We start from the raw sequence: 72089 nt of genomic DNA, 5'->3' as shown, positions 1-72089 counted from the left end.
CATAGGGAGAAGCACTTCAAGTTCCTGTAAAATTCTTAGGGATTAACAATCTAATATTTTTCATCTGTACAGACATGTATTTGAGTGCACATAGTTAATTTGAAAGACATATTTTTTTGGCTTAGTTACTTGTGGCATTTTAAATCATGAATACAGAAGCACAATATTCCACATTCATAAACTGCAGTTTTTTTGTTTTTGTTTTTTTAAAGTATTGAATGTTTTTCTAAGGGAAATAATCGAGGATGAGTAGGGAGGGTAGTCATCATCCAGTTTATTGCATGAGACCTTTGTACATCCAACTACAACCTCCAACTCTATGTTTCCTGTCTTCTGAACTCTGTATCTAAGAAGAAATATTTCACAGTTAATAAAGATAGTGATAGAAGACCCTTCACAAACTATCAGCCAGTTACAGACTGTAGGTCTCCTTCCAATAGCAGAATACACTGATAGCACACTATATGTTCAAAGTGAACAGGAATGGTACCAGTAGAAAAATGTATGGTCAGACTAGTTGCCCGATTTCCCATTTTTTAAAATAACATACACTTTTTCCTCCACCTGAAATTGCAAAACCGTACAGAAGTAAGAAATCTGCACCTAATCTCTTAAGGAGACAAATCTGTGTTAGGCATTAGAAACAGATGATGTTTGATCCACCAATGCATCTCTAAATAGGCTTGCAATAGAAATTGGTATTAACTTTCAAGGTCCAATGTAGGTCTTACAAAATAGCAACAGATTTTACAAAATTATAGTTTTGCACATACATGTGTCAGTTTAAGAGTCTGCTCTATCCTATGTTCAAAAGGTAAAGGTAAAGGTTCCCTTGACATTTTTAGTCCAGTCATGTCCAACTCTAGGGGGTGGTGCTCATTCCGTTTTCAAGCCATAGAGCCAGCGCTTGTCTGAAGACAGTTTTTCCATTGTCACGTGGCCAGCGTGACTAGGGAATGCCGTTTAACCTTCCCACTGAGGTGGTACCTATTTATCTACTTGCATTTGCATGCTTTCGAATTGCTAGGTTGGCGAGGGGCTGGGACAAAGTGACGGGAGCTCATTCCATCGCGTGGATTCGATCTTACAACTGCTGGTCTTTTGACCCTGCAGCACAGGCTTCTGCAGTTTAGCCTGCAGTGCCACTGTGTCCTCTATCCTATGTTTATACGAACCTGTAAATGTGGATTTGTAAATGTCTTCTCTCTTTCTCTCTCTCTCTCCAGCAATGAGCAATGAACAGATTTTGAATTTTTCATCAAATAGGCAATAGAAAATTTCACTGCAAAATATGGATAACAAATCCAAGATGATTTGTTCAAGCTCCGGTTTGAATGAAATCATTACCCATAAACAGAATTAAATTAGGAATTCCCTTCTGTCATGTTCCCGCCTGTCCCTTGGTTGTTTCATTAATCAAAGGGAATAAACTATGTGTTGTGTCACTGCCACCAGTTGATTACATCAGCATTATGTATTATTAATAATAGAGGTCCAGGCAATGTGTCATTTTAATTAGAACCAAATAGAAGTTGTTTGTTAATACAGGTGATGAAGGTACAATCAATGTCTTTAACTCTTAACCATACATCCCACTTTATCCACCCCAACCACTAACTCTCTTTCTATCCACCCCAAACTCCAAAACTCCAAATCTCCAACTCTTAAATCTCCAACCCTCTCCCTCCTCCTCCTACAGAGACTCTTATATCTTGTGACTCCACCTCTCCAGCACTCTCATTGGTCCATGCAGATAGCATATGAATATTCATGACCTGGGCAGACGCCACATCCTTATGTAAAAGAAAAGGAAATACCATTGCATCATCTACAAACAAAGTTGCTGAAATCCTGTTAGCATAATTATATCTATATAAGGCTGATCAGCAGGTGGTGGTCAGAAATTAAACAGTTCCTACAAAGAACAGTAGTATGAAAATTCTTTCCTTATGGTTTAGAATCTATAAGGGACACAAGAATTACAAAAACAAAGAAAGTAAAATAGAAGGAAAAAGCAAACTCAGTATCTAGTTCTTACCATGATCAATCTAGATAGAAAAAGTTCACACTGATGAAATAATTGTTGGCCAGGCAATGGGGAAGCCAAAAGTAAATCTCCTCTGCTTTGCAGCTTGATGGGATGTACGGTATTTTTGCTCCATAAGACGCAGTTTTCCCCCCAAAAAAGTGTGTGTGGGGATAAATATTGTGTCTCATGGAACAAATACTATAAAAAAGGGTCAGCCACCACCACCCAAAAGCCTCCCACCGCCATGCTGGGAGGCCTCTGAACCGGCACTAGAGGCTGCTCACCATGGCAGCTGCATTGGATCTCACCACTCCGCCATCTGAGCTACTGGCTTTCCAGGATCTGCCTCCTGGAGCCCACCTGGAAATCCAGCAGGGTGTCAGTACTCAGGGCTAGTTGATCGGATGTTTCTGTGGGCAGCCTTCAAGTGATCATAAGTCTTCCCCGAAGCCCAGCCCTCAGCCTGGCTACTGGGGGAGGAGAATCCGAAGGCGATTCAGGTGTTTGTATTTCTAATTGCTCAGCATTCTCCTCAGCCACAGTTAACCCTCCAGGTTCCAGATCTTTGGCTGCACTCATGACACTATCCCCCTCCCCAGCCCCCCCCCCGTTCAGATGGGCCAGGTCGATCAGGATAGGTGGCATGGAACTGCTGTACAATGTCAGGGGTGTATAGGTTACTGGTGGGTTCCCATAATTGATCTTCAGGGCCATAACCTTCCCAATCTACAAAGTACTGAAGACCTCCCTGGTGGATTCGGGAGTCCAGGATCTGACGGACCTTGTATTCTTCCTCGCCATCAACCAAAATGGGCCGTTTTCTGTCGGCCGCTGTCTTATAGGCCTCCTTAGCCTGCTGAAGCTGCTCTCGGAGTAAATCTTGGAGAGCCTGCAACTCCCGTATGTGGGCATCAGCAGCAGGAACCATGGTTGACGGCAGGATAGCCGGGAAAAAGCGAGGATGGTACTCATAGCTGGCTACAAATGGGGTCTGTTTTGTAGATGTGTGTACGGTGTTATTGTAGGCAAATTCTGCCAGGGGTAGCAGCGGTAGAGATGTGCATACTTGCTTTAAACGCTGCTAGTTTTGCTTTAAAAGCTGCTTGTTTTGGGTTAAACTGTGCTTGGGTGAAAAGGTGCTCCGTTTGTTATAGTTTAATAAATATTTCATTACACTATTTGGTTCAGAATATTTTTTTCCTGTTTTCCTCCTCTAAAAATTAGGTGCTTCTTAAGGTCTTATGGAGCAAAAAATCCAGTAAGTTAAGTAGAAACACCTACTGATGCATTTAGAAAACAGACAGGTCAGGCAAGGTCTCTTTTTATCTCCATCCCTTGCATGCTAGCGTTCCATACACAGTGGTGCCTCACAAGACGAAATTAATCCATTCCACGGTTAATGCCATCTTGCGAAAATTTCGTTTTGCGAAGCAAGTTTTCCCATAGGAATATATTGAAATTTAATTAATGTGTTCCTATGGGGGGGGAGTCAGAAAAAAGTCACTTATCAGGTAATAAGATCAAGTAGACCGAGCCCCGCTTCTCCTTGGTAGCCCCGGAACAGCCTCACACAGCTCACAGCCTCACACAGAGCACTGAAAAGCTGACCATAGGCAGAGATGTGGCAGCCATTTTGGAGAGGCGGCAGCCATTTTGAGAGGCAGCAGCCATGTGGTTGCATCTCAAAATGGCTGCTGCCTCTCCAAAATGGCTGCTGCCTCTCCAAAATGGCTGCCGCCTCTCTGCTGGTTCCTGACAGTCAGCTGTTCGGCACTAGAGTCCAGCAGTTCTGGGGCTACCAAGAAGGAACGGGGCTCAGTCTACTCGGTCTTACTACCAGGTAAGTGAATTTTTTCTGACCTTTTTTCCCATAACTAATTCCCATTCATTCCCATTATAGTGGCCCTCGACTTACGAACAGCCCTATTTGCAAATGTTTTGGGTTACGAACCCGATCTCATCACAAGTAGCAGACCCTACTTGCAAACGCAGATCAAGTTACGAACCCAAAAGGCAAGGAGAAAGGGCGGGAATCCATCTTAACTTCTTCTTTCCAAGCTTTCTTGGAGAACATTGGGAAAAACATGAGTGCTTTACCAAATGAGTTCCTTCTATTTGGTCCTTTTAAGGAGAAAGGTGGGGCAAACATGTTTTAAATTAATAAAAAATAACTAATGTTCCCTTGTGAGCCAGTGATGTTACTTTATCAACCTAAGTCATCACAGGTGGAATCGTGATTTGCAGCATACTGTTTCAAAGTTTTCTGGAGAATTTTTGAGGGGATTTATTTCATCTCATTTCATTGCACTAGGTTGCACATCCCTAGATCTGAGGGCAACGTAATTCATCATCTCCTGTATCCATATTCTTTTTAAAATAACCTTTTAAAACCTTTTTAAAAACATGTAACTAGGCAGTTTTTTAAAAAGACTGTTTCTGCCCTCTAGCTGCATAGGGCAAGTTGATCATGTCCCCTCCCTCCTGAATTATTTTAGATCGAAACAGAGCCTTTCTGTAATAACTGTAGGCACAGTGTTTCTGGGCAGAATTCAAGGTGTTAGTTTTAACCTATAAAGCCCTAAATGGCTTGGGCCCAAGCTATTTCAAGGACAGCATCTCCCTTTATGAGCCTGCTTGAGTGATATGATCATCAGGAGAGGCTTTTCTCTCGGTTCCACCACCTTCATGGATGTATTTGGTGGTGAAGGGGTCCAGTTAATACATATAAAATATAAAATATATCTTAGCCTAACCATAGCCATTTTGTTTTCTGTAACTGCTTTGCTGCATGATTAAGTTTCTGCTTACTAGATAAAAACATAAAGGAAAAAGACCACCTGCATTCCATTACTTGTACGTAACTGGCCTAATTAAAACTCTGTCCTTGGGAAGCTGGACAATAGACATGGGGAATAACTTACTGCTCAAAGCTGGGTTCATGCACGAATATGTACCAATTATACAGACCCCTCCTATTTCTCCACCTCTTCCCAACCCCCTTGGTCCCTCTTTCATGTTATGCCTTATAAAAATGTATACTTTTGTATCGGGGGGGCGCTTCTTCTCTGCATGTTTTTTTTGCATGTGAAGTTTACACCTATTTTTAGCTGATAAAAAGTATCTATTGGATCTCTCTGTCTCTGGCTGATTGATTAATTTGTTAGAGGCAAGCAGGTAAAGATAAAGGTTCCCCTTGACATTTAGTCCAGTCGTGTCCGACTCCAGGGCACGGTGCTCATTCCCGTCTCCAAAGACAATCTTTGTCCAAAGACAATCTTCCGTGGTCACGTGGCCAGCACGACTAGAGATGGAACACTGTTACCTTCCCACTGTGGTGGTACCTATTTATTTACTCGTGTTCACATGCTTTTGAATGGCTAGGTTGGCAGGAGCTGAGACAAGCAACGGAAGCTCTCTCCGTTGCGTGGATTCGATCTTGCGACTGCTGGTCTTCTGACCTTGCAGCACCACCACATCCCTTTAGAGACAGGCAAGAACCCAGGAATTAGTCATGTAGGCCCTTCATTTATTAATCTTGCTACCCTTCAGTGGAGTCTTGCTTTGAATGTGTTTTAGTGTGTGTGTGTTTTGGCATTTATTTGATCTTTTAAAATATTTGTTTACTCATTGTTTTTAGCTTAAATATTGTCATTTAATGATGCAAACCACCTTGGGTCCTTTTAAGGAGAAAAGTGGGGTAAAAATGTTTTAAATAAATAAATAAAATAAATGAGGATTTGGAATGCACAGTGGTTGCCAGCTACAACCCATGGGTCATACCTTGCCTGCACCTAATTGACAGCTCATTATTACATGCCACTCAAATTCATAGTCTGAACAAAGCAGTTACAACATCCCTACAAAATGCAAATTTAATTATGAATGGCACAAGTTTCTCCTGCCCTTTCCTGAAGTGATGCTAGTACATTTAAAACAGTGTTAGAAAGATCAAGAGGGGCATGTCTTGTCCATATTCCTCAACAGCCCAGTTTATACCGTCATCAATATAAATGTATTAGAGATGTTTGTTACATCTCCCCTTCAGACGTGAATGAAAGATTATGTACCTCAGGTCCAACTTTTCCCTCTTTCTTGGCTGCTGCCAAGACCTCTCTGCATAAGATTTACTACTTTGTTGGTTGCATTTTCCAGCTGCCCTCCACCTCTGCTGTCGTTTGTGTTTGAGCCAAAATAGTCCCTCTGTAGCTCTGGTGCTCAATTTTATTTTTGCATCACCTGCTCAGTGGAGTCATTCATTAGCCCCCAGTTTAGTTTTCTAAAAATTAGGTCATTGGAAGACTGGGTTCTTTTTTTTAACCTTTCCAATCTACCTCCTGTTTCATAACTTCCAATATTTGAAGTTTCCCATGGCTTGAAATTAAGAAATGGTGATGATCAGTTTTAGACCACATTTTTTTGGTCTAGTAAACCTAATAAAGCCAAACAAAGCTTTCAGGGCACAAATTTCTCTGTGCCAGAGTCAACTCCATCAGATGAGGAACATTTGATCCATGCCCCTGAAAATGCATGCCTCGATCAGTGTGGTATGGAACACTCCTCAGTGCTATGGAATTAAGAAAAGTTCCCTGTTCCATCAGACCAAGGATCTTTCTAATCCAGGTCCAGTGTCCCCCAGTGATCCAAAATCAGACCTCTCCCATTGTTGCTGTCCAACAAGGTATACTCAGAGACATGCTGATACTGAAAGTAATAAGTAGACAATGTGATTACGGGTGTGAGAGAATTTTTTTAAAACCAAATCAATCCAATGTACAGTCAACCCTCGACTTACAAATGGCCCTAGTTACAAACGTTTTGACTTACAAATCGCTCTGACCGAAAAATATTGACTCGACTTGCAAAATTAGATTCGAGTTATGATAAAAAAAACATGTGGGAGGTGGGGAAAGCGTGAAATCTGAAATTTCAGTTAACCGTTGGCCAGTGAAGAGGGTGCCTGTCTGCTTCCTTGCTCTTCCCAGCATTTTGAGAGTGGATTTAGAGACAGTCTTCAGACTGCCTGGTATTGCCTGGTACAGTGCTGTACAGACTATTTTTATTTTTTTGGCTTTTTTAAATTTTTGATTTTTGGATTTTAAAAAGGTGTTCCCTCCCTCCTTTGCTGCCCCCCCTTTCCCCAAAAGGTGGTTGTATGGGCTTGTCTTGATTGAAAAGGTGTTTTCAATCAAACACCTGTTGTCTGAAAGGTGCTTGGTTTTTCCCAGAAGGTGCTTGTCTTGGCTGAAAAGATGCTTTTCAAGGTGTTCTGTTGAAAAGGTGTCTGTTCCCTCCTTCCCTCCCTCTTTCCTTTCCTTTTTTTAACCTAAGTCATCTTACGTTAAAAGGAAAAAAAGAAAAAAATTGGCCCCTAGTGGTTGGAACGGATTAATCGGCTTTGCATTAGCTCCTATGGGAACTAATTATTCGAATTACAAACTGCCCCTCGACCTAAGAACCAAAAACAGCCGGAACAGATTAATTGGTTTTCAGTGCATTCCTATGGGAAATGCTGATTCGACTTACAAACTTTCCGACTTACAAACTTCCTTCCGGAATGGATTAAGTTTTTAAGTCGAGGGTTGAATGTATGGTTCCTAATTAGAGATGGGAAGAACCAAAAAAATGAACCTTAAAACACAACAAACTGGCCCAGTCCATTGGTTTGGTACCGGTTTGGGAATCTTGAAGAACCACAACAAATCAAACTGATGAACTTTTCCACCATTTTTTGGTTTATTGATTTGTTTGGGGGCAAATCACCGCATGAACAGACAGCCTGCTCCTGCCAATCAAATTCCCTAGGCAATGCCAGGGTGGGTGGGTGGAGGAACCTAGAAAAAACTTGATTGTCAGGTCAAGCAGCCAACCATGGAGCTCCAAATGCTTTTGGGGTTTTGCTTTTTATGTACAGTATAAATTAGAAGCCACATGGCAGGCGTTTCACTTTTGCAGCAGCCATCGTTGTGAGCAGAAGACTTAGTCTTAGATAGCCAGTCTGCGTCTAGCGAAGTGGTTAGTGAAGTTGGGGAGGGTATCTTTAAGTGTTTTTTGAATTGGCTTTGCTTTTTCTTTATTTCTAAAATGCCTTTCCTGGCTGGGAAGTTGTGTGTATGTCTTTCAGGGGTTTTTACTTCCTTCTTTTACCACTCTAGCCGCCTAGAGTGGTCCTAACAAGACTAGATAGGTGGGATATAAATTAAATAAATAAATAAATAAATAAATAAATAAATAAATTCTTGCCAGGCCCCCTTCTTGTGAGGCTGCTTTATTGGCAGTTCAAGTTTTATGGTCAGGCTTCCAGGCTATTTTTGTTTGTTTGTTTGTTTGTTCACTACCCGGTATGAGAGGAGCTGATTCTAGGTGTTTACATTTAGTGCAATGCCACTAGGTCCCCACGATGGTCTCTCTGCCACCACTGGGCAGTCTGACGCACACTACACTTTTCTTCCTGGTCCCCACGTGCCTACCTGCCTGCTTGCCTCTAAGTCCTGCTGAAGGGTTTCTCCGGATAGCTCTGCTGTGGGGGTTTAACCATCCTAAAATGAGGGCAAGTTGGGTGCCCAAAGGGAAGAAGCCTATCTCCACCTCAAAAACAGCTACCATTCCTACCCAATTTAGCTGGTCCAGTAGTGTCAATCTCCAGTGTAGTGTCACTGGACAAATCTGCTCTGGAATAGTTTCTCCAGTGTTCCTGATTATCTGCGCATGGCAAGCTGCAACACATGCAACACTGTGGTGTACAGAGGCTCCATCTCAAAACATATCCTCCAGCACCCTCCACAATCATCTCAAGAGGTACTACCCTATTTTGCTTTCCCACAAGGGGTGTGCATCATCATTCAGTGGGAGGAAGAGACTGGCACCACAAGGAGAAGTGGGGAGGGAAGGGGAGTCACCACTTTGAGGCAGGCCACATTCCAGAAAGCTGTTCCCATGGGGGCTGCAGTAACCTTGAGCAGAACGGCTGTGGGGAAGGCACAGGAGACAGGCACTTGTCTTGTAGCAGAAATTATTGCCCTGCTAGGACTTCCTCCAGCCACTGAGGAGACTTTCCATTCATTTCTTTGCCCCCTGGTACATCCCCCATCTAGAAGAAGCATCAGCCGGTTACTCTTGCTTTCCATCTGTGACTCTGTGTGGAAGCTGGTCAGGGCTCAGCTTTCTAAGACAAGCAACTGTAAGGTTCACTTCACAGAAGACAGGTACCTCTTCCTTATTGCCTATTGGTGGCAGCTGAAGGACCTGAAGACGCAAACATCGGTGAAGTTCACTTTAGGCCAAAAGCAGTATGTCGCACCCCATGCAGAGCAGCCTGTCTGCATTCCCCCACCAACCACAGAGCAAGCTATCTACTTGAACAAGACCTTGAGCATCATGTTCTGTACCATGTGGGGCATTCTGTCTGCTTCTCCCCACACACCACCACCACCATTACTAGAGCAACCAATGGAAAGAAAGGAGTCCTCCAGCATGACATCCTGTCTCTTGCTGGGCAGCTTGTCTGCCGGTCTGCCCCACTCACCACAGGGCAACCTGTCTACCTAAAGAAGACATTCAGAAGGATTCCCTGTCCTATGTTGGACAGCCTGTCTGCTACTCCCCTCCAGCAGTTTATGTTCCTGAAGAAAACCTTCAGAAGGACGTCCTGTCCTGTGCTGGGTAGCCTGTCTGCCTCCCCCCCTCTCTCATCACAGAGTAACCTATGTCCCCAAAGAAGACCTACAGCAACATGTCCTGTCCTGTGCTGGGCAGCTTTTCTACCTTTCCTCCCCCCCACTCACCTCTCTACTTTAAAAAAAAAAACCTCCAGCAGCATATTGTGACCTTTGTGGGGCATCCTGTCTGCCTCTTCCCCACACCCACCATAGAGCAAACTATCTACCTGAAGATCTCCAGTAGTATGTGTTGTCCTGTGCCTCGCAGCATGTCTTCCTCTTCCCACACCCACCCAGAACAACCCATTTACCTGAAGAAGACCTCTAGCAATATGTCCTGTCCCAGGATGGGTGGGCTGTCAGCCTCTATTTCTCTCCCCCACAGATCAGCCTGTCTACCTGAAGAAGACCAGTAGAAGCATATCCTGTCCTGTGCTGGGCAGTCTCTCTGCCTCTCTGCCCCACTAACTACAGAGCAACCTATCTACCTGAATAAGACACCCAGAAGCACATTCTGACCCTTGCCAGGAAGCCTGTCTATGTCTCCACCACCACCTGCAGCATCATGCACTGTCCTGTGCTGGGAATCTTGCCTGCCTTTCCACCCCACCCAACACAGAGCAACCTATCTTCCTGATGAAGACCCTTAGGAGCAGATCCTGTCTCATGCTGGACAGCATGTCTGCCTCCCCACCTCACCCACCACAAAGCAACTTGTCTACCTGAAGAAGACCTCCAGAAGGATGTTCTGCCCCATGTCTGGGAACCTTTCTGACTCCCCCTGCCCCCACTCACCACAGAGCAACCGAGTTACCTGAAGAAAGCCTCCAGAAGCACATAGTGTCCCATTTTGGTAGCCTGTCTTCCTCCCAACCACCCCCCACAGAGCAACCTTTCTACCTGAAGAAGACCTCAAACAGTATGTCCTGTCCTGTGCCAGGCAGCCTATCTACCTCTCCCCACTCCCAAATAACCTATGTATCTGAAGAAAACCTCTAGCTGTGTGTCCTGTGTAAAACAGCTTATCTAGCAATCAGTGTAGGGTGCAGCATGATCTTTGGGGTTAGGGGAAAGGGTGCTGTCCCTCCGCAGGCCACCTCATGATGAACACCACCTTGTCCTTCACATGAACCATTCATTGAATTTTCCCCAAGCGAGCTGCTAAAGAACACTTCTGGAGGGACCTGCTGTGTGGGGCTACAACATGCATATCCCAAATCCAAACTTTTCCATATGCAGAGGGGGCGGCGAGGAGATTCAGCTGTAGATTCTCTGTAGGTTTGGCATATCTAACTCACTCCCCAAATTTCTGAATCAAATGAACCATAATTTGTTTTTGGGAAATTTTGTTAAAATGCATGGTTCATGAACAAAGATAAACCATGAGCCACCACAAACTCCTCTTTTCCCTGGTTCATGCCAATCTGTATCCCTAATATATGAGATGAGATACATTAATCCTTTTGTAATACAAGAATTCATGTAGGTTTTCCTTATTTTTCATGATACTCCTATAACTGCATCCTTAACCAGCACTGCTGTATGAGAGCTTTAACCATATCTTTAAGAGACCAATTGAAATTATGAATTTGCTTATTTGCAAGATTTCTAATATAGTTTTGAGAAATAAGTATGAATTCAATTATATGCTGTACTTTATTTTTATTGCTTAGTTAATCTTTAAGTTATGAAACATTTTTAAAACTGTTAAGATACTTAGGAAATAAATAGTATATTTTATAAACATGAATGGCTGGCAACATGTACAAAACTATGCACAGTCATGTTACTCAATGAGAGAAGTATAGAGAAAGGCATGCGTTTCTGAGAAAATGTTTCTAGAAGATGCCCACTGATTTCCACATGGGAAGAAGAGCAACACACTATGTACAAAGAATGGGGGGAGGGGGTGAAGGGGAAGTAGGGCCCTCAGAAGCACACCTAAACTAGAATGTTTCCATGCTTCTGCTTCCCGGCTATGAAGATTCTGCTCAGCCGTCAGGCACGAAGGTCAGCTTTTTTCAGTAAGGACCAGAAAACTTTGAACCAGTTTTGACACATGGATGCAGACAAAGCAGAGGAAACAAAGGGAGGAGGAGAGAAGTCTCCTGTATATCGCCTGGCATTTATGGCTAAGCCTGTTGTTATCAGATGAGCAAGAAGGAGTGGTATGAAGGCAGATATGAAATGGGATGGGCCAATGGAGCACTGTGGCGACAAGCAAGTTATTACAGTTTTCTTGGCGCCGCTGTGTCTGCATTGGCCTCTTTCAATGACTAAGTTAGAGCAGAGGTAGGTAGGCGCTGGATGGCTACTAGGGAAAAAAGCTTGGCAAATGTCAGATGGCCTGTCACCAGCAAGGAGACACAAGTAAACAGCAAATTACAGCAAGTGCATTTACTTCCAAGAGCTGTCACCTCCTTTTCCTTTATGTCAGAGAGAGGTTCCTATACCTTGTAAATTTATTGTTTGCTCCTTTAGAATTCCCTTCAAAGACAAAACTGGAGCTGTTCTAGGTGCATGGATTTGCTAGATGGGGGAGTGGGGGACAACTTTTCTTTTTAATCAGCAATTGTGCAATGCCAAACTATGTGCTGAATGTAATGCATAATTTTTGCCTAGGAACATCTTCTCTTTGAGGTTGAGAAAGTACATTTTTAAAAACGATGTTTGCTAAAGGAATTTCAGCTTTGGAAATGTCAACAAGTCAAGGAAATACAGCCTGGTTGAAGTACAAAGGCTTCCCTGGTCCTGGCTCTCCTATTATCTCTTTTCCTTTCCCTTCAAAATCCCAAAGCCTGCCCCTTCTTCTCCAGCTCCATATGTAGTCACCTTTCATTACTGAGCAACAGGAAGGCTATGTGGCACACTGTGAAGCCTATTCCTTTGGGCATTGCAGTTTCCTGCAGTTCCCACAGGTTTCTGAGGCAGTCAATGGTTGCAGGGTTTGGCAGCTATCTGGGTCCGTCTCCAGTTAAACTGGGTATCTTGAGAGATTCTCCTGTGGGAGTGATGTCACAGTAAGCCATGTCTTCAATGAGTGGGGTCCAATCCCAGCAGAAGGCGAGCTCATTCTGATGGCATCTGTAAGTGCCTGTGTTTGTCACCAAGATGCTTTGCATTAAAAACGGTTCATCATAATATATTGTTGCGGTGAAATTCAGTTCAATTTTCTCCACTCCATCATTATCATGAGAAATATTGCTGATCTCAAAGAAAACAGGGGAGCCTGGCTAGGGATTGGGGAAGGTGTAAATCATCATCATCATCATCATCATCATCATCATCATCATCATCATCATCATCATCATCATCATCATCATCATCATCATCATCTCTAATCAAAAATCAAAAGCATGTTGATTCTGCAAGCCCTGGCTGCCTAACAGTACTGGAAAGGTTTGTATATGTGTAATGTGCAATGTATATCCTGCATGTACCCAGAGAGTGCTTTAAATGCCATGGGGTTGTATATAAGCAGCACACTTGGCTTTTTGCTTTTGCTTTATATGCAGGGTGTAATTCCCATAACTAGAGCACAGATTATCATCATTAGCCTCATACAATGCCAGAGCTGTTTACCTTCTCCTATCCAATCCATTCTGCTGATCTCACCCCTCTGGAATTTGTACAAAGGATCAGTTACCCATCACTCAAGAAAGACCCACCTTGGTTCGTGGGTCAACCATGTGAATTCTAAAGATCTCTCTCCTCCAAGAACCCAGTTTCTGATGAATAGCAGAGGACTGATAAGGTTAATCACCATAGTGATATTATTAAGGCGGTATTAATAAATCTGTCATAAAGCCTTCCACCAAAAGGTCGCTATCACTGAACAATTTACTAATGAACCATCCTCAATTTGCACAGAACTGTTAGAACAAGACAGCCAGTCTGCCCACGATGCTTTAAAAATAAAGACAAATAATCTAGAGTTCATACCTAAATTGGAAATTGGCCTCAGAACAAAGTGTCCCTTATTCTCACTAAGCTTCTTGGATAAGGCTGACCAAGTTTTCCTAGTTGCATACCATACCTTTATTGTTCCACATAAGTTTATTATTCCCTGTATTCCACTCCTCCCAAAATCATGGCAAAATAGAATCATTAAAGTTGTATGAAACCTTAACATCATCTATTTTAACCTCATGCTGATAAAGCTTTATTCATTTATTGCATTTATAGTCTCCTTTCTAGTAGCAGATAGTGTTCATGACAACTAACAATTAAATGAAGGCAAAATTACATGGTTAAAACATTGCAATGCATCAAACACAAACACACCAGGAAGATACATACATACTTTATTGCTTTATAGCTGATTAGGTTGTACACAAGAACATAAATTAAGCCAATCTTAAAAATAGTGTTTGAGATCTGATGTAAATGTGCATAAAAAAGCATAAAAAGTATAAAATAATACAATAATAGTAATAAAATAATAAAACAAGTATTCTGAAAAAAAATAAGATGTGAGATCAACTTAAGGAACTTGTGAAGCAGGCAATAAGTTCTGTCTTTCCATGGCTCATTTAACAAATCAAGCAGTCCTGTAGAATATATAGCCCTTTTATTCTTCTTTAGTCATTAAGTCATGTCCAACTCTTCGTGACCCCATGGACCAGAGGCCAGGCCCTCCTGTTTTCCACTGCCTCCCAGAGTTGGGTCTAAGTCATGTTGGTAGCTTCGGTGACACAGTCCATCCATCTTATCCTCTATCATCCCCTTCTCCTCTTGCATTCACATTTTCCCGACATCGGGCCCTTTCCCAGGGAGTCTTCTCTTCTCATGCCCATATGTGGGACAGGAAGCAATAGTGAGAACTGGATATGGAACAACTGATTGGTTCAAAATTGGGAAAGGAGTACAAGGCTGTATATTTCTCCCTGTTAATTTAACTTGTATGCAGAATACATCATGCAAAAGGTTGATGAATCCCAAGCCGGAATTAAGATTGCCGGAAGAAATATAAACAGCCTCAGATATGCAGATGATACCACTCTGATGGCAGAAAGTGAGGAAGAATTGAAGAACCTCTTAATGAGGGTGAAAGAAGAGAGCACCAAAATGGTCTGAAGCTCAACATCCAAACAATAAGATCATGGCCACTGGTCCCATCATCTCCTGGCAAATCGAAGGGGAAGATGTGGAGGCAGTGTCAGATTTTACTTTCTTGGGCTTCATGACCACGGCAGATGGTGACAGCAGCCACAAAATTAAAAAACACTTGCTTCTGGGGAGAAAATCGATGACACACCTAGACAGTATCTTAAAAAGCAGAGACATCACCTTGCCGACAAAGGTCTGCATAGTCAAAGCTATGGTTTTTCCTGTCATGATGTATAGAAGTGAGAGCTGGACCATAAAGAAGGCTGACCGCTGAAGAATTGATGCTTTTGAATTGTGAGGCTGGTTGAGACTCTTGAGAGTTCCCTGGACTGCAAGGAGAACAAACCTACCCATGTTGAAGGAAATCAACCCTGAGTGCTGACTGGAAGGACGATCCTGAAGCTGAGGCTCCAATACTTTGGCCATCTCAAGAGAAGAGAGGACTCCCTGGAAAAGACCCTGGGAGCTGGATGAAGACCACCAATCCAAACACTTAATTTTGTGTTCTATCCCAAGGCTGCTGCAGTGGATGCTGCACCAATTCTAAATGAATGTGGGCCAAATCTCCATCCCTGCACACCAACCCTACCCAGGGCCACATCCATCAACTTCCAGAACTGATACTTTGTTAAAGGTGAATCAACTTTTTGCTCAAAGAAATAGCCTTGGTCTTGCTCCCTAACCTCTAGGTATGCAATCGTGGCTCTCACGGGGCAAATGCTTTCCATATGGCAACAGTCTCCCACTGCTTACAAATTCCTTCTAACAGCATAGGTGATATGGGAGCCCTTGTGTCCTGTACTCTAGTTCTTGGACCAACCTTCAATCATTTTCCTGATGTGGTAATCTGATGAATAATCCTGATAGCCATTAAGCCTAGCATGGAATGCGAGTGCAGATAACCTACCCTGTAGAGTACCAGGCACCAATTCATCCCTATTCAGATACACAATAAATTGCTGAAGGTGATCCACTGGAACCAGCCAAACTGAATCCAGGTTGACCGGCTTCCTAAATTCCTGGAATTTACAGCCGAGTACCCCTTCTGAGTCTGCGGTGTGAGTGCCAAGCCTATTGTTCTTTCCACGTCTTTGCACCAATTTGCCAGACTGCTGGGGGCAGAATTTCCAGGAACTCATTTAACTCCCTGAACAGCTCAATCTGTTGGCATGACAATGCATCGTGCACCTGGCATATGTCGGGCCTGCACTAATATGTTAAACTACAGGTGAATGCCCTAACTAAAAATATGACCCGTTCCAAATGCGATGTAAAGCTGTTTATGATATAAACAACTGCCTGATTGTTGCACCAAAATTGCACCACTGATTTTGACCATTCCTCAGCCCACAGCCACAGTGTGCCAACCAATGGGAAAAATTCCAGTAACGTTAAGTCCCTGGTAATGCCAATCCAATTCCACTCTTCGAGCCACGTGCCAACACACCATTTACCTCTAAAATAGATTCCAAATCCCAGAGATCCAGCCGTGTCTGAGTGGACCTGAAAGTCCGCCTTCAGCCCTATCTCATCTCTCCAAAAAGATATCCCGTTGAACCCTGCTAAAAACTGACTCCAGACCTGTAGGTTTTCCTTCATGGAGTTCAAGATGGCGACCCGATAGAAGGAGGTTGTGTTTTTCCTCCTGCTGGGTCAGCTTTTTCTTTTTCTTTTTCTTTTTTTATTTCTTTATTTACATCCCTCCTTTGATGCAGCTGCTTTTGATTCTTTTATCTTTGCTGCAACAGCAACAAACATTACAACTACAGTTGTTGCTGCTTCCACCACTGTCACCAGAGAGTAAGAACAACAACGCCGTCACAGCTGCTGCCATTGGGAAAACAGGCAGGCAGGTTGGAATACAGTGAACTGGAGTTCTCCGAGGGGGGGGGAAGGAAGGAAGAAAAAGAACCTGTTGAGGAGGTGTAGGACCCATTGAAGAGGTGTGGGACTGTTTGACTGCCCAACCCTCTCCCCACCCTTGCTCTGCCGTCCGCCTGCTCCTAAGCTTCCGTATGCCGTGCTTGGTCTTGTGGTTCCTGAGCTTAATGTACCATCTGCCTCGGTGGTCCTCTGCGTCATCCTGCAGGTTTTTTCATTTAGCTTGCAGTTTTACTTGGGCGAGCTTCCTGGCACGGACCTGTGCTCTAGTGACCTGGCCGGGTGGTGGTGCTCTGCCACCATTGTCTTAATGCCCATTGTGCTGGGGGTGTCTCAACACCTGCTTCCCGACCTCCTTTGCCACCACTGCGAGTTGCAGACCAAGCACTATTGGTGGTTGGGAGTTGTACTTAATTTGGGAGCGTGTGCTGGCCTCACATTACCTCCAAGGCCCTGTGCTCCTCAGCGAGGAGGACCACCACTTGACACCTAACGTCTGCATGTGCTACAGTGAATGTGGATGCACTGGGCTTGTGATTATCTGGTGTGCCATGTGCTCCCACTGGACACCTATGTGCTTGTGTGTGGACGCTCAGTCAGCCTCAACGACAGGGTGGCCCTTAAGATCTGGAAGTCGAGTAAACTCAACATGGGCAAATCTGGTGCTGTTGAATGCCAGGTCTGTATCCAACAAATCCCAGATTATCCAAGACCTTATTCTGGAGGAGGATGCAGACCTGGCATGCATAACCGAAACTTGGATGGGAGGGGAAGGGAGTGTTCCCTTGACTCTTGCCAGCCCCTCCCGGTTATGCAGTCCAGCACCAGGGTAGACTGGAGGGGTGGGGGGAGTAGCCATTGTTTATAGAAACATTCTCGAAGTTGTTAGGCACTCTACGTTGGTGAAGTCACATCTGGAGGCCCGCCACATGTCTACTGGGGCCAGGGATGGTATTGGGAATTTGCTGGGTTACTGTGCTCCTCGTGACCCAGCCATTTTCTTACTGGAGCTGGCGGACTTTGTCTCTGCAGCACTGTTGGAATCCCCAAAGCTTTTGGTCTTGGGTGATTTCAACATCTATGCGGAGGCAGGGGTTTGGGTAAGGGTTAGGGTCCAGCTCTTGAGTTCTTGGAAGCCATGGCTTCCTTGGACATGTCCCAACATATTAACGGCCCCACCCACATGGGTGGTCACACGCTAGACCTGGTGTTCTTCACTGAGTGGAGTGAGTGTGGTCTGAGGGTAACTGACCTTGTGTCAGTTCCCTTGTCATTGTTGCATCACCACCTAATAAAATGTAACCTCTCGGTGGCTCTCCCTCTCTGCAGGGAGCAAAGACCTATTTTAATGATCTGCCCTCAAAGGCTACTGGATGCTATAGGATTCCAGGATTCCATGAGAGGGATTCTGGCTGATCTGACTGGCGCTCCTGTCGAGGCTCTGGTTGATGGCTGGCTTGCGGCCGCCACCAGGGCTGTTGACACAATCGCTCTTAAATGCGCTCTCCATTGCAGAGCTCAGTCACTGCCCTGGTTTAACCAGGAGCTACGAGCTATGAAGCAAAACAGGAGAAGTCTAGAGTGCATTTGGAGACGGAACACAACGGATTATAATCAGAAAGCTGTCAGGATCGTGACTAACCACTACCTTACTAAGGTGAGGGCTGCCAGTTGAGCTCACTTTGCTGTCCGGATAAGCGAAGCTTCAAATCAGCAGGTGGAACTTTTCCGAATAGTTCACAATCTATCCAGAATTGGTCTGGGTGATGAGCCTCCTACTAATATTTCACCTGACCAATTTGCAGCATTATTTAAAATCTAAGGTGGAGGCCATCCGCCGGGAGCTTCTTCCTTTTTTGAGCACAGTAGGTCGAGCAGAGATTTCCAGCACTCCACCTTGCCTGATGACACTTTATCTCTTTCAGCCTGTGACGCCAGATGTGGTGGACAAAGTGCTTGACTGCTGTTGTGCCACCTTTTCTCTTTAACAACTTAACCTTCCTGTTCAATAAATACCCTTGCTGTCCAATCCTTCTGTATACAAAACTTTATTGAAATTCAATGTAATCAATTTTATCCAACCAAATTAATTACTAATTAATTAAGCTACAGGATAGCCATTAATTACTAATTAATTAATATTAGTATTATTGTTATTTAGCTAATAATTATTTAAATATATTTATATATTTATTATTATAATTTTAATCTGTTTCTATTTATTATTTAATTTATATATGTATAAATTACCACATACAGTGGTGCCTCGCATTGCAATGTTAATTCATTCCAGCGAAATCGCTGTTGAACGAAAACATCGCAATGCATAATAAAAAAGCCCATAGAAACGCATAAAAACGCGATTAATGCGTTCCTATGGGCTTAAAACTCAAAGTTCAGCGAAGATCCTCCATAGCGTGGCCCTTTCTGGTGCCTCTTAAGCGAGGAATCCATCCCAGAAAACAGTGGGTGGCCATGTTTTTTTCCTGGTGGTCATTTTGAAACCACTGATCAGCTGTGCGAAAATGGTGGCTTTGCAATGATTGGTTCCCTAAGCAGGGAACCGATTATCGCAAAGCAAAATTCCCCCATAGGGAACATCTCAAAGCGATCGCTGTTGCGATCGCAAAAAGTTCGTTGCTATGCGATTTCATCGCTAAATGGAGCACTTGCTAAGTGAGGCACCACTGTATATAATATACACACACATATATAAATTAAATTTCTCTCTCACTATCTCTCACTGTGTATGTGTATATATATATGTGTGTGTGCATGTGTGTGTATACATACATACCACCTTGCTACTAACCAAGCCTCCTATAACCAAATGAGTCACACCAACCATTAAGAAGTGAAGGAGGGGGGAGGAAGAAATCCTAGTGCTCGTGGCCCGAGCGTTGAGCGACACACCAAACTCGCCCAAGTGGGTGGAGCTCAGCCCAGCCGCACTGCCCGCCGCAGACACAACCCTAACTGAGATGTAAGTAATCCCTTGTGCTATATTATGCCGGCACTTCCACAGAACCCCACCGAAGTGCAAGTCACTCTTCCTGGCCATTTACACTGCTCCATTATATTAGTTATAGATTTTTGTGTGTGTGTGTGTGTGTGTGTGTGTGTGTTTTTATATATATATATATATATATAACTCTAGCTCTCTCTCTCTATATATATAACTAGCTCCAAGCCCCTACCGCAGCCGCCCCTGCCGCTCTTCCATCAATGACAATATAAGAAAACAAAAATTGAATTTTAACTTAAGCAAATGCCCAACACTTAAGTAAAGTTGAATAAACATGCCCGGGGAGGGAGCCAATGCTACCCTCCCAACCCCCAATGCAGTTCTCTATAGGCTTCGATCAGTGACACAGCCAAAATAGAATTGAGCAGCGAAGCTCTGTCCTTCAGCATTGTCAGAAAAGGAAGAGGACAGGGAGGGGGGAACATCCCTTAAATAACCTAATGTTCCCCCCCTCACCCAATTGCTCTCATGAGACCAGAAGGCCTTGTGTTATCCAGGGAAGGGGGCAAAGGTGAGCTGCACCGCCGAAGCCTTAGCTCAGCAGCAGCTTGAAAATTTCTTGCCACCTTGTGAAAGACCTAAAGCAATGTTTAAGGAATCAGGGTTTAAATGACTGCCATGGGGATTTCAGTCTTATGGAGTGCCTGTGTCCTTTGCGACTGGGTACTCAGGAGTAAGCTACAGGATAGCCATTGGGGGTCCATAGCTTTTTCGGGGAGGATCTGTGGAATCATAAACTTCCATGGCAGCCCCCTTCAGCAGGTCCTTTAAAAAGCTACCTACCTTGCGCCTGAACTTTAGTTAAGAAACAAATCCTGGGAGTCATAATGGCAGGTAGACTTGCAACAAAGAACTTGTAATTCTCTGTCTTATCCTGAAGAATTATGCTGGCAGTGCTCCTTGCCCTTTTCATCTCTGTGTCTTGGTGCTGACAGGTGGTTGGAAGCAAGAGTCAAAAGCTGCTGTGATTCTCATGTCTCCCCAGTTCAAAGGTGAGGGTGGGTGATGCCTTTCTTAGACCAATAAAAAGTAAAAATCACAAAAAGAAACTAGCTTTCAATCCATACAACCTTCATAAGGCTGGACACCACAGAGTTGTGTGTGGTGCAGAAAAAAACATAAAAATTCCCCAGGGGATCCATCATATGGATGTTCCATAACTCCTCTTTGTTGGTTGTCAACTCCTAAGCAATAACAAGTAAGCACATTCTTTTTTAAAATGGTTATAGTCCTGTAGTTCAGTGAAAAGTTAAACCCAATGGAATTCATTTCTCCAGATGGCTGATGATGGCCCTAAAAACCTACTCTTGCAAATGCACTTTGGTGTTCTTCTGGTCAAACCAGACATTAAGGAGGGCTGTGTATTGTGTGATAAACATGCCTTCCCTTCCACAGAGTGGAGGAAACAATGTACTAAGGCAGATAGACAACTTTCCTCATATGAGAGAGCATCTCTTCTAAAAATGTAATCTGATCTTTCTTGAGTAAAGAAGGGTACCACTAAGCACTAAAAATAAAAAAGAAATCCCAGCTTTTTCACATGTTTGTAACAAAAACAGAGGTTAGGCAGGGCTAAACTCTCTGGGGACTCTAAGACATTATGGGAACATGGACAATAAAAGATAGGGAGATTACTAGACCCATTATGCTGTGCGGTTCCCATAGAACTGAATCTCACCCAGCCCCTTCTTCCATCTTCATCATGTCCAAGAGAAGCTGTTATTTCTCATCTGAAAGTGATACAGACATCTGAAAGGACTGGAGGGGAGGTTGTCTGGCTTGGGGAATAAATGCTGATTTGTATTTGCAAAGGCTTTCACAACCGGGATCTAATAGTTGTTGTGGGTTTTTTGGGCTCTTTGGCCATGTTCTGAAGGTTGTTCTTCCTAATGTTTCGCCAGTAGCTGAACATGCCCTAAAACAAGCTGGACATGAAATTCTATTTCAAAATACTGAAATACTGGACAACACCAGCAATCATTATGTCAGACTGCACAGGGAAGCCATTGAAATCCACAAGCACCAGCAGAACTTCAACAAAAAAGAGGAAAGTTTGAAACTCAAAAAACTTGGCTTCCAGCTCTGAAAAATACAGTGTCCAAAAGGTCAATGACCTCTAGCCAGCGACAAGGACCAGGGGATCACTACACACAAAAAAACCCAGCTAATGACATCTATCAATCACAGTGACAGATAATCTCTCCTCCTTATCACAACAATACACCCACCACAAGACACACTAATCATCCATCTCCTGAATAGGACAAAAGCCTATCTCACAGCCATAAATCCTCCACTCCCAAGCAAACTACACCAGAGCACAGAGTGCTGTCTTCTGAAGATGCCGGCCACAGAGACTGGTGAAATGTTAGGAAAAACAACCTTCAGAACATGGCCAAACAGCCCGAAAAACCCACAGCAACCAAATGCTGATTTATTGGGGGTGTAGTCCATGAATACTGAAAATCCTATGCCTATGTACCACATTTGAAGAAGAAATGACTCCAAAAGATAATGAAAGTGCTATCTGCAAATTAACCCAAAAAGTGAAAAGCAAGACCCTTTTTCTTGGAATTTTCAAATAACCTGTTTTAATGGTTGTTGTGGGTTTTTCAGTCTTCTTGGCCGTGTTCTGAAAGTGGTTCTTCCTAACGTTTTGCCAGTCTCTGTGGCTGGCATCTTCAGAGGACAGCAAACTGTGCTCAGTTTGCTGTCCTCTGAAGATGCCAGCCACAGAGACTGGCGAAACGTTAGGAGGAACCACTTTCAGAACACAGCCAAGAAGCCCGAAAAACCCACAACAACCATTCGATCCCGGCTGTGAAAGCCTTCGCGAATACAAACCTGTTTTAAGATTGTAATGGTCACTGGTTTGGATAGCATCCAAATGGGGTTACAAACATTCATGGATGAGAGATTTACTGATAAATATTAGCTGTAACAGCTAAACTGAATGCCCATTTACTGAAAGATGATGACTCTAAACACCTTGCTGAAGGAAAACAATGGAGCAGGATTGTTGCTGCTGATGGGTTCCAGAGTGTGAATGTGAGCTGATCCACCAGGGCATGTCTCACTAATTAGTTCACTTTAAGGATTGTCTCCCATAAGAACTGCCTCCACTACTGGGCAGGTAACCAGAGAAAAAACATTGCAGACTGACTAAATATGATTTACAGTAATGATATATTCTTAAAGCATCATATCACTTTAAATACTGACAAAATTTTAATCAATAGAGTACATTCAGTGCAAACACTCAAATCCATCAAGAAGCTAGGATATTTTGCTTGAACATGTCAGCTTGTATAATCCAGTTCCTGTGCTTTAAAAGACTGCAAGTAAGATTTTAAGTCCCACACTTTCCTTTGTGACAGAATTTCCTTGGAAAATAGCTTCAGTTCCTTTGTTGAAACTTTAGATAGTCCCAAGTAACCAGGCTATTTGCATAAAAACCCAGTTTCATTTCCTTTTCCAAAGCTTTACCAATAAGAGTCATGGGACACAAATCTTATTGGTAAAGGATCTAAAACATAAAGATACAAATTTATTTCCAGAAAACCTCAAACAGTATCCCTACAGTACAACTTGTCTTCACATACTCACTGTTCCCATCAACACATACTTCCCAAGAAAATAAAACTCTTACTGGACAACAGTTCACAGCCACTCTCAAATACCCTCAGAGCACTTGATTACAGCTGTTGAACAACTGTTTGTTTGTTTGTTTGTTTGTTTGTTTGTTTGTTTGTTTATTTATACCCCGCCCATCTGGCCTATAAGACCACTCTAGGCGGCTAGAGCTCAAGGAGAGCTCAAGGAGAGAGCTGAGGCCAGACAAATGGAATTAAGACAAAGAGAAATGGAATTTCAAATACAAATGAAACAATTGGAATTAGCTGTACAGAATAAACAACAACAACTCTAGTGAGGGAATCTCTCAAAAATTGATCTAAAGAAGTTTCCCCAATATAGGAAAGGAGATTGCCCTGAATCTTTCCTGGTTTCATCTGAGAGAGCGTGCTGGGACTTTGAGATTAAGGATGATAGTGTTGAGATCACAAATAAGTAGAGATTTAGCTGAGCTTTATTCTCAGATGCCTCTGGAACAAGCTAGAGATTTTGAGGCATATAGAAAAAAAGTATATTCTAGATTTGGCATGAATGCAGAACACCTTAAAAGAAAATTTCATTCCCTTACCAAAAAGCCTGAACAATCTTATGCCCAAGTGGGGGCTAAATTGATTTAATGTTTAGACAAATGGATGGAATATGAAAATGTCACTTCTCTAGATCAAATGAAAAATGTGGTTGGTTTAAAACAATTTTATTCCATTTTGCCTGGGGAACTGCATTTTTTTAAGTCAAAGACAAAAATCCTAAAAATGTATTACAGGTGTTTGAATATGCTGACTCCATCAGCAAAATTAGAGATCCTCAATTTTCTGTGGTAAAAATTGGTAGAAAAGTATGGGATGACAGAATGAGAGGTCCCCCACCCAGTGTTTACCTCAGAAGTACCCAAGCAGTGCCAAAGAATGCTCCAACTACCGCACAATTGCACTCATTTCACACGCTAGCAAGGTTATGCTCAAAATCCTACAAGGTAGGCTTCAGCACTATGTGGACCGAGAACTCCCAGAAGTACAAGCTGGATTCTGAAGGGGCAGAGGAACTAGACACCAAATTGCTAACATGCGCTGGATTATGGAGAAAGCCAGAGAGTTCCAGAAAAATATCTACTTCTGCTTCATTGACTATGCAAAAGCCTTTGACTGTGTGGACCACTGCAAAGTATGGCAAGTCCTTATAGAAATGGGAGTGCCTGACCACCTTGTCTATCTCCTGAGAAACCTATATGTGGGACAGGAAGCAACAGTTAGAACTGGATATGGAACAACTGACTGGTTCAAAATTGGGAAAGGAGTACAACAAGGCTGTATATTGTCCCCCAGCTTATTTAACGTTTATGCAGAATACATCATGTGGAAGGCTGGACTGGAGGAATCCCAAGACAGAATTAAGACTGCCAGAAGAAGTATCAACAACCTCAGATATGCAGATGATACCACTCTGATGGCAGAAAGTGAGGAGGAATTAAAGAACCTTGTAATGAGGGTGAAAGAGGAGAGTGCAAAAAACGGCCTGAAACTGAACATCAAAAAAACTAAGATCATGGCCACTGGTCCCATCACCTACTGGCAAATAGAAGGGGAAGATATGGAGGCAGTGACAGATTTTACTTTCTTGGGCTCCATGATCACTGCAGATGGAGACAGCAGCCATGAAATTACAAGACGCCTGCTTCTGGTGAGGAAAGCGATGACAAACCTAGACAGCATCTTAAAAAGCAGAGACATCACCTTGCCAACAAAAGTCTGAATAGTCAAAGCTATGGTTGTTCCTGTAGTGATGTATGGAAGTGAGAGCTGGACCATAAAGAAAGCAGACCGCCGAAGAATTGATGCCTTTGAACTGTGGTGCTGGAGGAGGCTCTTGAGAGTTCCCTGGACTGTAAGGAGAACAAACCTATCAATTCTAAAGGAAATCAACCCTGAATGCTCAGTGGAAGGACAGATCCTGAAGCTGTGGCTCCAGTACTTTGGCTATCTCATGAGAAGAGAAGACTCCTTGGAAAAGACCTTAATGTTAGGAAAGTGTGATGGCAGGAGGAGAAGGGGACAACAGAGGATGAGATGGCTGGACAGTGTCTGCGAAGCAACCAACATGAAATTGGCAGAACTCCAGGAGGCAGTGGAAGATAGGAGGGCCTGGCATGCTCTGGTCCATGGGGTCACAAAGAGTCAGACATGACTAAACGACTAAACGGCGACGACCCAAGCTATTGGAAGTGATTTTAGAGACAAGCCCTTGTCCTGAATTTGATTATGAAAATAGAATAGAGTTGTATATCATAGGATTTATTTCAGAGCAGCAACGAAAAAAGCTAGAAATCCGCTTGTGTCCAGATGCTAATTAGAGAGAAAAAATGTACAAGGTCAGTTCTTCTCCAGCTAAAGAAAAAAAATCAAGAAGAGCAAGATGACCTTTATCTTATCTCAACTCTGACGGACAAGGACATAACTTGTTAATTTAAGAAAGATGGGAGAAGAGAGAAGGGAGAGGAGATGGACGGAGACACAGCCCGGACGACTGCCAGAATGCAGCATGAATTTCAGCAGAGGAAAAGCTACTAAAGGACTCTTATTTTTCTAATTAACCATAAGATAAAACCCTATTTAGAAATGTAGTTAGATTGGTTGTTATTTTCGTTTTTATAGAGGAAATGTTTGTTGGCAACGGCTGGGGTAATTTGGAAATGATTATTTGTGTAAAGATTGGCTTATCTAAATGTGTTTCAAATTAATCTCTATCTTTTTAATAAAATATAAAAAGGCTGTTTGTCTGTACGTTGGCTTCTTGAATTGACCGTCAAGCTACTCTAGTTAATTGGCTACTTTAAAATTGATTTATTTAATCAGGCCATGCGCATGCTACCAATTTAGGGTCCTACATATAAGATAAAGAAGAGTAAATCTTCTAGAATTACTGGAGATTGTTTATTTAAAAATCGTAGCAGACTTGGGAGAAAGGGTGGAAAAGTTGCCTAGGGTAAAATTAAAGGACCCGGTTTTACCTGAGTAGGAACTGATCATCCTGGACCCCTCTCTGTTCCGTGTAAAAGTAGTTTCTTAGGAAACGCTTTTACGGCAGCCCTTATCCACAGAGCAGAGTCACCTGAAACATAATAGTTCTGAGAGATAGGTTAATAAGGCCCTTTATTTTGAACCCAAGGCCAGTAAACAATGCTATGCATGTGGAGAGAAAGGTCATTTTGGGGCTAGGTGTGAGACTCAAAAGAATAGGGATTTTAAGCAGTGTAAAAATGGAAAAGATGATAGTCCAAAAAGTTGCACTGTATAAAACCAGTAGAAGCAACTGAAGGATGTTGTAACAATGGTTCTGTCTCCATGACAACTAGTACAACCGAATATTCTGATTTGCCACAAGTCTGAGTCGTTCAGTGTTTTCTTATAAAGGTAGATAATATTTCACTACAGAACCCTGGAGAGAAATTTCGTATTAATTAGACATCTTATGTTGGAATTGTAGATATCTGTTGCCACATAACTCTGTGTCATCCTGATGTGGTTCCTAAAGAACAAATACTTCCAAACCAAACTGTGATTATCAAGGGAATAAGTTCTATGCCAGTGATTTTACCTATGGCTAAAGTCAAGATAGACTATCGAGACTGGGTTGGAATTTGGGATGTAGCAATTTCTGAACAAATACCTGCACCTTGTTTGATCTGATTAGATCTCATTAAGCATGTGCCGAATGCTTTTGTAGTAACACGTTCCCAGGGAGAGCAGTTAACAATCCCTGAGGGAAAAATAGAATCCCTAATTTCTGAAAGTAACCTGAACAGTCCCAGTTTAAAAGAAAACTCTGATGTGGATGAAATGGCAGAAGTTATATTTATGAAAAAAACTAAGAATACATCATTTGATAAGGAACAGGAGGAGGATACCACCCTTACGCAGTGCTTTGAGAAAGCTAAGGGAACTCCCTCTTCATTAATGCCTGAATGTCCAGAGAGATATATAATAGATAACAATCTGTTATATAGGGAAGTTTTGTTAGCACCTCAGAGGGGTGCAGATGGAAACCTTAAACAACTGATTGTGCCCAAAAAATATAGAGCCAAGATTCTAAGCAAGGTGCATAGTGATGCTTTTGGAGATCACATGAGAATATTGTGTACCAAACAAATGGTTGCAAAGAACTTGTACTGGCCAAGAATGGGTCAGCAAGTTAAGCAGTTTTGTCAGGCTTGTGATACATGTCAAGCAATGACATGTATCACACATAAATGGTACATTTATGTACTATAAATGACAAAACTAAAGCTACATTATGCCCATCACCAGTGATCTCAATCCCTTGCCAATGCGTAGGTCTGCAAAAGTCTTCAGAGATAGCAGGGCAAAGCTTGAGGAGTGCTCATGAAAAGCAGAGGGGCTGGTGTTATTTTTGGTGACAACTTTCTGTTTGGTGTTTAGACAATGTTTTCAGGTCAGGGTTTGATCCAGAGTGACACCCAAACATTATAGGCTATAGCAATGTTCCAAAATTTTGCCTTCCCAGCTAACTTTGCGTTTCCTCTCTGATTCTCTGTTCTTGAATTGGCACAGACCTGTGTTTCTTAAAGCAGTGATCCCCAACCCTTTCCAAACTGTGGACTGGGGGCGGGACACCCCTGCGCTTGTGGGTGGGCAGGGCACTTGCTCGCACATGCACGGGTGGTTGGGGTGAGCTTGCGCGCATGTGCAGATGGGTGGGTTGTGCTCATGGGTGGGTGGGGCATGCTCACACGCACACATGGGTACCTGTACATGTGAGTGGGTGGGCTGTGCATGCATGTGGGCATGCATGAGGGGAGTGTGTGCAGGGGCATTCATGAGATCTATCTCTGTGGCCCGGTCCTGCCAAGGCCATGAGCCGGCATCAGGCTATAGACCAGGGGTCGGGGCTCCATCTTAAAGGGTTTGGTTTCAGCTGGTTGTTTTTATAATATCAGGAAAGATCTTCTTTCTAATGCAGAGATTAGCCAGTACTCAATAGCCTCAAAGGATTTTCCCTGGACTTTCCCACAGCAAGATAATCAGCATAAATTAAACTCCTGGAGTATGCTTTGCCCAGAAATGTTTAATGTGCTCCGTTTGGATATCACTGAGTCCCGCTGCTTTGCCATTCCTATGTCTTTTAATGGTTTCCTCTATTTTCACCAATATGAAGGCAGTAGAAAGTTTATTGGATTCACTCTGACTATCTCTTTGATGTTTATTTTTATTATGTATTGGTTGGTCTTCCCTGCCAGGCACAGTTGGTGTGCTTTTTGTTTGGGGGGGCTGCTTGTATATAGTGTCCCTTTATTTGGACCATTGACCATTTTCAGTAGCTTCCAAGCTTTCTGGTTGCTTGCTATGTCAAACTTTGCTAAAGTATCTATCCAGCAAATTCTTTCTGTTTCTGCAAGAGTCAAGCTTTTAATGTATCCTCGCTAAAACTGGGCTGCCTCTGTAATGGCTAACTCTTTTTGGGATAAGTTAGCAGTGGAGGTGTGTTGGGCTTGCACCCTCTGTATGTTCAGAATGTAGTTGCTTGACACTAGAAGGGTGATACAGAAATTTTTAAAAAGGGTAAAAAACAAACATCTAAAGAATGTTCTTAGAAGTATGAAATATTATCTGAGTATAGGGTGTGTCCATTGAGACCTGAGACGTAGTAGGCCCTGCATACTCATCCCAACATTCCAGAATGGAAATTACAAATTGATCGTAACTCTCTACTTGAGGGACAATCTTAAGCACAGACACAGCTAGCATTGTTGTAAACTTTTCCCAGTTAGGTTGTTTATTTTTTAAATTTTTTATCTCATATAGAATGACATAGACTGTGGTTGGATTTGGATGGATGAATAGATCTGACATAGGATGGTTTGTACTGAGTGTTTGGATTGGCTCACCTACACCCTTAATGCAATGCTAAGCCAAAGGTTCACAGTTGAGGGGGGTGGGGTCTAGAATCTAGGCCTTTTACAGCTGATGACCCCAGCAGCCTTTTTCCAATTCCAGCTGAAAGTCTTGTTTCTCTGGGCTGCCTCTGTAGTGGCTAACTCTTTTTAGGACAGAAAAACCTTCTCAATCCCAAAGCACTTTGCACATGTCCGGAGGGCAAATTGCTCTGGTAACATGGTCAGGAGCGGTGGGACACTTTGAATTAAATTTAACCAAATGCAGCTCTGAAAAACTGAAAACATCTGCACCACAAGTGGACTGTTTCTAAAAGTGAACTTTATTAAACGCAGAAGGGTAAAAACATTGTCAAAGCAGCAAAACATTAAATTGCACAGATTACTTCTCATCATTTCCTATGCAAGGCATAAACTAGCAACAAGCAAACTAAATAATGCAGTTACCTTCCTCTATCTAGATTTTCTAATAGCCCAGGGTTTGACGGAACCCTGGCAGTCCTATTTATTTAGGTATAGATCCTGGCTCTCCTCCCTGAGAAGCCATCTCTCTGTTGGGATTACACCTCTGGATCTCTTGGAAAGAAAAAGACCCTTTTGTTTGACTCTAGGAGCTCTACTTAAATTCCCCTGTATGGTTTGTGTATTCCCAGGGAATTCTGGCCAAAAGGGAACTTCATATTGGATTGGTTAAGGAATAATAGGACTTGTAGTCCCAGTAGAGAGGAATATAATCAATTCCCTTAATTGTGCAGCATGGGAGGCTAGCATAGCTTGTAGTTCAAATGGAATCAACAAGTCCTGAAAAATACACACTCACCCCACAGCATAGATACACCAGCTGAAAGTAATTACTTAGAGACTGCTTGAAGGTAAAAAAGAAAGATCTTTACTTAAAACAATAACTTGCAAATTGTAGGCTGAAGCTTGATTCATAAAGTTGCTGAACAGAGGCTGGCTGTTTCTGTGTGTATTTTGCATGTGAAGGGGCGAAGGCAGCTCGTGGATTGCTTCCTTCCCTTCCTGAACCAAATTGGATTTCTAACAAGGCCATGTGGCTTTGCGATACCGTCTCTGATGCTTTCCTATGTCCCTGGCATCCTAACTGTGGGGCTTCTCCCTGTATCTTGACACTCAGTAACAAAAATTAGATCTAGATTGTAGCTTCTCTGCCACCTGCCGCTATTCAATGAACTGGGTGGTTTAGGAACACTGAATGGGATTCTGCCCATAATGGTGTCATCATTTTCATTATCATGTTCATAGCCCCAACTGTTTCCTAACACTAAAGGACCATGTAAAGTACAGCCAGCCTGCTATTGAAATCCATTAACGCTTGGGGTGGTGACGATGGGGACTTTTAAAATGACTGCTGCCATGGCTTTGGACTAAATGCTCTGGGCATGTTGGGAGCCAGAGGTCATCAGTGTCTGTCTTCCTTGCAGAAGAATACTTCCAGCAGAACCTTGGGCATGTACCCACAGCTGGTGTGCCCACTTTCTAAATCCTATGTTACTGAAAGCTGTCAGCTAATAATACTTTGCCCAGAGTACCCCAAAACCCTGAAACTGACCCAGATAATTCAGGAGTGAAACATCTGTGGAAATCACATCTTTTTGCTTATGTCAAGGTCTTCATTTGATAAAACTGGTTTTCCTATCCAATTAAGTTGAGACAGCCTTATACACTTAAACCTCCCCAGCTCCCTGGAGGAAAATGCCAAACTTGTCAGAGAAAACAAACAGGGGCTTTCTTAGCCTGTGTGTGTTCTGATTAATGAACCTATTAGGCTATAAAACTCAGGACCCCTGTTCCCTGTGTAAGAGAATACATTAGGGAGCTGTTGACAGTTTCTAAGTTTGACCCCTTGCACAATTGCTGGAGACCTATCAGCAAGTCAGAGGAAAGCCACCAGTACTACTTTGTTCTGGGGGGTTTCAGGGATGTATTTGACACTTAGTAAATGCCAGATGTACCGCTGTTTTATTCTGTAACATGGGAGGCCAAGCTGGGGGATACTGGAAGGGAGGAGGGAAGGGGGAGGAGGAGCTTGAACACTTTATTAAAAGTCAAGTTCCTTTGGTGAATTTGTGATAATTTCCAGGCCATGCTATTTCAGACTGTAGAAGAGACAGCCAAGAGGTAGTTATGATGATCAAGGGAAGAACCATGGAAAACATAAAGATTTTGTGGGGGCTACTGTGGCATTTGACATACAACACAACCATACAGCTGCATCTGATATATGAGAATTGAGGTGGGTAAAGCTGTTGGACGTCAACTTCCATCAAACCGAGCCATGATAGCCTATATTTAGGAACGCTGGGAGTTGCAGTCCAACAACATTCCTTAAGAGGAATACATTTTCTTCCCCTCTTAGAACTGGGATGAGAAATCTCTTGTTCTCCAGATGTTCAAGAACTACAATTCCCATCTTGCCTCATCACTCAGTAAACTGGCTAGGACTGATGGAAGCTCAAGTCCAAAAACAGTTGGTTCATCCTTCTCTTTTCTTAGAAGCACATTTAAGAGGTAATGCAATATGCATATGGAAGAAAGTCCCGCATGAGACCAAGGGTACTTGCTGTCAAGCAAGTGTTGTTGAAATAGCTTAGAAGATAATCTAGATGTTTAGAGCACACAAGGTTGCATCTAATGGGATTCCATTCCATCAACTCTAATGCAACCACTCTGTAATGTCCAATAGTATTTATCTTTGTTCATCAAAATATTCGGCTATCACTGGCTGTTAGTGGCAGAGAGATGTGGAGTGCTGTATCACATCCTAGCATGTTACATCACAATGAAAATCCATCATATGCTGCCAGAAATTAGATATATGTCCATCATTTTCAATAGGAGATGCATATTCCAGCTAATTTCTTTCCCCCTCTGCTGCTGGAGGCTGCTACAAAGAGCTCCGAGAATTCATGATCTAGACAACCATTCTCAATCTTTTTTGTTTCCAGTTATGGCTATAAGCACAATATGAAGGAAGTACAGGCCAAATCAGGATTGCGTAAGTTGCATAATGGGCCTTATAAGGTGGTATGTGGAGAATTAATTCCAGTCTGTGACCCCCTTCAAATGTGCCAGAGCTCCCCAAGGGGCCATATGGGTACCGTTGAGAATGGCTGGTAGAATCATAGCACTGTAGAGTTGAAAGGACCCCAACTGAATCTAACCCCCCCCCAAAGAGCAGGAAATTGATAGACCACGCAACATTTATTTAAATGTTTTTATTTTAAAAAAACTCTTATGAAGTATCCACCATCTTTGAAGGCAATATGTTGTACTGTGCCTACTGTCGCATCATTCTTTCACATGTTTTGTTGAATTTTATTCTAGTGTAATGTGAACCCATTAGTTCAGCCCTACCTACCTTTCAAAACTCGGGGGGGGGGAAGCATCTTCCACCTTCCACCTGACAGCCCTTTAGGCGTTGTTTCCAGATTCATCTTCTGTGGGCATGTTCAAAAGAGCCTCATGATGCAGTGGTTAAACTGCTGTACTGCAATTTAACCGGCTCAAGGTTGACACAGCTTTCTATCCTTCCGAGGTCTGTAAAATGAGTACCCAGCTTGCTGGGGGGGGGGGCAATGTGTAGCCTGCATAATTAACTTGTAAACCACCCTGAAGCACTATGGGGCGGTATATAAGCAGCATGGTTTGCTTTGCTTTGCTTCAATCTTCTCAATATCCTTTTAAAATTGTGTTACCCAGAACTGCACATTAATCTGGGCACTATAGCTGCATAATGCATTTACTTTTCTGTTGTTGCTATTTTGCCTTTTTTGTTTGTTTTGCTGCTGCATTATACAGTTGACTTCTGTTTAGCTTTTGGTATACTAACATCCCTGGGATCTTTTTCATACTTACTACTTCTAAGCTAAAAGTCAAACTTTGCTCTATCTAACTCTGTATTGTTAGCATTCTTGTCTATTCCTGTGTGGAGACGCTGGGGAGGTAAGCCTGGGGAAAGTCTATGCTTTGCTTTTGAGTTTTGACCTCTTCCCACATTTTATCATCTATGGAATATTGACCAACACTAAGCTCTGGAAAGAGATAGATATGGATTTCAATCCCAGGAGGAGGCCTTTGTCCCTTCCTCTAATTCTAAGTTCCTTATGAATCACTGCAGGACACACCTTGGGTGAAATGCTTCCAAAAGGATCTCAGTGTAAAGCTGATACTAGCCAAGAATGGCCAAATATCTTCGGGTTACACCTCAGCATTGTGCCAGAGCAGTCCTCTTTTTATGGGACTGACAGGACTCATGTTGAAGAGCATTCTGTAATAGAAGCCTATCCCAATTTCCCCAAAGGCCCTGTGACAGATATAGTGATGAGGTGACTAAGTTGAGGGAAGGGAGGCAGGGAGGGAGGCATGGGATTCTCCCAAGAGACAACTCTTTCTGGCTTTAAGGGGATTGTAAAAGCCTCAGCTTCTAATCAGAGCTGTAAAAATGGATGGAGTGGGCAACACACCAGGCTGGCCGTTAGATTAATTTCCTTGCTGTCCGTGATTCAGAGGATGGCCTGAGGCTTAGTGAGAGGGCTTTCTCAGGATTGTAAAGTGTAGAATGGAACAACAGGAGGGTGCAAGTTACTGGGGAAAAACACCAAGGGAGTGCCAATGCAGCTGCTTAGAAAAGGCTATACTGTTTTCGGTTGCATTAAGGAAAGATTAATGCTCGGAACATGAGAAATAATAATTTTATTCTCATTCTAGCTTATGGTACAACTACTGACTGCATCCAGCTCGTTACTGCAGTGTGTTTTATAAAGGGCATTGATGAGGTGCAGTGTGCTTAAAGAAATGCAGTGAGGATACTGAGGAACATGGAACTCAACAGTAGAAAGAGTTGGATGTATTTGACATGGAGAAAATAAGATGGTAGGGGTGGGGATGATGAAAGTATTTTCAAACATCTGGAAGGCTGTCATTCATTTCGTAGATGGAGTTCTCTGTTGCTTCAGAATCCAGGGCTAAAACCAATGGATGAACATCCTTAGAAAGCAGATTTCAGCTAAAAGGCAAGAGAAATTTCCTGTTGGTGCGAAAGCAGGGATGGATAAGAGTATTGTTTGTTTCGGTATTCGGTGGTAAGAATTTACCCAAGTTTTCAAATTTCTTCATAAAGAGAACCTGAGGCTTAAAAAACAGTGAATGTAGAAGAAAGTGAAACAAACAGGTTCATCTCTTCCTAATCCCAGACTATGGGAAGTTTATTTTAGGAGTGGGTTACAGTTCCTAGAAAACATGCATTACTATAATCGTGCTGACTAGTGTATTCTAAGAAATCAAGTCTAAAACCAGACTTTTCTATTTCTGACAGATCTCTTATTCAAATCTCATCCTTACTAACCGTGATGCTTTGCTTATCCTGCTTCTGTGGGGGCTGATTGCCCCAAACTTTAAAAAGATGCCTTATATCTAAAAACTGAAAAACAAGAAACGTATAATCTGATATAAGTTTCAATAAATGTAGACCTTTGGTAGTAAAATACCAAGATCTACGATCTCAAGGCTGTCTTTTGCTCCTCTTCTGTATTGACCTGGGAGTATTATCTGCCCTGAAGTTCATTCATTCTTGGCTCACTCATCTGTCTGAGGCTGTGACACGGCACTCTGTTTCTCTACTCCATTCATCGCTGCATTATTTCAGCCTAGCCCTGCAGGTGGCACAGCAACCTCTGTGATCTCAAGGCAGCAGCAGTATGAGCAGCAGCAAGAAACTCACTCCAGAACTCATGGGAGAGAATGGCAAGAATCCTTAGGCATAGGAAGGCAGGCCAGTCATGTGTGATTTGCACCAAGCTTGCTTCATTTGTAGAGCGATGGAACTGGCCGGTTAGATGTAATTTCTTCTGTCTCCAAGTTCACTGCTTATGTAGCCAAAAATAGACTCGTCCACACAAAAAGAATGTATTAGCAGGAAGTGTGTGAGGAAGCGGGAGGCTGGTTTTACTGCATCATCATCATCATCATCATCATCATCATCATCATCATCATCATCATCATCATCATCATCATCATCATCATCATCATCATCATCGTCATCATCATCATCATCAAAATTATTATTTTGTACAAGTTGTTTGCCCGGATCTACTTACAAAGGTTTCACAGATAATGGGGAGGGTAGAAAGAAACTTAGTGTTTGTAATGGCCTCTTTTGTAACTGGTCTTTTACAGCTACTGACTAGAAGAGGTTTAGTAAACTGGGGTGGGGTTCATTAAACACGCTCGTACTCTTTCTGGTCTTGCCATATATGTATACAACTATAACTCTGCCCATCTATCTTCGGCAATGGTCTACAGTCTAGGAAAAAAAATACATGAAAGTTGGAATGTTTTATCTGTAAGTTTGCCTAGTACATAACTTTTTCAGGACAACTTTCTCTAATAGACACATTTTTCAGTGTGGTTTCCTATAATACATAAATTTGTACACAGTTTTTTGACAAGTAAGTGCAAATTTTAGAGATAAACACTAATTAAGAATGGCATCCTTTGAAATTTAGCAAAGTTCTTCTCAATTTTAGAGAGCTTGAAAAATTACTTTAGAAAAATAATTATAGCTATAATTGCAACTACTCAAAAAGTAAGCTACTTAAAAAGCACAATTGATGATTTTCTGTCAGCAGCATGAGGACACTACAAGCCAGCACCTGAAACACATTAGTGAGCTCACTCCTACAAATTCTGAAACAACATCTACTTTACATTTATACAATAAAAGGAATGAAGTTATTTCTTGTTACAGTTGTGGTGGTATCGTAGTTGTAATTATAATTCCTCCTAGTGGCCCATATATAGGTAAAGGTTCCCCTTGACATTTAGTCCAGTTATGCCGGACTCTAGGGGCCAGTGCTCATCTCCGTCTCCAAGTCGTAGAGCCAGTGTTTGTCCGAAGACAGTTTCCGTGGTCACGTGGCCAGCGCGGCTATACGCAGAATGCTGTTTACCTTCCCACCGAGGTGGTACCTATTTATTGACTTGCATTTTTACATGCTTTTGAATGGCTAGGTTGGCATTAAATATATACCATACTTGTAAATAAGTTATTATTATGTGCTGTCAAATCACATTCAATTTATGTTAACCCTAATATGATTTTCAAATTATGTGAGATATTCAAAGACTGATTTTCCAACGTCTATTCCCCAGTAAGTTTCCATGGACAAGTAAGGAATCGAAGACAGGTCTTCTGAGTCTGAGTGCTGCACTTCAGGCACTAGACCACACTGGTTCTAAATGTAAATTTAGGTTCACCTTAGTTGCATAAGTGGTTGTGACCAAAGCATAAAGATGATCCCCACATTTTGGATGACCAGTTCGCCAGCCATTCTTGTTTAATTGGGAATAATTAATTATAAGTAACTAGTTATTAGTCTGTAGTGATGTATGGAAGTGAGAGCTGGACCATAAAGAAAGCAGACCGCCGAAGAATTGATGCCTTTGAACTGTGGTGCTGGAGGAGGCTCTTGAGCGTCCCCTGGACTGCAAGGAGAACAAACCTGTCCATTCTGAAGGGAATCAACCCCGAGTGCTCACTGGAAGGACAGATCCTGAAGCTGAGGCTCCAATACTTTGGCCATCTCAGGAGAAGAGAAGATTCCCTGGAAAAGACCCTGATGTTGGGAAAGTGTGAGGGCAAGAGGAGAAGGGGACGACCGAGGACGAGATGGATGGACAGTGTCTGCGAAGCAACCAACATGAAATTGACAGAACTCCGGGAGGCAGTGGAAGACAGGAGGGCCTGGCGTGCTCTGGTCCATGGGGTCACGAAGAGTCGGACACGACTAAACGACGAGTTATTAGTCATGAGTTACTACCAATACAGACTTCCTTACTTATCAATATCTATCAATAAGGAGCAGTGAAGATTCTAGGCACTAGGTCTAGGGCTCCCTGTCCATTGCCAAGATTGTTAAATACCTTCGACACCTTTGGAGTTACGACTGTTATGACTTAATGATTCTTAGCTTACTAAGATGCTTACTGGGGATTTACTTTGTCACCAGTTTGCAAATGATAATTTATCTCTCCTTTTCATCTAAATCTAAGGAAGCTGTTTTGGTTATAGATCAGTGTTTCATGTTAGCAATGGACTGGTTTAGGGTGAATAAACTGAAACTTATGGTTGTTCTGGGTTTTTCGGGCTTGAAAACTGAAACTTAGTCCAGACAAGACAGAGGTGCTACCTTGGTCAGTTGAAATCCAGAGCAAGGAACAGGGATTCATCCTGTAATGGATGGCGTGACACTCCCTCTGGAAACACAGGCACACAACCTGGGTGTGCTCCTGGACTCATCTGTGAAAAGTAAATTCCCAGTTAGCATAATTTTGCTTTACTTAATATTATATAATAGATAATATTTATAAATTGCTGATATTGCTCAGTTTTTAATCAGTGATGAGATATCCACACAAGGATATTGAATAGAATTTGTTTGTTTGTTTCATTTACTTCTTCCAATAAGGGGATTCAAGGTGGCTCATGTTATTAAAAGAACAGAATTAAAAACACAGTGAGATATTCATAAAAAAAATAAGCACATAATAAAACTCATTAAAATGCTTTGAATAATTAAAACAGGTAAAACATTAAACGTGTCTTAAATAAAAATGTCATATATTGCATTAAACTATGTCTATGATACTGAACTGAAAGAAAAGCAATGATTATTTTAAAATGTATTTGAATACATTATCAGAAAAAGATGACAAATGGCTGAAATTAGTAATGTAAATCTCCAGAAATTCAGAATGAAAATCGAGGCATCGTGGTGTAAGCTGCTCAAGAGAACTAATTACTAAATGTAGATACTTAAAATGGAATATGCTCTTGGAAGATTTACTAAACACAATACTAAACACAATAACAATTGCACAAATGATGGTTGTTGTGGGTTTTTTGGGCTCTTTGGCAGTGTTCTGAAGGTTGTTCTTCTTGACATTTCACCAGAAATGTCATGATATATGAATATGATGGAAAGTCACCACCACCACCTTTGATGCTGCATTCTTTACAGAGCCTGTACTAAATGCATTTGAAGAAAATAATCTGTATCTGTCCCATTTCTTAAGATGATGTTCTAACAGAGGAAGTAGGAAGAGTGGCAGAAAAAGAAGGGATGCAAGTCTGAATGTGACAAAAGCTTCAAGGAAAAATCCTGCAAGCCCATGGTAGTCATTCCATCTCCACCTGGTTGTTGTAAAAAGTATCAGCTACATAAAATCTGTCAAGCAATCTTTTTGACAGTATGCTATGCTTCATACATTTTTAAACATGGAAAAGTTGCCAGGTTTTTATTTTATTATTATTATTTTTTTGAAGGTCAAGGTCTTGAAAGCAACTAGATGAACATTTTTACATCATGTAATAATTACCACAGCAGGGACGTGGTGGCGCTGCGGGCTAAACCGCAGAAGCCTGTGCTGCAGGGTCAGAAGATCAAGCAGTCGTAAAATCGAATCCACGCGACGGAATGAGCACCCGTCGCTTGTCCCAGCTCCCGCCAACCTAGTGGTTCGAAAGCATGCAAATGCAAGTAGATAAATAGGGACCGCCTCGATGGGAAGGTAGCGGCGTTCCGTGTCTAAGTCGCACTGGCCATGTGACCACGGAAGATTGTCTTCGGACAAAACGCTGGCTCTATGGCTTGGAAACGGGGATGAGCACCACCCCCTAGAGTCGAACACGACTGGACAAAATTGTCAAGGGAAACCTTAACCTTAATAATTACCACAACTGTTTGTGTGTGTTTGTTCAGTCGTTTAGTCATGTCCGACTCTTCGTGACCCCATGGACCAGAGCACGCCAGGCCCTCCTATCTTCCACCGCCTCCCGGAGTTGTGTCAAATTCATGTTGGTTGCTTCGATGACACTGTCCAACCATCTCATCCTCGGTCGTCCCCTTCTCCTCTTGCCTTCACACTTTCCCAACATCAAAGTCTTTTCCAAGGAGTCTTCTCTTCTCATGAGATGGCCAAAGTACTGGAGCCTCAGCTTCAGGATCTGTCCTTCCAATGAGCACTCGGGGTTGATTTCCTTTAGAATTGATAGGTTTGTTCTCCTTGCAGTCCAGGGGACTCTCAAGAGCCTCCTCCAGCACCACAATTCAAAGGCATCAATTCTTCGGCGGTCAGCTTTCTTTATGGTCCAGCTCTCACTTCCATACAACACTACAGGAAAAACCATAGCTTTGACTATTCGGACTTTTGTTGGCAAGGTGAATGGGTGAAGATTGGAAACTATAATGAAGCTGTGTTGCCCAAAATGAAGAGCTACCTGCTGTCAAGAAAAAGCTTGACCACTGTTTTTCTTCAGTGGGCATGAAGAAAATTCTTGTTACCTATAGGGAACCTGCAAGTACATGAAGCTCTCTCTCTCTCTCTCTCTCTCTCTCTGTGTGTGTCTGTGTTCTGGTGCTGTCAAGTTGGAATTGATTTATACCGCTTCCAAGGCAAGTGAGATATTTAAGGAGTGGTTCTACCAGTTCCACTTCCCCCAGTGAGCTTCCATGGCCAAATGGGGATTTTTCTCCTGAGTCCTAGTGCTCTATCCATCACACCACAGTGGGAATACAAAGGACCCTGTAGTCATTATCAATTGATAGTGTAAGCGGTGAAACAAATTCAAAACAACAAAAATTTCCAGTCCTTCAAATAGTTTAAAAATTGCAGCAGTTCCAAAATTAAGAAACTTCACCCAAAGGGCTTAAGAACTGTTATCCTGAATGAATATGTTTTAATAGAAAAGACTTGTGAAAAAAGTCAAACAGAATTTGGACAAGTAGGTGGAAAGTATATTTTTAAAGTCATTATTCAATTATTATTCCTACTGAAATGGATAACATATTTTCTGAAAAATTTGAAGTAATTTCTACAGTAGCAAATATTTAGACTTAAAATTTTATAAAGTAACTGAAGTCCCTAGCAGTCCCTGTCCTCACAAAAAGAGAGTCTTATGCTGCCACACCTTCTCAGAGAAATAATGCAATTCAAACTGATTTGAAGAAATTTGTCGTGAATTAATTTCTACCTGCTGTTAAAGACTGCTGCCCGTGTGTCATCTGTAAGACACTTATGGTTCCTGCCTTGTCCAGACCGGGGAATTCGGGGTGGTCCACTTCATAATTAAAAAGTTCTTATCTTCAGCACCATCTATTTTATCTCCCACTTGAATGATCCTTGCGTTCTCAATGGAGATGTTCATTCTCCCGTGAGAACGGTCCACAAAAGTCTTTGGATCACTGGTTTACTCATGTGAAAGTTTGCCTGGCTTACTCATGTGAAAGTTTACCTGATTTACTGTTTGTTTGTTTAAATGTATACCCCACCCATTTAGTGGACAAGCCACTAAATGTGAGTAAGGAGGCAGCAGCACTGGGGAAGCTTGTGGTGCTGGCATTGGTGCCAGGAGAAAATGCTGGGTTGAAGGTTGGAGAGATGGGAAGGGAGGCAACCCCCCCTTTCCCTATCTTTCTGCTCAGTTGGGGCTCTGCTGGGGCTCCACTGCCTTCTGGAGGTGATGCCCATGGAATCAACATAGCCCTGCTTTTTCCCCACTGCCATCATTCTGCTAGTCATGGTGACTCCCCCCCCCCTTTTTTTTTTGTTAACTAAAGCAAGTGGTATTTTGCAACAGCCATTCATCAACCTAGGATGGTATTAGAATTGTGCTGCATCAGTTAAGGAAATATTTAAAAAAAGAGAGAGATGAAAATAGAGGAGAGGGTTTCTCCATTCCTCCTTTTAATGTCAGAACCCACTTACTACATCACAAGGTTGTCACCACTGATAATGTTGCCCAGAGCTCCCTTTGGGTGTGAAATAACTATTTGCATAGGCTACACTATTGTATAATTAGAAGTGTGTCAAATCGTGCAACCCTCTCCCTCAAAAGCCGGTAGTCCTGTATCAGAAAGGAGCATGCAAGGGGCAGGATGAGTCAATCCAAATTAAAAAAAAAAACACATATGAATGTGATTTGAACCAAACTGTACCAACAGTGATCCAATTATTGGTCTATATTCCCTCTCTAGACAAGTCCTTAGGATCAGCCACTGAAATTCAGCAGTTCATAAGTGTATAGGAAATGTGTCTTGTTTTTTTTTATGCATTTGAAAAAGAAAAGACAGCATTAATTTTGTGCAGTGCTTGCAGTTCTTTAATTCCAAGAAAATCTAAATGCTGCAACTTCTCTAAGTTGTTATCTTTAGTGCTCTGTTGAAAAGTGTATTCTCCCAAAAGATGTATTCTAAAAGTATTATTCTCTGTTTATTGAGGTTTTTTTATATATAAATTTACAAAATGTATTATGCAGTATTCACTTTGCAAAATATTTGAGGTCTGTACCCGATTGACTTCAACAAGAATATCCTTTATATTGTACTCTTCCTAAATGCTTGACTATGGTTGCATTGTAATGTGTTCTAACTCTGTTTAAACTAGATGCTTTAAAAATTTGTTTGTATTTTTGTTATAATATGAGATAAAAGCTGAATGTTGGGAAAACAAGCTCTACATAAAGAACATATGAGCGAAAACATGTGGAAAGATAAGAACTTGAATGCAGACTGATTCATCCATCCCCACCATGTTCTCAGTAGTTCAAAAGAACTTTGCAAGTGCTTTCAACATCAAGCATGTACCGATACTGCTGAGTACCTTCATTGTGAATACATGAAGATCTGCTTGACTTCCATCTGGGGTGGGGACATGGGGGATGGTGGATTTACCTGTGTTCCCATGTCATTACCAAACCCTACCTACTTTCAAGAAGAAAAGCTTGAACATTTACAGGGGTGTAACTTGTAGCCTTTCAGACTTGGTTGGGCTACAGCTGTTGCTGTCCTTGATTATTAGCCATGCTGTCTGAAGCTGAGGGAAATTGTGGTCCAACAGTATCTAAGGGCCACAAATTTCCCACTAGTGCCTTAAAACTGGATCAGAAAAAAAGGGGTGACTAATTAGGGCCCAGTAAAGGGTACAGGATCCTCACTATACAGCTGCAACAGTTTGACATTCAGCTTTCATGGCGTCTGAAGTTTGGTAAGGTACTTACTCTGCTGTGGTTCAAGGAAGTACGTTAGCTTTCTAGCAGGGAATCTGAAGGACTACAAACCCCAGGTCTTAAATCCAATTATTAGTCTAAGCTAGGATGGACCCACTGAGTCAATGGGAATTTGGCACGTCAACTCCTGTAGAACTTCTGTTTATTCAGTACGTCTAGCCTAACTGGGACTAACAACCAAACTGAGACCCAGGATTCTTTAGGATGGAACCATGGCAAACCAGCTGTATTAAACTGCGATAACAACATCATATAGACACACCCAAAGACTATCCCAGGAAAATGGACAGTCAAAATATGAATGATTGGGGAAAGTACTATAGGATTAGGAAGTGTACTTTTAGAGGGAAGAGGGCATAAATCCCAAGCAAACTTGAATCCTGGTACCTCTCATTTTAGAATTTATGCCTCGCCCCCCCCCATCTCACTTCTTTCTCCCTGTAAGAGATGTCTCAATGTATAATTCTACAGACAAAATCTGGCTTAGTCCTTAAAGGCAATCCCTTGATTAAAACCAGCTGGTTTTCATGGCGGGCAGTTAGAAAGCCAGATGTCCTCCGCTACAGAATTGATATTTCCTGTCCCGTCTGCAAACATTTGACTGTCCACCAATGTCTGGGCATTAAATTCATTGCCTGGTTTTCCTTTGTCTTTCTGTTTCTTTGCCATCTTGTGTCTTTACCAATGACATTTGAGAAGAGAGACGTCTTTTTGGACTTGTCGATTTAAGCTCTAAAGTCCAAAGTTAAGCTTTCTACACCATCTCTTTCTTTCTCATCCACACTGCCTTTTCCAAAGCTACCAAGCATGCCTCGGTGTGCATGTGTGTATACGTATGTGTGTGTGTGCTTGTATGGGTGATCCGAATGCACTTATAAGAGTAGGGAGAAAACTATTGTCTGCTAGTTCCTACATAGTCTGTTTAGTCTTTCCCTATCTCAAAAGAACAAGTCACTTTTATCTCACCCTGGCCTATAAATCCGGAACAGGTTAGTCTTCTGAAAAAGCCACTGGCTTTCCAGATGTATTACAGCCAGAGCCACAGCAGGGCACCGACAGACCTTCCTTTTCTTTCTGCAGCTATTACTGCTGCCCCAAACCCTACCCCTCCAGTGACAGTTTTGGGGAAGCACAGGAAGCTGCACAGGAGGCTTTGGTTCTTTTTCTCTCTTTTCTTCCCATCAGTAGGCATTCAGTACTGCACAGTGCTCACTGTTGGCATTCTTCATTAGTTAGTTAGGCATCCTTCAGTCTCGAGAGACTATGGTATCGTGCTCTGAATAGAGGACTTGGAACAGCATCTAGTGTGGCTGAGAAGGCCAATTCGAGAGTGACCATCCCTTCCACACTGAAGACAAATCCAATCTGTCCCCTGTCCAGCTCCCTGATTTTGCTGGTTTCAGGACTGCCTCTTTGCCTCGGCCTGCTGGACAAGGGTCTCTTCAATTGGGAGAGGCCGCGATGCAATGCCTGCCTCCAGGCTGAACACTCAGATGTCAGGGTTTCCCATCTGTTGAGGTCCATTCAGATCCCACTTGCAGATCTCCTTGTATTGCAACTGTGGTCTCCCTCTGGGGCGCTTTCCCTGCATTAATTCTCAATACAGGAGATATTTGGAATCTGACAATCAGCCATTCTCACGACATGTCCAGGCCAACGTAGCCGTTGCTGTTTCAGTAATGTACACATGTTAAAAATTCCAGCTTGTTCTTGGACTACTCTATTTGGGACTTTGTCCTGCCAGGTGATACTAAAAATGCATTGGAGACAACGCATATGGAACATGTTCACTTCCTCTCTTGCCATGCATGAAGGATCCAGGACTCACTGCAGTACAGGAGTGTGCTCAGGACACAGGCTCTATAGACCTGGATCTTGGTATATGCCATCAGCTTCTTCTTAAGCCATACTCTCTTTGTGAGTCTAGAGAACGTGGTAGCTGCTTTGCCAATGTGTTCATCCAGCTCGACATCTAGGGAGAGAGTGTCATTCTTCATACCATCTTTGCATTAAAAACCTTTTTTGAAGCAAAAATGAAAAACCAAACGAAACAGGAAAAAAACCCACAACACACAACAAAATACCAAGATAGTTAGCCTTTTCATTCCTATTGTTATCACTTAACATAATGCCCTGTATAGCACAAATAAAACAACAACCAAGAAGCGACAAATGCAACAAACATTTGCCTCATTCCAACTGCCATTCCCAAGAAGAGTAGAAGCATTGAATTAATGGGTTTTACTTAAGTGTTGATCTACCATTCTGCTATTGATTCATGGGTTTACAGTCATTGTAAAACAAGCAACTGGGTTTAGCTTCGTAACATTAACAACAATTATATGGTGCTTGTTGGATAGTGATGGTGGTGCTTGTTAGTGGTTGGATGCTTTATTTTATTTTATTTTTTGTTTTGTTTAGCTAAAAAGGGGGACCTTAATGCACAAGTGGTATCAATTATTGCTTAGCAAGCTATACTCTTAAAAAAGAAGATAAATCATAATCAATTGTCCCAACATTAGGGCATCATAATTTATCAATCCCACATTAGGAAGTTGCAATCCATCAATCTGACATGAGAACAGACAATGGATGATCAGGATCCAGTTCCGTTCCTGCTGTAAGTCAGAGCAACTCAGTATGGGGCTACATTCAGCTCCACCAAGTCTAGATTTGGCCCCTGTGAATTTTGTTTTCTTAGCAATATATAATTGAATTCTATACTCCCTTAAATGGATGAGCTGGCTGCACTGCTCTGAGGACAGGGTAGTACAGTTAGGGGCTAGAAGAGTCTTCCTTTCAGAGATGCTTACAGTGCAGCCTGAGAGCACCATAAATCCAGGGTCATTTCCCCCCTCCCCTCCTCCTTAACAATAACACTGGCACCTATCAGTCATGGTTCACCTTCCAGCATAAACTCCAACTCAGCTGAATATAGCCTCCAGTTTTTGGTTTTCATTCCAGACTTGGGGATTTGTCATTATTTTCTTTGGGTAAGCACAAATAGCTAGCAATTACATGGAGTTGGGTGGGTGTTCAGCCCTTTTAAAACAATTGTTTCCAACATCTTATTTAGCTTGACTGTCATATTTTGAGTTAGCACTTCTTTCTAGTTTTTCATTTCCAAATTGATTAGAGCACTGCTGCACTCTGAAAAGCAAAGCAAATACCAAACCCAGCCACCAGGATTTTAAAAAGCAAAAAAGTGCACGACTGACAATATTTAATAGATTTGTGGGTAATTTTTGTTCCAGCCATTTGGATTTTTTTTAAAAAAAGTAATCCATATAGCAGAGGGGCAGGGGATGAAACTTGTGGATATGGTTCATAGTTCTTCAGCTGGCAGTGTCCTAAAATACACTCATTATAGGCTCATCTGTGTAGCTTCTGTAACTAAATGTGATTCTGGGGAACTAGAATGTCCCATTTTGGAAAAGCAGACCAGAAAGGAGCACATGGTGAGTGGGAGTATGAAGAGAAGAGAAACCGTCCTAAACATGGATAGTTTCCATGCAATCAAGAGCCCTGCTTTCATTTCAGGGTTCCAGTCCACTTGAAGAACGCAGCAGAGACTGTCTTCTACACGCGGGTGTTCTTTTCTGAGGTGAACAGCAATGGAGGAGGAATGGATCTTGTGCATTTACTTTCCTTGTGTGTTTGTTTTAGCCGTATTCTGAATTCCTGAATCCAGGATTAAAATGAAAGAATTCTGAGCCAGGAATTTGTTTGGATTACTAGAAACAGAAGGAGATTTTCCTCCACAGAAAAAATCCACACTCCTGGTTTACCTTCATAGTTTTATTTATTGCAAATGTATCTATAATCTGGGAATGTGTAGGCATTTAGTTCCTGATAGTATTAAATAACGAGGGATCAGCTATTGTAGCTGCTAGATCTGCTGGTAGGTCCTGTTGTTCCTTCTCTGTGGTAGGCTAGACAATTGGAGGAGACCATAGTAAACATGGCCTAGCATTAGGGGACAGCACCCTTGGGCACCAGATGCAGAGGAGGCTTATATTCTAGGATGTGCTAAAAGTGACTTCTGTCCTCTCCAATTCTTCTGTGCTTCCTCTTCTTCCTTGTGGTTATTGTCTATTCATCTGCCCTCCCTAAACTGCAAAAGGACACAAGAAGATGCAAAAGCTAATATTTTAAACTTTTTTTAAAAATTCTTTCAACAGGGATGGAAAAACTTCAGCACATGAACCCGTGTGGTCCTCTGGGTTCCCCATTGAGTTGCTTCCAGCCAATCCTCCTCTGAGATTGCATGGAAATCAAATCCACCACAGCTCCCTCCAGTCCACCCCTTCACACTTGCCAAGTGTCTTTGTGCAACTGCAACACATGCAAAGAGTTTAGGCTGAGCCAATGAGATCCAGTGCCAGCTGGGAAGGGGAAGAGATAGGAGCCCATGGTTTATGGCTACCTGTCACAAGGACAATCATATCTTCCTGCTGCTGGTCAGGAATTTTTGTTTTCCCAAAAAAGGGACTGAAGGCATCTCACAATAATTAAAATGCTCATAACATTAAAAAGACGATGAATATGCAATTCACAACAAATAAGCATCCTATAATATTAAAAATTATAATATTAAAATAATATTATAATAATATTAAAAAGTCCCTGGAAAAGACCCTGAGGTTGGGAAAGTGTTAGGGCAAGAGAAGAAGGGGATGACAAAGGATGAGATGGGCGGACAGGGTCATCGAAGTGACTAACATGAATTTGACCAAACTCTGGGAGGCAGTGGAAGACAGGAGGGCCTGGCGTGCTCTGGTCCATGGGGTCACGAAGAGTCGGACACGACTTAACAACAACAACAGTATTAAAAAGTGATTATAGAATAATGCTAAACACACTTTAAAAATCACATAAACGATTACTTTGGTGGCTATTTCACTCATGATGGAGGAACAGACATCTAGAGCTTTCGTCTCCAGCACTTCCAGATGAAATATTTCAGGTAGTAAACAAGGGGGAGACCTTTGCTTTTTAAACCCTGGAGAGCTGCCACATAGGAGAACGGCACACTTCTGTGTGGAGCTGCCTGCGCATAATGCTGTTTCATTGCCCTTCTGCCCACCTAGCCTCAGTTTTACAGGGTGTGGAGTTGGAAATGATGGCCAGCATATCCCTCTTGTCTGCAACACACACTTACACACTTACACCATGCCTCTTAAATTCTCTCTCCCCACCCCCTTTTCCACATTAAGTCTGTTTTGCTACATCTCAGTAGATCATATGTCAATGAAACACTGTAACAGCAGCTTGCATTCCCTTTCTGAGGTCTCCCTGTGGACCCCTATGAGGTTGGTTTTCTAGACCTTTGTGAATCTGTCTTGTGCGCTGCAGTTCTCAGATGCGGCCAGCTGCCCGATTTCCCTCTCCGTCTGACATCTCCGTATCACAGCTGTAAAAGGAAGGCCTGCCCCCTTTGATTTACTGTTCAGATGGGGGGAAGAGTTGTGTGTAAGGCTTTTTACCTTCTTCTCCCTCCCTGTTCCCAAGCTGCAGCTCTCTTAGCCTTTCTTTCTACTCCCAGTTTCCTTGTGATTTAGAGACATTTTTCAAATTCCCCAGATAATCAACTTCAGTACATTTCTTCAGACTCCGTTAGGTCCAGCAGATGGGCAAAAGTGGAGAGGACTCTTGGAAACTGGAAATGGCAATTGCCCATATATCAAGTGAGTATTTGAAAAATATTGTCTCCCCATATGGGATCGGAAAGGGGATTTGGTCAGAAATCACATAGAGGGCTTGCTCACAGGAAATAATGGATTAAAAGAGAAAATCATTTCAAAAGCTGCTGCGTTATAAGTCTGTAAAACCTTGGCAAATGATATATGATCTTTGCTTTCATTATGGTTATTTTACCATGATGTCTTTGATAATTTTACCTCAGGACAAACTACAGAACTTTGCAAAAGCCTCGTTCTCTGGGTCCCACAATGTGTTTATACTAAGAATGCTTCACTATTGTTACAAGATTGAATCCCCATGTGATTTGTGCATGGGTTTCTAATGGATCTTCTACTCCTTCACTCCACAAAATCATTCAGACCTTCCAGAGCCATTCTTCTTCAAGTTCTCCCACAGTCTCAGGTGCTTCTGGCGTGTGAACATAGGAAATGTTGTCATACTTTGGCTCTGGAACTCCTTCCCTGGAAGAACTACCTTCCCCTTCCTATATTCTCTCTCTCTCTCTCTCTCTCTTTGTGTGCGTGTGTGTGTGTGTGTGTGTGTGTGTGTGTGTGTAGAGAAATGGACAACAGAAGACTGCTTTCTTTGAAACTGACCAATCCTCAGAATAACTGCCCTTATACTGCAGTTTTGCTATTGTTATTTTTTTATTTGGCTTATTTTTACTTGATTTATCTGATAGGTATAATTGTTCTTATTATATTTTGTGAGCTGCTCAGAGTCCACACAAAGCAAAAGCTAATAGATATACCATTAAGACTCAACCACAATCCCAGCCTTCTCTATTTCCACAAACCAGACTCGTAATAACATGATGAGGATGCAGTTTAAAGGGATTAAATATTAGTTATATTATGGGGAGTTGATTGTTGCTCAGCAAAGGACTTCCAACACAATGTACCAGTGTTCAACTGTTTGTTTGTCTATGAGCAAATCCTAGCTGAAAGTCTTGAGGTGGGCAACTATATGTGAGCAACAATAAGCTGCCCTATCCATATCCTCCTAAACTTTTCCAGAAAATGTGGGCTTTGAGAATATTCAGAATTCCAAAGCTGAGGGCCAGAGATTTAGAATACACATGCCATTTAGTTTAGTGCATGTACAGTAAGTTCTAGTCAATCTTACATGGTGCACAATCCATAACGTACAAATGGAGGAAGTATCTTACAGAGTCCAATAACAGGATGTGGGGAGTGGGTTATAATTATCTCTCATGGGAATAATGTGGTATTGCTCTTTCACTCCTCTGTTGCATATATTTATAAACTGGTGGTTAGGGTGAAGCCCATAAAGCAATATACATAACCTGAAAATCATTAGACGTATAAAAAAGTAGGGCCAGATCTACCTTTAGGCAGTTTGAAACAGCTGCTGAGGCAGTAAATTTATGTTGCCAAGAAAGGGCAGTGAATTGCTAGTTATTAACCACTTATTTAATTCTCCTGTTAAAAAACAAAATGAAAGGAAGTTACCCCCATAAATAACACTGCACAGTTTTGGCCACAAATCTTAAAAAGAAAAAAACCCAACATAAACTCCTATCTACATTAATCTCTGTGTCTGCCCATCTAATTTCTAATCTCTGTCTCTCTGTCTAATCTGTTGATTCCTGCTCTGCTAATACCTTGATCCAACTGATGCTCAACCCTGATTCCAAAAAGCCTCCATCGCTACTCAGCACTGAAAGCTTGAATTTAGCAACGTGTGTTACTCTCAGATTTCCAAAGGATTCAAGACCCAGGAATATGTTTCCAATATCCTCTCGCCTCTCTGTGTTAGTGTTTTATCAGCTCCATGCTGGATTGCTCCTGACCTCTCTGTTCTTCAGGGGGAAAAGGAAAGTTAGAAAAGGAGAAGGGGGGGTGGCAGTTGGTGTCAGCAAGTTGCAGCCTTCAGCCTGTGGGAGAAGCTGTTTCTTCAGGTCCTGTAATAGATGTAACATGGAGGAGGCCATTTCCAGCCAGCTATTAGATTACCAATTTTGGCATGTTTTGGATTAATAAATGGGAGTTGGATGGTGGACTGCACTCTTGCTAATCGCTGCTGACACAGATCTATTCTGCAGGTTCTATGCAAGGAGGGGGAGAGATAGTTCACTTCTGTATTACATTTCTCCCTTGACAACAGGAGCAGAGGTTGAGAAGGTTACTGGTGTACCTGTCTCCTTGAATATGATGGCTTTCTGGCTTGGGTGTCATTTTTAAAGGTCTTCTTGGCCCTTTCTGCAGGGCGATCTAAATGTCCTGCCCTCCTTGAGGCCATGGGAGAGAAAAACGTGAACCCTACTTTCCGGGGGGGGGGGGAGGGAGACCCTTTCAATTTTTACTATAAATTTCAACCCTGGATTTCTTCAAGGCGTTTTGGCTTATCCAAGTCTATTGCTTTGTTGTATAGATGCAAGTAAACGACCCTCTTGTGTTCGTGTGTGATTTTAATACTTGTTTCTCTAGCTGTTATATTTTGCTACATTGCTACATTGACATTTTATTCATTCTTATGCCCCTATGTGTACTTTTTAGATAATTTTGCTATAAATCGACTGTTGTTATGTGTTTACCTTTGTATATATCGTTCAATTTTTCTTTTATATCTGCTGTTGCTTCTTTGACTTCAGCACTACCTGAGCTGGAAAAATTTTAGAAGTCTGTTGTGATATGGAAAAATGGTTAGGTAATTTTCTTTCTCATTCATAACATTACATCTTGAAGTCAAGCAATTAAACTGACTGGTGGGAAATATGGGACACGTAAAAGGATGAACTTTTTTTTACTCTTCATAATTAATTTATAGGTTGTGCTATTGTAACGTACAGTCAAAAACTTTAGCTTGAAATTAGGATTAGACAAATGCATGGAAGATAAGAGCTAGGTAAGTGGTTACTCGTTGTGATGGCTATATATATGCCAGGGATAGATAGATTTGCCATTTTCACTCCCTGCCCTCTGGCACAGTTTTATTCAAATGCTGTTGGTGCCAATGGAGTAGATGACCCCAACTGTACTTGTGGGCAGCTTGATCTTTTCACTAGGAGCATCCTGGTGCTTACTACACAGGCCAATCAATGTCTATCTTTGCTCATGGAGAGAGAGAGAGTAGAAATCTGCCCCATAGTCAGATCAGCCTATATGTTGGGCCGCCGAAGCACCACTCCTATAGATATAAAAGCTTGCATAAGGAGGCATTAGATGTCTATTTAAGGAAGATTAAGAAAAGTACAACTACCTGCCTAAGCTGGACCCTGACTTTTATTTTTTTTTTCAATTCCTTATTCTTTCTAAGCTGTTTATCTTTTTTTATTTTTTAAAAAATGCAAATATTGGTAAGTTCTTATTATAAAAGCTGATCCAGATTGTCTAATTGGATGCTTATAAAAACTCATGTTCCTTTACAGCAATAGATTTCCATGGAAGCTACTCTTTCCAGCAAGGGCAGGGTCATGGCAGATATCTCCAGCATGTCCTCCTTTGGTTCAAGGTTCACTCAGCCTTCCATCCTTTTGCAATCCTCCCCATCTCAATTCCATTCCCAGCCTATACCTTTCCACCCACATCTGACCTTTTCATAAGGTCATCAAATGCCACTCAAACATGATTTTTGTGGGATAGAAGGATGAAATGTCTTATGGTAATTATAGAAGCAGGGAACAATTTAATTTCTTTATTTTAAAATATATAAATTTATTTATATTCTGGATGAAATCAACCTGAACAGGTAACCAAAATCAACAGATTCATCCATCCAGGATCAGCCATCTTAGTGGTGCTAAATTGGAGCTGCTGCTTCTTTTTCCTGAAAAGCTCACCACACACATACCTGGCAGGTAAAAACTGAAATGTGGGAGAAAGTGAAACTTCCAGATTTTGCTCATGTCAGCTTTATGAAGAAAATGACAAAAGTTGAAGGTAGCTTCTCCTGAAATTTTACTCTTCCCTAGAAGTGGGTGAATATATCTTTCAGTTTAATTATAAGAATGGTCAGTATTTTCTCTATCCACATATTTGAGAAGGAAAGAACACACTTATTTGGGGCAGAGCATAGGGATTGGTGGCATCCAATATAGTGATTTTTCTTCTTCTGAGATTTAGCATGTTCCTACTATTTTTATTTTCAGATGCATGTTGAAAACTTGTAGTCCACGTTACCTACCTAGTCCAGTCTTTTTTTATTTAACAATGTAAATAGTTTAATTTACATTTAATTGTGTGCTTTGCATATCTTGTATGCTTTATTAGTCTTTTATATCATTTTGAAATTTTCAGATTTGATAGTTAATTAACTAATTAATGAAACTGATAGTTAATTAAATATTAATTAATTAAACTATTAGAATTATTAGAATTATTCTAAATTGACAGATTAGTTTCATCCTGGACCAGGTTCTGAGTGCTTATAACTGAAGCTTGACTTCCTGTATGTTTTGTGCTGGATTAGGTTTTGAAAATGTTTTTACGTTTAACATCTGTATGTCAATCAGATACAACATGGTCCTCTCCTTTCTGACAACATTGTCTGTATGGAAGTTGGCCTGTGCAAATGGGCAATATGATGTTTCTGTGTGTTTCTGAGGAATTGCCAAATTTATAAATAGCACAATCAAAATCCGAGCCAAAAGCACATCCAGACTTGGAGATTTAAGTGTTAATGTCCGTGTAAACAGCCATAGGGACTCACTGTCTAGGTGCATGAAAGGTAGGAAGGCAGACAGACCACTGCAAATCAGTGCTGGGTGGCAGCACCCAATTCTGTCCAACAGTCTCCTTTCATGAACTAGTTGGGACAGTCTCTGACTTGACTTGACTTATTGTTTCAGGCAATTTCAACATTATTACAGAGATCACTCAGGCAGGAATGGCTTGAGATCTGCCGTAGACTTGTCTCAATTAGTAGCTGGCCTTAACCATGGAGCAGGGCATATTTTGATTTGCAGAATAAAGAAATGGCTAGAGCAGTTGACAAAAGTACAAATAGGAGACTGAGTCTCAAGATATATAAAAATGTCGGCAATGCAGATTTTATTCTTATCTATAAAGTTCAGGCTCAACGCATTTCGGGAGTGGCTTTCTTCAGCAGGAAAGCTGAAATAAATATATATATTAATTTAGAAAGAGCTGGCTTGGAATGGTTACAGCTCTTTTTTCTTTTCTATACAGTTCACAATAAAAATATTAATAAATATGCACATAACAAAATACACAAACTCCAATACAGCTTAATGACAACATATAAGATACATATCAAGCCTTTAGAACTTTTGTTTCTCGTTTGGTCTGTGCCAGCTCCAACATTAATCCAAAATGCAAATGCAAAAGGGATGCTGTGGTTTAGTTGTTAAGTCATGTCTGACTCTTTGTGATCCCATGGACCAGAGCATGCCAGGCCCTCCTCTCTTCCACTGCCTCCTGGAGTTGGGTCAAATTCCTGTTGGAAGCTTCAGTGACACTGTCCAACTCACTCATCCTCTGTCATCCCCTTCTCTTCTTTCCTTCATACTATCCTAACATCAGGGTCTTTTCCAGGGAGTCTTCTCTTCTCGTGAGATGGCCAAAGTACTGGAGCCTCTGCTTCAGAATCTCTCCTTCCAGTGAGCACTCAGGGTTGATTTCCTTCAGAATGGATAGGTTTGTTCTCCTTGCAGTCCAGGGAGACCACAATTCAAAAGCATCAATTCTTCGGCGGTTAGCCTTGTTTATGGTCCAGCTCTCACTTTCATACATCACTACAGGAAAAACATACCTTTGACTATGCAGAACTTTGTCAGCAACAGTGATGTCTCTGCTTTTTAAGATGCTGTTGAGGTTTGCCATCACTTTCCTCCCAAGAAGCAGGCATCTTTTAATTTCATGGCTGCTGTGACCATCTTCAGTGATCATGGAGCCCAAGAAAGTAAAATTTGTCACTGCCTCCATATCTTCACCTTTTGTTTGCCAGGAGGTGATGGGACCATTGGCCATGATCTTAGTTTTTTTGATGTTGAATGTCTGACCATTTTTAGTGCTCTCCTCTTTCACTCTCATTACGAGGTTCTTTAATTCCTCCTCACTTTCTGCCATCAGAATGGTATCATCTACATATCTGAGGTTGTTGATACTTCTTCTGGCAGTCTTAATTTCGGCTTGGGATTCATCGTCCTGCCTTTCACAGTATGTATTCTGCCTATAAAGTTCAATAAGCAGGGAGACAAGATACAGCCTTGTCATACTCTTAACCAATTTTGAACCAATCAGTTGTTCCATATCCAGTTCTAACTGTTACTTCCTGTCCCACGTATAGATTTCTCAGGAGATTGATAAGGTGGTCAGGCACTCCCATTTCTTTAAGAACTTTTCATAGTTTGTTGTGGTCCACAGTCAAAGGATTTTGCACAATCAATGAAGCTTTGGGTTCAATTAGTCAACCAATTACAAATCCACCAAACAGTAGCACTGTCTAGCCCACATTTTACTAGCTTCCTTGCAAGAATATCATGGGGAATTTTGTCAGAGGCCTTACTGAAATCAAGGTATGCTACATACACAGTGTTCCCCTCATCTACCAAGCCTGTAACTCTATCAAAAAAAGAGATCAGATTAGTCTGGCATGACTTATTTTTGAGAAACCCATGTTGACTTTTAAGTCTAAGTAATAAGAAACTGTTTAATGATTTGCTCTAGAATTTTTCCGGGAATTGATGTCAGGCTGACTGGGTGATAATTATTTGGGTCTTCTTTTTTCCCTTTTTGAAGATAGGGACAACATTTGCCCTCCTCCAGTCTGTGGGGATTCTCCTGTTCTCCAAGAATGCTCAAATTTTATTGCCAATGGTTCTGAAATTACTTCTGCCAGTTATTTTAATATCCTTGGATGTAATTTGTCTGGCCCTGGAGACTTGAATTCATTTAGAGTAGCCAGGTATTCCTGTACAGTGGTGCCTCGCATTAGGACGTTAATTCGTTCCAGCGAAATCACTGTAGAATGAAAATGTTGTAAAGCAAAATTAAAAAGCCCATAGAAACACATTAAAACCCGTTTAATGCATTCCGATGGGCTGGAAACTCACAGTCCAGTGAAGATCCTCCATAGGGCAGCCATTTTTGCTGCCTGTGCAGCGAGGAATCCGTCCCAGAAAACAGCAGGGGGCCATTTTGTTTACCCGGCAGCCATTTTGAAACCGCCGATCAGCTGTCAGAAAATCATCGTTTTGCGAAGAATCAGTTCCTGAAGCAGGGAACTGATCATTGCAAAGTGAAATTCCCCCACAGGAAACATCATAAAGCGATTGCAAAAGCCATTGCAAAAAAGTTCATCGTATTGTGATTTCGTTGTTAAATGGAGCGATCGTAAAGCGAGGCAACACTGTACTACTTCTCTACCTAGTCTGTGCTGCATTTCCCCCACTACATCACCTGCTCTTCGCTCCTCAGATTGAGCGCTAGTTTCCTTTTTGGAGAAAACTTAGACAAAGAATGTGTTGAGAAGTTCAGCTTTTTCCCTGTCCTCTGTTAGTAGTCGGCCATCTTCTCCACACAGTGACCCTGTCATTTCCTTGTTTTTCCTTTTGCTGCTGGCATAGATTAAAAAATTCCCTTTTATTGTTTTTAATCTGCCTGGCAAGCCTGAATTCATTCTGCACTTTTGCCTTTCTTATCTTCCCCCTACAGATACTGGCTATTTGCTTGTAGTCCTCTTTGGTGTTTTCCCCATTTTTCCATTTCTTGTACATGTTTTTTTAACACTTAATTCAGTTGAAAGTTATTTAGTCAACTATTCTGGTTTCTTTAGACATTTTCTGTTTTTCCTTCTTATTGGAACAGTTTTAGATTGTGCCTTTAGTATCTTCCTTTTAAGAAATTCCTTTCCCTCCTGAAATCCTCTTTCAGTATCTTTGTCCATGGAATTACAGCCAGTAATTCCCTAAGTTTACTGAAATTGGCCTTCTTAAAGTCTAGCATGTGTGTCTGGCTGCTCTTGGCTTCCCCTTCCCACTGTATAACAAATTCCAAAAGAGTGGGGTCACTTCCACCTAAGGATCCCACCACTTCGACCCCATTAACAAGGTCATTCCTTTTGGTTAAGATCTAAAATAGGTGATCCCCTTGTTGCCTCTTCCACTTTCTGGACCATGAAATTGTCTGCAAGGCAAGTGAAGAATCTGCTGGACCTTATGTTCTTGGCAGAGTTTGACTGCCACCATATATAGTGGTGCCTTGACTTAAAAACACCTTGACCTACAAACATTTTGCGTTACAAACAGCTCAGTTTGCAAAAGTTTGCTTTGACTTGCGAATGGAGCTTTGACTTACGAATGACAAAAAAATTGAAAAAGTGGGAAATTGACTTTGTACTGCTTGGTACTGTAATTTTAAGTAAAAATTGGTTTAAAAGGTGCTTGGCTTTAAAGGTGTTCTGTTTAAAAGGTGTTCGTTCCCTCCCTCCTTTCCAGCCCTTTTTTTAAACCTAAGTTCATCTTAGGTTAAAAGTAGAAAAATACCCCTAGTGGTAGAGGACGGATTAACCAATTTTGTATTAGTTCCTATGGTAACGAATGCTTTGACTTACAAACCGTGCCTTCACATAAGACCCAAAAACATCCGGAACAGATTAATTGTGTTTCAGTGCATTCCTACGGAAAATGCTGCTTTGACTTACAAACTTTTTGACTTACGAACAACTTCTTCTGGGACGGATTAAGTTCGTAAGTCAAGGCACCACTGTATTGGGATAGCTGAAATGTCCCATTACTGCTGCATCTCTCCCTTTTAAATGTGTGTCCATCTGCTCCAGGAAGACATCATCCAACTCCTCGGGCTGGCTTGGGCGTCTGTAGTATACCCCCACAATGACATCCCTCTTATTCCTCTCCCCCTTAATTCTTGCTCAGATATTCTCTACCTGGCTTCCTGGATTTAAGTACTGGATCTCTTCACAAGTATAACCATCCTTGACATATAAAGCTCCTCCTCCTTTCTTGCTAGGTCTATCTCTCCAAAATAGTTTATACCCCCCCCCCCAAAAAGCTACATTCCAGTCATGAGTTTCATCCTACCAATTTTCAGTGATACCTATTAGATCATATTTATTTTGCTGGGCTAAGAGTTCCAGTTCATCTTGTTTATTTCCCATGCTCTGTGCATTAGTGTAGAGACATTTAGGACCATTAGTGTAGAGACATTTGAATAAACCATCTTTTGATGTCCATGTGTACAGTTACCTGTTTGGTTACTTAAAGCATGGAACTGCAATAAACAGACCAAACATTAAACTAATAAGCTTTGCAGAACTCTATAACTTCAGAACTCATTCTCCTGCTTCAGGACCCCTAGGTCAACTTTTCCAATTAAAATTGGTTCCATTTTATTCCCTACTTTTGTCTTCCAGTCACCTATGATTATAAGCACGTCTTGTTCTGGTATGTGATCAGTTTCCAATTGGATGTTTTCAAAAAAAAAAAGCTTTCCTTTTCATCCTCTGCAGCATCTGTAGTTGGAGCATAGACTTGAATAATGGTTATGTTGATAGGTTTTCCACAGAGTCTGACTGTTATTATTCTGACATATTTTGCATTATAGGCCCTGTCTGAATGTTAGAGCCACTACATTTCTTTTGGCTTTGTAATTTCCAGAGCAGTTTTCTGACTGAAAAATCCAATTCAAGTCCACTTTAGTTAATTGGCACCAAGTGCTGCAATGTTTCTACATTCCAGTACTTGCTTTATGGTTTCCAATTTACCTTGATTCATATTTCTCATATTCCATATAGGTACTGTGTAGGTACTGTGCAGCAGTGTATGTTCCTTTCATTTTTGTGCATGTTATATGCTAGGTGTCTTTTTGGTTTTAATTTAGTTGCATCATTAGTGACAGATCTACAGTGGTAACCTCAACTTGCGAACTTAATCCGTATTGGAACGACGTTCATATGTCGAAAAGTTCGTAAGTCGAAGTACAAGTTCCCATTAAAATGCATGGGAATGGAATTAATCCATTCCAGTATTTCAAAAGGCAAAAAAGCGGAGGAAAGGGCTGGAAATTCGAATTTCCATCCCTTTCTCCCTGCCTTTTTGGCTTCGGAGGTCTCAAAGGACTTCCTCTGATGTCGGGGGGGGGGGGAAAGCCCTTTGAGACCTTTGAAGGTGCCCATCGTGGCAGTGGGGACCCCCAGGGAGGTCTCTCAGGGCTTGCCCGCCACCATGGGAGACCTCCCTAGGGGTCCCCACGGCCACAATCTGCGCCTTCAGAGCTCCCAAAGGGCTTCCTCCAATCTCAGGGGGAAACCCTTTTGAGAGCTCCAAACCGAAAAAGGCAGAGAGAAAGGGTGGGAAATTCAAATTTCCTGCCCTTCCTCCCTGCCTTTTTGCAGGGAGCCATTTACGAACGGCTCCATTGGCAAAAAAAATGGCATTGACTTGTGAACGGAGCCTCGACCTCGTTTGTAGGTCGAGCTCCGTTCGCAAGTTGATGCCAATTTTTGCCAATGGAGCTGTTCGTAAATCGAAAAGTCCACATGTAGGGCTGTTTATAAGTCGAGGGTTGACTATATTTGTACTTGTCCTTGGCTCTACCCCAATACCTGATTCATTGTTTTTTGACCTAGGAGTCTCATCTTCCAGCATTATCATTTTGGATTGTCTCATCACATGGTTTTCATGGTAAGGATCATTGGGGAGGGGTTTATCATTGCCACCTTCTGCACAGTACTAAGAAAAGTTAGCATGAGTGTCACTACCACTGCCTCGTCCACCAGTGCCACCTTTAGCTACCGCTGCTGCCCAGTAGCTGCCTTGAAGATGGTGAATGCATCTTAGCCCGGTGTCTCAGGTGTAAATGCTCCACCTTGGATAACCCTGCTAGGAGTCCAGGCTTGTAATGGAATCTGGCTTCCCAACAGTATTTCTGTCAGCTTCATTGACATACTCAGACCCTTGCACCACGTTCAGATGGGCATCCAAGGAGTGGTCATTGATCGACCTGTCTCTTTTTTCCTTCCCCAACACTCTGCAAAAGGCAAAAAAGAGTACAGGTAGGATCAATGCCTTCTTCTTGGATGCACACATTAATGTAGTGAAGGGATTTCAATGTGTCATTGAAATGAGGTCCCTGAGGTAAAAGATCAGCCAAAAGCAGAAGCACATCAGGTGATGGCATCATTGTAACTCTCAATTAAATTTACAGTGCTAACAAAACTTCAGCCATCAGAAGGGAAAGGGAAATAGATTATAGTTTGGCTAAGGGGTAAGTTTAAATTGTTTTTGTTTTCTTCACAAATTAAGAAGAAAATAAAGCCATAGGAGGAAAGGAGTGGGAAGAAGAGAGAGTTTTGTTTGTGCTGAAAGCAGTGTTTCAGTCCTGCACGCAAAGCCTCTGAGGACATAGATAAAAGAAGTCTCTCTCTCTTGCCCCCCCCCCTTTGTGTGATGGAGGGGAGAAGGAGTGGCAGCTTATATAAAATTGCAAGAAAGGATGGCTTTGGTTTAATTAAGAGAGCAAAGAGAAATATACCCCCACACAAACACTCCCCCCCCATCCACTTCCCCTGAACGAGGGAGGATGAGTGGGGGAAGAGAAACTTCATCACACCGATTTTTTCACGGTCTGGCAGTCAAGTGATAAAATTATCAGATGAGGGTCCTGTTCTCCTCTCCTGCAGCCACTCTTGCCAAGTGCACGATGTCTGAAATAATGAAGCAGATTTGATGAAATTTTCACTGGCTGAGGCAGCCACGCTAATTTGGAGATGGGCTTATTAGTTTAATGACTGATCTGAATAATCAGAATTCATTAGCATTAGTGCCACTATTGTCAGCTCAACTATTAGCCCAAGGGTTCAGTGCACAAAGAAGGAGCAGTGTATATTTATATAGACACAAGGTTGTGTGTGTGTGTGAAATATTTGTGTGATGCACATACATGGGAGACAGAGGGCAAAAAGCCAGCTCTGGAAAAAGCATACATATGGAATTTACATCACTTAGTCTTGTGCTTAAAAAGAAGCAGGGCTGTCTCATTTTCTTTGCAATATATATATATTAAAAGATGATTCAAAACAATGCCAGAAAGAAGAGAGAAAGAAGACAAATAAGGGACCACAGCCATTCTGTTCATAACCAAATCCAAACAAGCACTCTGGAGAAATCCTGGAGTAAAATGGCAGGGAAAAGGGAGGAGAACTGGTTATAATGGTCAACATTTGTCTAAATTTGATGGTCACAGGGAAAAAAACATTTGCTTTGAGGATGCAGTTTTCATTATGCCCCCCCCCCCAAAGCTTCCAGGTGGACCTTCTTCCTTTGTATACTATATTACTCCAGTCAAACCTTCCACTTGAGATTACAGGCACTGCAAAATGAGACAATACACTGGATCATGAACTTAGCTATACTTCGAACTGGAATATTACAAATTTGAGCACCACTGATTTCAACAATTTCACCAGAGAATGTTCGGACTTGTCTTTCTTCCCCCTCTTTCTGGTTGGTGTGGTGATGTCACGGCTGAAGTTCTTAATAACAATCTTGCTTCTTTTCTTGTGTTCTCTGGTGTTGAGATGAGCAAGTGATTCTGTATACAACCACCCCACCCAAACTCATAGCTGTTTGTGTTGGATGCATTTGGAATTCCCTACATGTTCTGGATGTGCTCTATCATCACTTGAGTAATTGCCAAGCTGCAGCCTTTCTGGCCTCTAATAGTGTGAATCGAAGAAAATTCTTCCATTATAGCCATGGCCAAAAGCTAAGAGATTCTGGGATCTATAATCCAAAAAGCTAATTTTTTCCAATGTCTGGTACATTCTGCAGTTTTGCAGAAAATCTGGTTTGTAGGCTGGATAGCTCAGTATAGTGGTACCTCGCTTCACGACAATAATTTGTTGCAGCGCAATCGCTGTAGAGCAAAATCGTCGTGAAGCAAAATAAAAAAGCCCATTGGAACGCTTTGAAAATCAATCAATGCGTTCCAATGGGTTAAATACCTGCTCGTCCAGCGAAGATCCTCCATAGGGCGGCTATTTCTGGTGCCTGTCTTGCAAAATGAGGTCCGGGAAACAGCACTGGGCCATTTTGAGAGCCGCCAATCAGCTGTTTGTAAAAGGTTGTCTAGCGAAAAATCGGTTCCTGAAACAGGGAACCGATCATCGTACAGTGATTTCCCCCATTAAAACATCATTTTGCGATTGCTATAGCGATTGCAAAATACTCATCGTTAAGCGATTTCCTCATCTAACGAGGTAATCATCAAGTGGGCACCACTGTAGTTTAGGTATCTGGTTACATAGCCAGAGGTTGGGTGTTCAGTTCTACAATGTATATCTCAGGAGAAAAACAGCCTTTGTAGAACTTGGGCAAGCTGCACAGTCTCAAAGAGACTCCAGAAGCACAGAATGCTGAAACCCTTTTGAATACGCTATATCTAGAAAACCTTTAAAAATTTAAAAGTTTTAAAGCACAAGTTGGACTCAACCTAATGGCATACAATTAGTCGTGGGAGAGGGACAGTGCTAGAGTTCCCTGCCCACAACTTCTTAACAGAGATTTCAGGCTCCTGCATGAATGTTTCAGTCAGACATTCTGACTAGGGAGGGGAACTGAAACCCTCAAAGCAGTATTGGGTGAAACGTTTATTGGGTAATTTGACAGACAAATGGAGATAAAGCTCGAAAAGGTTACATGAAAGAAAAGACAGAAAATAAACACAAGACATTTATGTACCCTTCTGTATTTATTTATTTTATTATATTTTTATACCATCCCATAGTGAACAGGCACTCTCTGGATGGTGTATAAACAACCATTTAACAAATAATAACATCAAAATTAAAAGTTAAACATATTAGTAACCAACAAATAACAAAACATAATTAAAAAGTTGCATAATATCCTCTGCTAAATTAAGACAGCTAAATTAAAATTAGTCCCAATCCTAACACTTAATCCTAAAATAATATGGAAAACACTATGACAAATACTGTCAGGTTTTCAGGTGTAATACCATCAAAAGCTGTTTATTTTAATTATTTATTGAATTTATATTCTGCACCATCTGGCGACCAGGCCACTCTGGGCAGCTAACAATATCAGCAAGCATATTAAAATACAATAAAATAAATAAATTAATACATAATCAAATAGGGTAAATTAAAACAGATGGCATTGAAGGTGGTAAAAAGGGTGATGGAGACGATGGCAAAAAGGATGATAAAAGGGAGGCCGAGACCTTAATGCTCTGGGAAAGCCTGGTGGAAGAGCCAAGTCTTCAATGCTCTTTTGAACGCATCCAGCGAGGATGCCAGGCAGATCTCAATAGGTAGGTTGTTCCATAGGTGGGGAGTGACCTCCCCAAGAAGGCCCAGTTTCTTGTTTTTTCCCTCCAGGCTTCCTTTGGGGTCAAGACCCTTAACCTCTCTGCTTGTGAAGAATGGGTATCATGGACAGATCTGCCTGGGAGCAGGTGTTCTGATAGGTACCAAGGTCCTAAACTGTTTAGGGCATTGAATGTTATCATCATACCCTTGAAGTTGATGTGGAAATGAACTGGTAGCCAATGAAGGGCAGCCAGAGTGGGGGAGATGTGCTGGAATTTCTTCACGCCAGTTATTAATCTGGCTGCCAAATTTCGGACCAGTTGAAGTCTCCACATCAGCCTCAAGGGAAGCCCCATGTAGAGAGCACTGCAGTAGTCTGTTCTTGAGATTATGAGGGCATGAATCAGTGTCATGAGTGCCTCCACATCTAGATAGGGATGCAGCTGGGCAATCCTCCAAAGATGGAGATGGGCTGCCCAGACCACAGATGCTACCTGGGTTTCCATGGTGAGATCCAGGTCCAGGCAGATGCTCAAGCTGTGAATCTCACACTTTGTGGGAAGAGTCACTCCCCCAAAGGAGAGGGAGTTTCCCAACCCACTGATGACAGGGCTGCCCACACGCATGATTTCCATCTTGTCCAGATTCAGCCTAATTCCATTTGCTCTGATCCACCCCAGAAGGGTCCACTAGAAGCGTTCAAGCATCAGAACAGCATCCACTGCAGTAGGAAAAAAAAGGAGAGGTAGAGCTGGGTGTCATCTCACAACTCTGGATGACTTCGGCCAGCAGCCTCATATTAATATTATGTAGCATTGGCGAGATGATCAACCCCTGCAGAACCCCACAATTGAGGATCCGTGGGATGGAAGTCATCTCGCCAAGCTGCACTCTCTGGGGAATGGTCTTCCAAGAAGGAATGGAGCCATGCTAAAGCGAGGCCACCGATTCCCAACTTGGAGAGCCACCCCAGGAGGATACCATGGTCTATGGTATCAAAGGCCACTGAGATATTGAGAAGGACCAACAAAAACATATGGCCCCTGTCAGCCTCCCTCAGGAGGTCATCATGCAGGGCAACCAGTGCTGTTTTCGTATCATGATGCAGTCTTAAGCCGGACTGGAATGGATCAAGGGCATCAGTTTCCTCCAAGAGGGCCTGGAGCTGATCGATCACTGCCCTCTCAACCACTTTACTCAAGAAAGAAACATTGGCAATAGGCCTATAATTCCCAATTTCATCTGCTGCCAAATTAGGTTTCTTTCTAATGGACCTAATGAGTGTCTCCTTGAGGGCAGGGGGAACCATGCCCTCCTGCAGAGACCCATTAACTCAGTGTTACAGAGTTCAATTTTTAGTGTCTTTCTAAAGGTAAGAAGAGATGGTGCTTGGTGAACCACCAATAGTAGCTTGTTCCATGATAAGGGGGCCAGGGCAGAAAATGTCCAATTTCTAGTTGTGGATTTTCTGGTAATGATAAGTGATTGTGTCAGGGTTCACAGTGGCAGAATGATAGTACAGGAACTAATGGGGGGAGAAAATTATACCTTAGTAAATGTTTATGCACCGAATGTGAATCAAGGAGAATTTTATAAAACTGTCATTAAAGAGATGGAGAAGGTTAGAAAGGGATATGTTATTATGGCAGGAGATTTTAATTTGGCTTCAGATAAGGTAAAGGATAAAACTGTATGTAAAAAAGATCAGCTAAATAAAAGAAGTACCCTATTGAGTAATATATTGAAAACCATGAATTTAAAATATATATGGAGAGAATAAATATAGATGACGGAAGATTTACATATTATTCTTATGTATATAATAGTTATTCAAGAATAGATTTTCTGTTTATATCTCAAAATTTAATTTCTAAAGTAGTAGATACAAATATTAATGTGATAAAATAATGGCTCATGCATTTATGATGGTGGAGATAGAAGTTAAGAAAGATTACAGAGAAGCTAGAAGATGGAGAATAGATTCCAATATTTTTCAGTATACAGATGTAATGGATAGAGCTAAGAAAGAATGGATGGAAATATGGTCAATAAATGAAGTGGGTGGAAGTAAAATAGGAGTGTTATGGGACACTATAAAAGAAATTATGAGAGGAATTGACATAAATCATGTAGAATAAAAAACTGAGAGAAGAAAATATAAAAAATAGAAGAATCATTAAAATATTTAGAAAGTAAATATTTTATAGATAGCGATAATAAGAAATTATTAGAGATTCAAGCTACAAAGAGAGAGTTAGAAAGCATAGAGTTAGAAAAGGTCCAGAGGGATTTGATATACTCGAAGAGGAATTTTTTTGAGTATGGTAATAAAAACTCAAAGCTTCTAGCTAGGGTAGCACAAACGAAAAGATCAAAAAATACAATTGGAGTGATCAGAGATAAAACAGGAAAGAATTGTAGCCTAATGAAGGAAAAATTAATGATATTACAAAAATTTTATCAAAATTTATATAAAGGTAATAGTACATCGAAAGAAGATGTAGAAAATTATATTAAAGAACATGTAAAGAGTAAACTACAGTGAGGCCTTGCAAGACAAAAATAATTCATTCTGTGAGTCATTTCGTATTGTGAAAATTTTGTCTTGCAAAGCGCAGTTTCCCATAGGAATGCATCGAAATTTAATTAATGTGTTCCTATTTGTCTTGCGAAGCATGGCCATAGAAAAATTTGTCTTGCAAGTCACCAAAAATCACAAAACATTTCTGTCTTGTGAGTTTTTCATCGTGCGATGCATTTGTCTTGCAAGGCATCACTGTATTATGATAAAAGAGAATTAGAAAAAGAGATAAAGGATGAAGAGATTACAGATATTATTAACAAACTAAAAATGGTAAAACTCCAGGCTTTGATGGAATAGGATCAGAATATTATAATGCTTTTAAATCAATACTAATCCCCAAGTTAAAAATACTTTATAATGGAATATTGGAAGGAGAGAAAATACCAGATTCACTAACAACTCTTATTCCAAAACCCAATAAAGATTTGACAGACCAAAGTTCATATAGACCTATTTCATTATTAAATCAAGATGCAACAATATTTACTGCAATCTTGGCAAATAGAATTAATATGTTTATTACAAAATATATTAAAGAAGATAAAACTGGGTTTTTAAAGAGAAGACAAATGGAAAATTTAACTAGGAGGGTTTTGAATATTGTATATAATATAGATAAAGATAAATCAAAGGCAGGTATTTTATCATTAGATATTTTTAAGGCATTTGATTGTGTAGAATGGCCAACATTAAAGATCCTTTTAAAGGGTTGGGGTTTTGGAAAGAAATTTAGGGGGGGGGTAATAGACCAATGATATTTGGAGAATAGTTCTGCACCAATTGTTAATGATGGGATGACAGAGCAGATAGCTCTAGGCTGAGGCACCAGACAAGGTTGCCCTCTTTCTCCAGTTCTGTTTTGTTTGATTATTGAAACATTAGCAAATGCAAAAAGGAATGATGATTTAATTGAAGGTATGGGTGAAAATAATAAATAAAGATTAATTTATTTGCTGATGATTCCCTATTGACAGTGAAAAACCCATTAGAAAGTATAGATATAATTAAAATACATTTAGAAACATTTGGAAAAATAACTAGATTATGTATAAATTAGCAGAAATCTGAAATAATGTTGCTTAATCATAATAAATTAGAAAAAGAAAATTTTGTTGATAAATATGATTTTAAGATATGTAAATCGGTTAAATATTTAGGTACAGATTTAGTAAAAGATACTCAAAAATTAAAGGAACATAATTATAATAAATTAAAAGGAGATATTAAAAAGAAACTACAGAAATATACTAACTTAAAACTTTCTTGGTTTGGAAGAATCGCACTGATAAAAATGAAGAGTCTACCAAAAAATATATTTTTTATTTAGAATGTTACCAGTACAGTTAACAGAAGATGATTTTAAATTTTGACAAGGAATAATTAATACTGTAAATACTGTAGTGAAGGGAAGAGAGCCAGAATAAATAAAAAGTATTGGTATAAAACAAAACAAAAAAAGGAGGTATAAGCATACCAAATATATAAAAAAATTATTTGGCTAATCAGTTGAGGTTCATTGGGGAAATTATATATATAACCCAAAAAGGTTAATTTGGTGGAAAATGGAATAATCAGAATTACAGGCGGATATTGAAGAACATCTATTTGGCATGATTAAGAAATATAAAATAAGAGAAACTAATAACCTATTTTTAAAGACTATCTTAAATGTCTGGTACAAGTTTAGAAAGAATTTATGTCCATTTAACTCTTCATTAGGATTAGTGACTGAAATAGAGAATTTTCCTGCCAATAAAGAAAAAAGTGATTAGATTAAAAGACTGGATGGAGAAAATGAGACTGAAAAATCAAATGAAATAAATCCTTCAAAATAAAAATGTATTATGGTTTTATTATATGCAATTAGAAAGATGGACTAATGAATGGGTAAAGAAGTACTGTATAATAAAAGTAGAGAATATAAGAAGTATGAACAATTTCTATTATCATATGAAGATACTCAAATAACCGATTCAGTAAAGGGTACAGTGAGTAAAATTTGTAGATCCCTGCTTGATCTAGAAGAAGAGACTGAGAAAGAAGGATTGAAATTAGTGCAGGAACAAGACTTAGGAAAAAGATTAAATGATGAAGAATTGAGGAAGATGTGGAAAATGAGAGTTTTACGATTTATGTTGGTGAGAATAAGAGCATTTTTTTTTCAAATTGGGTTTAAGATGGTATTTGACACTGTCAAAATTGAATAAAATTAACACTAGTTATCTTAATGTCTGTTGGAAGTGTGAGAAGGAAATTGGTACATACTTTCATATGTGGTGGGAATGCGAAAAAGTACAAAGATTTTGGAAACTAATCTTTAAAGAACTAAATGACATATGTGAAAAAGATATAGAATTTAATCCTGAGATCGCTCTGTTATCAATATTTGAGAATGTGGAATATGATAAGATGACTAGAGAATCAATTACCAATTTATTAACAGCAGCCCAATTAATAATAGCTAGGAATTGGAAATCAAAGTCTGAATTTTGAATGCAAGAATGGTATAATGAAATATGGAACATTGCTATAAATAATAAGTTAAATTGTAACTTAGAGGTTAAGAAAGGGGAGATAAAAAAGAATAATTTCTATAATATATAGGGCAGATTTCTTGAATATGTGCAAACAAGAGGAAAAGGGAAAGCTCCAAATCAAGAATCAATGCAGTTCTGGAGAAAGGACAATAAAGGAAGAAGAATAAAGATAGAGGAAGAAGAGGATGACTGCAAGAGGTCCCGACAAGGGTGGTGGGGAACACGGTCGATTTGTATTTTGGTTTATGTGTTTTATGTTTATGTTTATGTTGTAGTTTAAGAAAAAAAATACAAAGTCAGAATGATGGGGCATTTTTATCATATTCAGGAACAGGATCAAGAATTTATCTCAACTTTCCTGTTCTTTCTGAGAACGTCATAATAAATTCAGAAAAAAATATATTGTGTGAGGTATTCCTGTTGTAATACAAACTATTTTGACATGGCCTGGTCTGGAATGGGCACTTAAGAACCATTAGGATTGCCATATAAATGCTTTGGATAGAAATTAAAACTGCTAAATGGTCTCCTTTCTGTTTTGTGTTTTGTTATGACGACTGTCACAGTGAGTGCCTGTACTTCAAAACAGATCACTACATCACTAACAACAGGGTGGTTGTCCAGCATTGAGGGAGCAAAGATTCGAATACATGCACATATATCTGTGTGAAATGGTGTCATGTCTGTGCAACGTCATCTCAATGTGGACTTGAACCCCAGTATGCCTATCTTAGCTCAAACATCTTGCCAATTCAACACAATGTCAGTGGGAGACTGTGGTCAGCCTTTTGCCCTTGACCAAAAATCAGTTAAAACAAAGCCCAGGTTTCCACAATGCCCACATGCCAATTCTCTTCTTACTGGAAGTGAAAACATGCTGTTGCTGGCTGGTGTTGTCTTCCCCAGCCATGTCAGGTCTAGCCTGGCTGAATGAAGCGTGACAGCTGTAAGATGACTATGTCTGAGACACCTTAGTGTGTTGGTGTGGGAGCAATGCCACTGTGAGAGTAGCCCTCATGTATCTCTGCTGATTTGCTAAGTCTCAAAGCAGGTGCATTTAGTCTTGCAATGAATCACAGGGAATTTAGAAAGCTAATTTTCTTAAATGTTAAATCTTCCAAAAATATTTCCGAACCATAAGGCTAACCTGGAGGAGGCTAACCTTGTCACTCTGAGCAATAAGGAAGTCTGATGAGTAACCAGGGAAAGGCCTACCATTAGACAGACTGAGGGGGCTATGTAAGGCAGCAGATTTTTTCTTTTTTCTTTTTAATGTAAAATTTTATTTAAAATAGAACACTACAAACAGACAAAATAAGAGACAACAGCTCACCAATCACTACAAAACAACCACAGCCACTATTTCTCTTCTCTGCCTTTTGCTATGCATGTACCTGAATAATACTTTTTGTTGTTTTTAGTATCTCCGTTCCTAATGCCAACCTTGCTAATTCTTTGCTACCTGTCCGTAGTCTACTTTGTGGCCTAGCTTTTTCTCCATGACATATATGTGTCCTTTTTTAATTTTCAAGTTCTCTGTGAGCTTTTCGTGAAGATACATTGGTGTTTTTTTGCTATCTTCCACCTTTTTTCTTGTTATAATTGTTTGTAGTTTTGCCTTTAAAATTTCCTTTTTAAAGCATTCCCACCTATCTTGAATTTCCCTTCCTGTTACGATCTCCTGTGCCTGACAGGAGATGAAGGTGGTGGAAGTGGTAATGTTGGTGGCAGGATGAGGAGGATGCACATGCCATCACAAAAGGTTTGGATTCAGGCTAAAATCCATGTGATTTAAGCATGAATCCAAAAATTATGATTGTTTTGCTGGTTTATGCTGGCAGCGGAAACAGGCCTTGAGCACTTCTGCCTTTTCTTTGTCATCCGGTTTCATTTTTCCATTCCCCATTAAATAGCTGCACCACTATTTCTTTCTTTTGCCTTTTGCTACAAACATACCTGAAGAATGCCTTTTTGTTGATTTTAATGTCTCAGCTCATTCTCTGTTTCTGCCCTCCTAATGCTATCCCTGCAATTCCTTGCTACTTGTCTGCATTCCTTTGTGGCCTGGCTTTCCTTCCACTTCCTGTATGTGTCCTTTTTTAATTTGCAGGTCCTCTCTGAGTTTTTTGTGAAGACACGTCGGTCTGTCTTTCTTGCTTGCTTGCCATCTTCCACCTTTGTTGTTGTTGGAATTGCTTGAAGTTCTTCCCTTGCAATTTCCTGTTTATGAAACTCCCATCTATCTTGAAATCATTTTCGTATTAGGATATCATGTGATGGGACCTTATCTGTCATTGTTTTGTGTTTATTAAAATTGGATTTCTTGAAAACTAGCATACACGTGCGACGTGCTGTTTTTGTTTCCTTTGAAATTAAGAACTTAAACAGAACAGATTTCCTCTTACTGTCACTTCTTCCACCAAATCACCACCAAGTGGTTGGAATCAAGTCAAGGATAGCTAATCCTCTAGGGCAGGGGTCCCAAACCCCCGATCTGTGGCCTGGTGCCAGTCTGTGGCCATGGCAGGACTGGGTCACAGAGACAGATCTCCCGTGCCCCCCCACACTCTCCCCATGCACTCCACCCACACACATGGCCTGCCACCCACATGCAGGGGTGCCCCACCCTTCTGTGAGCACATCCCACCCCTCTGTGAGCATGCCCTGCCCCTCCATGCATGCGCACGAGCATGCCCCACCCATCTGTGAGCTCACCCCGCCCACTCGTGAGTGCAGACCCCACCCTCCCAACCAGTTCACAGTTCAGAAAAGGTTGGGAACCACTGCTCTGTTGAGAATTTTGATTATAATGTGTATTCTCATAACATCAACAAAGTGAGGAGGTATTTGTTAGCAGAGATACTGATGACACTGAGAGAGTAAAACCAACAACTTAGTCTAATTACATATATACATAGAGAAAAGACATTCCTCTGGCAGCATAACATGATATAAAGCAACACAGCATAGGAAAAAGTGATCTGACTTACAGCAGATAAAGAAGTTCATTTTACACATGACTTACATACAGTTCTGTGACCAATCAGAAAATGCATTACAGTGGTGCCTCACATAACGAGCGCACCGTTTAACGATGAATCCACATAGCGATCTATTTTTTTTAGATCGCTAATGCGATCGCATTGCGATGTTTTAATGGGCAAAACATCGCATTGCAATGATTGGTAAGCGTTTCGCTTACCGATTTTCGCATTGCAATGTTCCTAAAACAGCTGATCGGTGGTTCCAAAATGGCCACCAGGTGCCCAAAATGGCCGCTGCAACCATTTTCGCACCCTCAGTAAGCGAGCAAACAGCGCGAAAATGGTTGCGGTGGCCATTTTGGGCACCTGGCAGCCATTTTGGAACCGCTGATCAGCTGTTTTAGGAACATCGCAATGCAAAGATCTGCATGAAAATAATAGGAAAGACCGGCTTCCCCTCTATCTAAGTACAAAACTACATCTTAAAAGAATTTCGTGAACTCCATAGTCCATAGTCCATTTAAGCCTTCATAGTCCATTCAAAACATACCAAACTTCTAGGAAATCCGAACTGCATTAGTCCATGATGTACAGTTCCATGTAGAAATCCATTATACGGAAAAAGTCCCTCTCTCTGTCAGCCATCCTCCATTTTCTCTTCTTGCTAGAATTAATCCCCTCCTCCTTCTTCACCGTAGTCAACCAATCAGGAGTGAGCAAAAGACAGTCTCACCCCGCCTTCCTTTCCCATGGGATCAGATGCATGTTTACCTAAGAAAGTTGGAATGTTTAGTCTCTAGGACTCATCTCCCTCCCTAGGCCTCTGTCTCCAAGGAGACCAGATAAGAGCTTGGTCTTGGTCAGCTTCTGTGAAGGAAACAGCATCTGTAATTTTCCAATACAAGCACACAGACTCCAAGATGGATTCTTTCAGGCTAATTTCACAACTACAAATCCCATCTGAAAATTACTTTCTAGCTTCCATAACCAATATTATCACACTCAGTCTGTTCCTCCTATTGCCCATAAACCTTCATCAATCTTTAACTTTGAGCTTCCATATCACTCTCCCTTCCAATTCAATTTAAAGACCTCCTGATGAACTTCCCCATGCTGTGGCCAAAGACATTCTTCCCAGTCCTCATGAGGGGCAACCCACCACTTGCCATCAGCCCATCTTCCCGGAAGTGCATTTTGATAACTTACATCTCAGAAGCAAATCCAAAGACATTTAGAATTCTATAAGATCAGAGTGGGTTGCAAGTGGCAGGCAGACCATCTACTTGTTGAGATCCTTGGTGGTAGTTATTATTTTTCCACTACCTGATCGATTATATCTTCAGCTTCATCAGCCTGGTGGTGGGTCAGCTAATGCCCGGTCTGTGACCTTACATTGGGCTGACATTATTTCAGTGGTAACCAATAAGGGTGTGACAACTTAAATTTCAGGAAAAGTTTTGTGGTGTATTTTTCTTTCCTGCCAGGGCTCATTGACTTCTCCATTATGCTTTTGCCTTGTTTATAACTTCTGTATTGGCCAATTTACTTCGCAGTTCTAAGCAGAAGTCTTTTCTGTCAGCACTTTTAAAGATTTAGATTTTTGCACACTCCAGCAAATCAAATAGGCTAAAGATGGATGCATATCAGGCTCCGCATATGTGCTTAATGCTCACCTCCTGAATG

At 41.3% G+C, this 72089-nt stretch overlaps 1 long non-coding RNA gene across 1 annotated transcript; it reads left to right on the top strand.

Annotated features, from left to right (window-relative positions):
* The first annotated feature begins 46542 nt into the window (after positions 1 to 46542).
* On the top strand, positions 46543 to 69478 carry LOC140702649 (uncharacterized). The gene is made up of 3 exons (XR_012081880.2): positions 46543 to 48011; positions 58597 to 58651; positions 67490 to 69478. It is a non-coding gene; the product is annotated as an uncharacterized LOC140702649 (long non-coding RNA).
* The last annotated feature ends 2611 nt before the right edge of the window (positions 69479 to 72089 follow it).

Source organism: Pogona vitticeps, chromosome 14 (genome assembly GCF_051106095.1).
Source record: "Pogona vitticeps strain Pit_001003342236 chromosome 14, PviZW2.1, whole genome shotgun sequence".
Taxonomy (NCBI): Eukaryota; Metazoa; Chordata; class Lepidosauria; order Squamata; family Agamidae; genus Pogona; species Pogona vitticeps.
The sequence above is the reverse complement of the archived record's forward strand: the minus strand, read 5'-3'. Positions and strand labels throughout refer to the sequence as shown.